We start from the raw sequence: 72,089 nt of genomic DNA on the forward strand, positions 1-72,089 counted from the left end.
TTGATGCGCTTTAATAATAACCACAGCTGCTAATGCACGCCAAACGCCCAACAATCATTAATGCTTCAGCGTGAAGCTTATAAAACGAAGCTATGCTATGATTTTATATACGTAGGGCTGTATTTTTGTTTCCTAGAAGAGCGTTTGTGCTTCACAGGGTGTGCTTTTTGATAAATACACTGTATTTCTGTGCCGTCCTCTCATTTCCTAATCTTGTTGTATATCCACTATGCAATGACAATAAAGGCTTTCTATTCTATTTCTCATTTTCAAGTCAGATGATATCTGATATATGAAATACTACTCTTAAGATATAATTAAATATAAATGTATATATTTTTTGTGTTCCTTTTAAAGCTGCTTCCCAGGAAAGGCTAACTCTGAGGTTCACGCGTCTTCAGGTGGATGTGCTGCGCTTCATCGGAGGTGTTCTTCATCACCGGCGCGACAGATGCGACTTCAAAATGAGAGTCGCCATGCTCGAATGGCGCGAGGAACAAACCGGCAGAGTTTGTGCGTCTCTAGAGAACCAACAACCCGGCTCGGGTTAGTCGCGGTGTGTGCTTACGTCTTTGGGAGGGTTATTGAAGCGAAGTGCTAAAATGCCGGAGCGATGCTGTCGGAGAAACATCCTGATTGTCGTAATTAACAGATGAAGAATTTCAACATTTGTGCACGGAAGGTTTCCTTCTGCTTGTGTGACCGAACCTCGAGTAGAAATGTGCTGCTGGGAGATTCAAAATGTTTTGTAATTGTTCCGTTTCTTTCTCTGGAGATGCATATAAATATTCAAACCATGTGACACAAACTCAAAAGCGGACTGTAAAACGGTGGTTGCACACTTCAGGTCAGATTTGGGAAGGGGGGAGGGGGGAGAAATCATGTAAACTCTTTACACGATGTGAAGGAGAAAATGTAGCACCAGTTCAGAGGCGATGCCAGAACATCCAAGAAAAGCCTTTTTAACACCAAACAGTTTGAAAACACGAGAATCGCCTTTGATGCACGTCTGATTTTTGTCTTTTTTTTGGCTCACATTCTGCAGGCGACGCAGGAACGCGTGAGCGATATTGTCCTGAACACACAATTACTGGACTCACTTTGTGATTATTGCAGCTCTACGTTTTTTTGATAAAATTCACAGCCTAGGCGTTACGTCTACTCCACTAACCCGTTTAGCGGTAAAACTGCGACTGTCAGTAGAATCATCCAGACCACGTCAGCTCTTCCTGGCAAACGGGCGGCATGACGGCGCTGGGCTGAAGATAAGGGTGGAAAACTGCCGGATATGATCAGGACTCCTTTACAGTACATGGAAACATGAAAACTGTGCATCCTGATGTGAGGCCCAAGGTTCAGGGAAAAAAAAGATGAATCAAAATCCCCTGAAAGAAACTAAAACGACTCCAAAATGTCTTTTCTCTTTGTAGTCCCTGATGAGATGGCGATCAAATTCTTCCACGTCCTCCTCCTCTTCTTCCTCCTCCTCCTCTCACCGAGAGTCGCCAGGGGTGAGACTCTTTCTCTCTCGCTCGCCGTCGCCCTCCTTGCGGCTGTTGAGGCTGCCCTTGAGAACCACGGAGGAGAGGATGAGGGAGCTCAGAGGGGTGGGAGAGGAGGGAGAGAGGGAAGGCGTCGGGGTGGTGGGTGAAGAAGAGGAGGTGGCAGGGGGAGTAGGGGAGGAGGACTGGCTGCCCTGCGGGGGCAGGGAGGGGGCTCGTTGCTCACGTAGAAGGCGGTGGTGTCGGAGGGCGGAGGAGAGGAGCAGGGCCTCGGCGTTCAGGCCGGAGGCAGACAGGCTTGCCAGCAGGGCCTTCGCTCGGCTGGGGGAGGCTGTCAGGGAGGGGATCGCCCCCTCCTGTGGACAATTCCTCCGACCGGGGGCAAACGGCGCCATAGGAGAGGATGCCTTGCTTGAGACGATGCCCGTTTTGACACCGTAGAGGTGCGGGTTGATACTGCAACCGTTGTTTCCCAAAGTCTTCAGGTGCAGCAGAGACAGGAGACGGGGGAGTACGGGGGAGTACGGGGGGGAAATCAAGGGGGAAATCATGAAAAGTTAAAGTCTTGAAATCGGCCGGGTTCCCTGCAGCGCCTTCCTTCATCATTACGGTCAAACATGCCCGTGCATGCATGCTTGCACACACAGTCCACGCCCACAGAGACCGGAGGAGTCCAGAGGAGACGTTGGGTTAACACTGACATGTGAGTGGAGCTGATTAAACGGGGGGAGGTGAATGTGTGGAGGAGGAGGAGGATGCTGGAGAGGCTGGACATGGACAGGTCGCTCACTGCTGCAGGGCCGCAGGCACAGGAAGTAGGTAGGCAGGGTAACAGGGTGGGTGAGGAGGGGAGGAGACACAACGAGAGACAAACACAGGAGATCATTACTGAGGTTGAAATCAGCATGTGTGATGTCCGTGTGGCCGCCGCCATCGACACATGACGACCAAACCCTGATAAACACACAATCTGCTACAGGGTGCAGAAACGGGTGACAATGCAAATCATCACTTTATTTTGAAACTTGTTTTAATGTTTACTCATTAAAAAAAGCACAAAATATTCGGAAGTATCGCCAAGAATATCAAGTCCAAGTTCTTTTATGCACTGCTGGAAGGCGTCAGGAGATGGCGCCGTTCCGACAGATAGCGTTCGATGACGCATGGATATAACAGAACCAGTTTAAAGCAACAGAATTCAGATGTGAATGGACGGGATGGAACCGGAATCTGTTTTTTGATGAGCCAAGCTTTGCTTTCATTTCCGTTTGTTGTACGAAGCAACAGGATTAAAGTTTGTGCTGCGGCTCTCAAAAGGTTTTTGGAATGTTTGCTTTGGGAATACGGGGATTGGTTCTGTCTGAAAGTCGAGCAGGTCTGCCAATCTAGACGGCGCCGCTGGGAGGCTTTCACCTGCTCTGTTGCAGTTCCAGAGCCTGTTCTGCCAACCGGCCCCCAGAGAGCGGGACTGTTCCTTCTGCTTGAGGAGCTCCCATCGAGCCCGGACGACGCATTAATTCTGCTCTGTGAGCGCAGCAAAGCAACCGGCCCTTCATCTCTTCTCTCTGAGCCAACCTGCCAAACTGCAGCCTCCAAAGATGCTCCCAACGTCCACCTCCTGCCCAGAACCTTTAACAGGCCGGCTTTACCGCCAGAAGTAATAAGAGGTCAAGAGGGAAAATGGAAATCGAGTTCTGCTGCACGAAAGTGAGTCACATTGTCATGCTCTCCTTGATTTGTGCTGCAGCAAACGGGCAGAAATTGTGGCTTTGAACTGTCTGTTCTGATCCAGGACACTGGACAGACGGATCCTCCTGCCGGGGAGTTTTTTTTGTGTTAATTTTACACCCACAACATTTACGACCAGACTCAGCTTTGACAAAAATCTCCTGATGTCGTGCAACAAAACATTCATGCCATCAGGCACTGTTTAGGCTGCAGTGAACACCCAGCAGCGCGGCACGGAAATAGTCCTTCTGCAAAGAGCACAGATGGTGCACATCTTAAAATGCAGCAGCTGCTTTACACCAGAGCCGGTGGGAATGGACGTCGTGTGAAAACCACTGACGCTAAATGTGTTTATTCAGTTATCAGGGGGTGGAACGGCTGAAACCACAGGGGTGTCCTGCTTGAAATGACTGATCATTTGGCAAGGGCAAGGCAAAAGTTTTGGGTCACATTAAGGCAGGGGTGTCAAACTCATTTTCTCCAAGGGCCACATTAGCATTATGTTTGCCCTCCAAAGGCCAAATGTAAACCAAATGTAAAAATGTAACTAAATGTAATGTCATTTAATGTAAGATAAATGTAACTACTCCTCAACATGCTGTTAAATAACTTTTATTTAACTCTTTAGCCGCCACAGTAATTACAATAAAATATTCCATTTTGATATCACTTTAAAAAAAGATAAAGCCATACTGTAAATGAGAAAAAAGTATGAACCAAAGTTTGTGATGGGAATAAATTAACACATCTAATAATGTGGAAAAGTTCCATTCAAATGGAATCATCACACAGGAATAAAGATAATCGATACAAAATCAAAGCAAAACCAAAAAGACGTCACTTTCAGGTTCAGCACCGGACAGCTCCGACTACCTATGGAGCTGTCCAGTGCTGAAGTACGCCTTCAGGATCAGCAAATTATTAATTTCCTGACTGCAGGAATTTCCTAGGACTAGGTGGCCATTTAAATAGAGGAGCTTTGTATGAACAGGAATATAACTTGGGGGGCAGAAGAGACTCTGTGGAGAGAATACTCGGCCGTGAAGAAGGGCTGCAGTCTCTGAATGCTCTTTTGGTTATTAGTCATGGAGTTGTGGTATGAAGCCACAACAGCGCGACGTGGCACCGACTTCTCATGCTGGCAATTAGCTTTGACTGTCCACCGTCCCTCCGAGGGATAACGCTTTCACACAGCTTCCTTTCACAATAATTGCTTTTGAGGGCTGTTTGTGGACAGCGTGCGTCCCGTCTGAGCGCCGCGTCGATTCTAATGGGTCTAATCCCGCTTTCATTAAACAAGTGTGGAAATGAATTCCGCTTCCGTATCACAGGCACTGAGAGAGACTGATGAGAATGAAAAGGGGGGGAAAAGAGCGGCATGCATAGATTGTACAGAAACGGGGGGGGGGGGGGGGGGGGACGGAGACGGAGACGGAGAGTTGTGCTCTTCATAGTGAATGATCAGTGATTGCTAGTGGCTCAAAGGGTGGTTCGACGGCACTGAAGAGATTCCTCCCAATCATCTCTCAGTCTGAGGCGGTCAAAGCGGCATTTCTCATTTTCAAGAACAAATTTGTGTCTGAATACTTTGACAAATTCTTTGGGGTATGTAGGTTTATGTTCACTTCACTGCTCCCCTTATATTTCCAGTTTCACTGGCATTAAGCCCCCCCCACCCCTCTGGAGGCCAGAACATTGGACTGTTGGATATAAAAGTCTGCAGGTGTTATCATGCTGGCCTCTCGGCAAGTCCATCTGTTATAGCGATACAGGCGGCGCAAAGACAGTAAAAGTGTTAACTTTTAATGAGCTTGGATGATATTCTATGATTGATTACAGTTAGAAAGTTTCTGGCATAAAAGCGCAGGATAGAGGATCTGAAGGACAAAAAGCCAGCAGAGGATCTTTTTCTTCGAGGTGTATGAAGGTCGTCATCATCATCATCAATATCATGTTTCTATGTGAAAGAACAAATTAATCGTCTTCCACATCCCCGGAACGGTAATGATCTCGGTTTTCCACCACTGAAAAATGCAAAGATCTCGCATGCATCGGCCGTCACAGTAAGAATATAACATCGATACCTGCTGCTGCCCGTGGGTATTCAGGAAGTCCTCCTTTTTGCCACTCTTAGTCTTGTCTGTGCTATTCTGCTGCAGGTGCTTCAGTTTGGAGGCAGCCGATGAATGGAGAACCTTGCCAGGATTATTCACACCCTGAGAGGGAGGAGAGGAGAGTGAATCAAACGGTGCATGATCATACACTTAATTCCTCCTCTTCAGAGCCTTCAGTTCACGCCCCACACACACACAAACATCAACTCCACACAGTTTGTTCCCAGCAAGCAAGTCTGTCCCCTGAGACCAATGATATTTTTAAGATCAGAGCTCGTGGCCGAGCGGCGTTTCACCATCTCTCAATAAAACACAACAAAGACAACAATATAGAAACGGAACAGCCTCGCTACAGGTTGCAGGAGAAAGCATGCTTAACGACATTTCCCGCTTCCTCCCGCGTGTCGGATTCAAAACAAGCTCACGCCCAGTTCGACTCTGACTGTTGTGCACAACGTTAGATGACAGGAAAACTACTGCTCGGCTGCCTGGTTTCCTCTCTTTTCATGATCTGTAGCTACTTTAAAAAATAAAATAAAATAAAAAATATGTAACGCTAACCGCCCTGAACATGCTAACTACAACCTGAACCTGAAAACGGATTGCTCGTCAGTGTGGCGAGTGCACGGACAAACGTTTGACACAAGGAAGCGAGATGGTGTTGAAATGATGAACGCGATTGAAGTCGGGAGTGATGAAATATTTGCGTGAGGACTCTGTAATCCTCGACCCGGCCCGCGGGGATATTCCCTAACTCTACATCAGAGGGATGGAAGTCATCAGTCTAGTCTTACAACCTGCAACGATTGGGTTTAGAACAACGGGGGGAATAACACGAAGGCCGTCAACACACCTCACCCCAGAGGCAGCTGAGACGAGAACACGGCAAGCGTTTGGATTATGAACGGTCTTCGGCGTCGTTGCGGTCAGGTGGAGGTTGATTTGAAAGCGATGCAACGTTCGGTAATAAGACTTCGGTGCAGGGTCAGCAGATATCTGGCTTTTGGTATCAGTCATCAATCAGATAGCAGAGTGTGAAAACTGACGATGAACATTCTTGTGTTCTAAAAGCTCAAATTATATGACTTTATGCTTCTTTAAATAACCCTAACCCTAACTTCTGAAGGCAAGACAGAATCAACAAGACATTAATTTCACAAGAGATGACGAGAAAAAAGAAGAGGAAATAGGGTACGCTCATATTACCTGTGAATTTATCTCTACCGAGTGAAACTGGCTAGATGGAAAATAAAGAAACAATTAAGTCTAGCTTTCAGAAGGACAGCAGCTCCAGCACGAACAACAGAACAGACAAACACGGAGGAAGTCTGGTGTCTGTCCCCTTTTGCATATTTCCGATTTCAAATGCAATTAGATGTCGATTTGTTGAGGGAGCAGACATCAGGAGCTTGAAAGTGAAGTCCCAGCAGTCACCCAGAGAGAAGCAGAGGAGACGGAAAAGACAGCACGCTGGTTCACAGCAGGAATCCGCACAGCAGTTCAGGAAATGAACCTGGATTGATGCTGGACTCAAAGAGGATGGCTTGGGCAGGACCGGCGGCTTCTTGGTCTCCGAGGTCGAGCCGACTGATGTCTCCGCAGCGGTGCTTTCAATAGATTCCTCGGCGTAGAGCTGCTGTGCAGTCGCATGGCCGCTGATCTCTATCAGGGTGTTCTCCAGCTCACGAATAGTCTCCTCCAAGCTGTCCAGCCTCCTGTAGGTGCTGTGTCGGATGTCTTCTATCGTTTTTCCATCCTTGGGTAAAGTGTTACCAGAAGCAGCCGATCCACCAGAATTAAAAGCGGCGCTCGCCGACTTCTGGTCCTCGGGAGCGTCGTGTTGAAGTGTGAGCACTCTGTCCCCTGTCTCCGACCCTCTCCTCAGAGCCTCCATCAGAGACTTCTGCTGGCCTGGGTGGAGCGGGGATTTAATTCTGGGTTTGGGTACCGGTTTTGAAGACTCCAGAAGGGAGCTCAGCAGCCTGTAGGCCTCCCTGACTGTTCCCACCTGCGTGAAGCGCACTAAGAGAGGCCGGTCGTTCAGCTGGACCGCAGGCACTTGTTTGGTCTGTGGTGCGATGGCGAACGTCTGAAGAGCATCTCCTAAAGTCCTGCAGAGCTCCTGGGCCTCAACAGGAGAAACCACCCTCACCTCCAGCTCTGTTAACAGCAGGGCAAAATCCTTTTTGAACCCCCCTTGATCCCGTTTAGGAGAGCTTCCAAGCAAATCCCTGCCTTTTGAAATTTGAGCCCGGTTGACGTTGTACTGACTCGTCCCATCTTGTGGCAGAGTCTCTTTTGAAGGGTCATTTGCTAAACCTTCTGAGGAAGATGGAAAACCCTCTGTCAACACGATGTTGGGGACGGGAGACAAACGCCTTCCCTACAAATGAGGAGAGCAGCGGAGGTTTAAAGTCAAACACAATGAGTCCGAGCCTCAACTCGACCGTTACGTCTGAAAAAAGAGGGAACTGTTTTTATCACCTAATATGTGATTTATGCTTAGAAAAATATTTCTCGTGTAATAATATCCTTCATTTGCTTTCCTGTCTGTCAAAGGCTGAAGCGGCTGCCGCTTGTCTGCTGGATGTGTGAGGAGGCAATTTGCTGCAAATATATTCGCTGTAACAGCTTGCATGTGACAGAAATTAATTTCCTGTGTACGCACTGGATGTCAGACGGCTGTAAAGCTTTTCTAAACGTCGTCCAGCAGCGATGAAATTTGATTGTTATATGGTGGTTATATACGGTTATTCCATCTATTGCCGACTTCCTGTTGGCTTCATCTGGACGAGATAAGAGGAGGCCGTGCGACAGCGGCGGCTGGTTGTCTCCTTTCGTGTAGAAGAGGGTTAAAGGAGGATAGAGAGACAGCGGCACTCAGGGTGAGCGTTACCTCAGCGCCCGGGGCCGCAGAGGGCCACAGGTCCGATCGGCGGCGCGGTACATTTTGGATTCTCTCAAACAACTAGGGAGGACAAAAGTTTCAAAAGCTGTCGGTGAAGAACACAGAAGATGAATAATTGAAATCACATTTCAGGCAGGCTATCTGAAACCCAAGCAGCCTTCGGGGTTCATCTGTCTGATCCGTGAGCCCTGGGTGATGATGTGTGTGATCTTTGGGCTGTCCCGTTGCCATGGTGGTGGGGGGGGGCAGAGGGACATATGGCACCTGCTGCTTGAACATGTGGTTCTGATGCTGGGCATGTCTGCTGCTGAGTTTGTGTGTCTGCAAAAGCTTTTGGCAGATTGTGGATGTAACATAAATGATAAAAAAAAAAGAGGCCCATTGTGGATAATGATAAAACATTAAGCCGCATTTTAGTTTACCTCCAATTCGGCTGCGATTTTCTCCTCCTCTCTGTCCTCCTTGTCCCCCGAGGCGAGGGTGGGGGGCGTAGATGCGGGGCGAGGGTTCTCAGACACAGCCCTCCTCAGTTTCACGTGAGGCTTCTGACCTTCAGTCTCTTCAGAGTCAGACTTCTACAAACGCAAGCATGACATTTATTTTTTTGAGCCCAGCACTCGCAGCGTTAAGATTTTATAGACAAGTGCAAAATATTTTAATCTCATAAGAATATTCTTCACAGATGCAAATGCATATGCCACAGATGAGCACAGATTGCTCTCTCTGTATAAATGCTGGGTAATATTTTAAAATGCACACCTGAGGATTGTCCTTTCGTAATTAAAACACTGTCCATATGTCAATAAATGGCTTTAATTAAAAATGCATGCGTGTACATTTCCCACTGCCCTACCTTGATGCTTTTCCCTGGGATGAGGGGGTCGCCGCTGCGGGTGATCAGGCCAGGGGAAGATGGGAAACTGCGTCTGGGTGGTGGAGGGGGAGGAGACTTGGACGGTTTTTCCGTGCGATAACGCGGTACCGTCAGCTCATCTGGGGAAAAAGGAAAGTTGGACATCATAAGAAAATACTCTGAAACAAGTTTAAAGCCATTTTAGAGCTATGAGGTATTTGTCGGTGTGATGTGCAGATGTTAAAACCCGTTTTACTCAACGCTGAACAAAACCGAGCTCCATGTGGCATTTACACATTATCCCTGAAATAATTAGTGAAACCGGTTTTCCATATTTAATTTCAGTTCAGGGAACAATTTCATGAGAATCTGACCGGCCTTGTAAAACTTTAATTTAATCAATTAGTGTGGTTAGCCTCAAAATAGCTAGATTTTTATTACCTATTCTTAACTGTTTAATAAAACTAATGATGTAGACCACAGCACCTGATTCCTACTTACCAGATCCACGTCTGGAGCCTCCCTCTTTCATAGAAAGCTTGTGCTGGGGTTTGCTGACACGGTGCTCTGGGGCCCCCGTCCCACTCTGGGGGGTCTGCTGAGAGGACGGTGTGTTGGAGGAAGGCTTGATCTGCTTGGCAGCAAAGTCCAGGTCAGGAATAGCCTTCATTAACTCGGCCTGGGTCTCCTCCAGTAACCGGTTGATGTCCTGGGCGCTGTACTGGGTTAGGCTGGCCCGCTTCTCCTCCCAGTCCCGCTCTGCTGCCTGTGAAGTGGACAGATGGATCTAAACACTGTAAACCACACAGCCGATGTTATCATGTAGCATTGGTATAGCTACGCTGTGATATGTTTGGCTAAAGACAGCAGAAATGATTCCTACCAGTCGGACCTCCATGGATGAAGCCTTATCGGCGGCGGATCGGCGTTCCAGCTCCTCCAGAGCTTTTCCTTTGTGGGGAACAGGAGGATGATTGTCCTTGTGAGGGCCCGATGGGTTCCTGTGGCCACGGCTGAAGCTGGAGTGGGGGCTCCAGTTTGACAAGCTGTTGCTCCCCCCGAGGTCATTGATGGTGATCGGTGGGCAGGTGGGGATGTCAAAATCTGAAAACTTCCTCAAGTCATCGTTGTGCTTTGATGATGGAATAGAGAAGTCCTCCTGCTTCTTCCACACACCCTCATTCACTTGTCTAGTAAGATACAGGAGACAAAATGATCCAGAAACTCTGAGAACAAAAGATCCATATCCAGGTGAAAACAATCAATAAAGCATCCCAAAAAAAACCCGGTGGAAACACTGCAAACGGTGCCAACAACTGTCAATACCGACTGCTTCGCCAACATGGCCTCCATGTACAAGATGTGAGAGAAAACTAAATTTCATTAGTTGCTCTGATTGGTGAAGTTTATCGTACCGGAAAGTGTGGCTGACAGAGAGAAGGCCGAATGCTGAAGGGAATATTATAGTCAAAAGCCCACATTAAATTAAAAGGTCCTTATTCAGGTGACGCTTCTACTAGCAGCTTGAACATGCTAAAGTGTCCGCACACATTATGACTTTAAATCTTCATCTAACAGCTCCTGCTATTTTTTTTTTAGAAGTTCGGCTCAAAACAATAAATGTTAAAAGGTGGAAATCACTGAGTTCAATCAAACAACATGTAATCCGATTTTTATTTTGCTCTCAGCGCTGCCTGTGATAAAAACCAATAATGTTCTGCCGACACACACTGCGGTGAAAACACAATTTCTGAGACATAAGTGGACTCGTATTGATTACAAATGGGCCAGTTAATGCTAGATGTGGTTCAATCCAAGCGTCACTATATATACAGAATTTATCAGATAAATGTTCTGACATCAGGAAGACATGAAAATAAATACAAGTAGAGCGGGACGGCTGCTCTCGGGGTCATACTTGCGGATGGTGGCGAGGGTGTCCGTTATGGTCTTGCAGCGTTTTAATAAGGCGTCGAGCCTGTGCGGCTCCTCTTTCAGGAATTTGACCGCCTCCACCTCCACCCTGAGCACCACCCGCATCTTACTCTGCAGGCCAGGGAACTGATCTGCAGGAGCAGGAAGAGGAGCAGCATGCTTTCTTATTCCGAGAAAAATTAATTATACTTTTCAAAGACGTGAAAGCCATTTGTGGCAATCAGACAAAACATTTCTGAACAGGCGTAAAAGGTCACGTTACTCATTAGGAAAACAAGCAAATCTGAATGTGAGTAATTAGTTTATTATAAACTGCCTGCCAGTGCCAGAGTGTGTCTCATGCCTTGTGTTTGCACGCTGTGCCAGCATGACTCACTTCTCAGCTCTGTGAGCGTTTCTCCCAGCTTTCTCAGAACAGCGGACTTCTCCTCCAGCTCCTGCACCGTCACCAGCTTATGGTTGACAGACGACTCCTTCTGGATCTCCTCCACCGACTTCTCCAGGTCGCTGAGACGGAACGGACAGAAGGCTGAACACCAGACAGTTTTTCTGCTCTCTCCGAATTTATGAAGTATTTATGAAGTTTTGGAAAAACTGAATGTTGATCGACTGGCAGTGAAAGCGGCAGCTCTGGACAGCTGAACCGGAGGAGTAAGAGCAGGTGTTTAAAAGTTTCAAGCAACAGCTAAAGGGAGAATGTGGAACAGTCTATAAAAAAAAAAGTGAGCTGTTTAATATTGAGCGCATGCCTGGGCTGGTCAGGTTTATGTCACATAAATCGGCCTTAACTTACGCAATGAATCAAAGTTTCATGTGTAATTAACCAAAATAAATTGGCCATCAGCCAGGCAAAATAACAGCCATTGATTAGCAGGGATCATCTAAGAGTTCAGCCAATTAGTCTGCAATCAAAGTGCCGCTCCAAGTAATTCAGGAACTCTTCCTCTGCTCAAAGAGGCATCCAGGAACATTTCCACACATGAGACAGAATCTGATTATTAAATCTTGAGGTCGCTCTAAGCTCTTTTTGCAGTCACTTCAATTAGTTACTGGACTGTCTCAAACCTCGGATCGTAATAAGAATCTTGCTCTCTGCCGGGCTTAATTACAGTTACAATACCACCCTATCGCTGCATCACCCTGCAGTGAACTCTGTCATCTTTGAAACATCAATAAAATAAAATCTTAAAGCAAATGACCAATAATTGCTCATTTACATACAAATAAATATTGTTATATTCATTTGTATGTAATAATCGTGCACTAAAATCCCAGCGTGACTCACTGGAGTTGTTGGATGATGAGCTCCTCCTCGTTGAGGTATTTGAGTCTCTCCTCCTCTACCAGGAGACGCTGTCTCTGCAGAGGGTCCTCCTGCTTCCTCACGGCGTCGGCCACGCGAACACTCAGCTCTGCCTCTGTCCGCTTCAACAGGGAACGCACGGAATCCTGATTCTCCAGCTGCGCACACGCAAATTGGAACGCAAGCGTTACAGAAGCTCTTCTTCCAACGGGGCCGCTAGCCTCATAAGAGTATGTTGTTATCATTTTAAAAATCTGCAGCAACAGTGGAGAAGAATCGCCTCTCATGCTTTTTTCCAATCATTTACAGCAGCCACACATTTTGTTTTACATCCTTGAGGAACCTTTTGCTTTAGTGCATGGCCTTCTCTGTCCTGTTATGCCAGGAGAACAATTTGCCCTATCTCTAAATGCTTTCAGTCACTGCTTGAGAGTTTCAACACTGGCTGATGCAGCGAGCAGTTTTTCCTCTCCCGGTATAAATCATCCAGCATATGTAATATTTCCCCTCACAAAGAAAGAAGCCTCGAGGAGGAGAGCAAAGAATGTCCGTGACAGATGCAGTAAGTGCGAACTCGGCTCCGTCTCATTGTTATGGATGAAATATTCTACAACACTACTGCATGTAATACAACTCCCAGGAATGAAAGCACCTGGTAAGCAGGAAGAGATGATTAATTATTAATAATCCTTATGCTCCAGAAAGTAAAATGAGACAACAGCATCACTTAACATTTAAAATGAGCCAGGATGAGGCAAAACACACAATTATTTATTCCAACAATATGAATGGATCCAGGAAAAAAGAAAATTTAGATTGTTTTTATCTTTCAGACCCAGAACCCTCTCCCCCCCCAGCTGCCTCTCTTTGCTGCATGCTCGCTGCATAATTCATGAGCCGCATGTAAAATTCAAGCCGCTGGTCAACAATATGGCACCAGGCGCAGGGGTCATATTCAGGCAAACACAATACGCTGTTCCCTCTGGGAACACAAGCATGGCTGCTCGGATCGCACTGCCGGTTCCAGAGGTCCGTCGACTCGCAGTCAGAAAGGGAGTAAAAGCGCTGCATGCCTATTGCCTACCTCGTCCCTGAGGAACACCTTGATCACTTCTGATCTGCAGCAGAATGTATTTAACTCATCCCCTCCTTTTACCCCTCCTACCGTAACCATCGCTTGCAGAGATGAACAGAGTCTCTTTTCTGTCAACGTTCCCTCGCGTTCATCCGATTCTGCACGCACTGTTGCATTCCCATAAAACACCACGCAAAGGCAAATCTAACGTTAATCGTTCACACGTTGGATTTCCTTCATCTTGAAAAGACGCAATCACCTCCATGTGTCAGGCGGTGCAGCAATGCGGATGTGCAGGTCTAATTTACTGACGTGAAGATCAACTGAACACCGAGGCTTGCTGAAATGCAAGTCGGAAACTCATTTTGAAGTTCCACCGCATGCAAAGTCATTTTTAGCACGTCAGTCAGCCCAATCAAAAACAATGCTACCTGATTCCCTCAAAATGACTGGATTACTCTCGACCTGCTGGCACAACTGCTCTGGATAATCCACTGAACTGCCTGTCAACTGCTTTTTTTAAGGAGCGGCTGGCAAATCGCAGTTGATGCACAGCCCGTGGATTAAGCAGTGTAATTATTGTTTCTGAAAAGACGCACTGCTGTCAAACTTTGTTAATGTGCTTTTCAAATGCTTTGTTTACCACAAACACAATCCATTGCAGTTAGAAATGTTGTGAGCGGCAGCATGCAGCATTCTCCATTGTAAGAACGCGTAGAAACACATGCAAAAATATTGATTTGTAGGTACCACTAATGGTGAGATGGACAACTTTCAAATTTTGAAGACGTGTCCCTTTAAGCAACCCATTTTTCTGGACATACCTGTGTCTTTCGTAGTTGACTGAGCTGTTTGCGCAAATCAGTGGCGTTTTGTTGCAGGCCGTTCAGGTGGAGCTGCATCTGCAAGCGGCTGACGTTGTTCCACTGAAGTGTGTTAGACGGTGGCGGCGGCATCAGAGCTAGAGGTGCTGACGGCGTATTAGCTGCCAATCACAGAGCAGGCAAATGAAAAAACTGTGATTTCACTGCACTGTGCTCCGATGAGAGTTGCGGTTAGCCAGCACGACACGCAAAATACATCACACACAAGCAAACCAATTTGCGTATATAGAAAATCAGAGCACACACACTTCCATTGAATCAAGTAGTGTGTGAAAGAAAGGTGCCATATTCACAAAACTCTAATAGACCTCGAGGGGAAACATGATCTCATGCTATTAGTACTCATATAGGAGTGCAATTAGTTTATTAAGTGGGGATAACCATGCTGTTATCTTAACACAAGGCTTTGTGAGCACGGCCATTGAATCCCCCGCTGCTCTGACACACAGAAATACACACACTCGCTCAGACACATTCACAAAGGAGCATCTATTCTGAACAACCCTCTGAAGTTCCCAAAAGAAGAAAAAAAACAATTATAAGTTCAGAAAGTAGAGACTGAGACAAAGTGGGGGGGACTCGCTCTCCGGGAAACCAACCAGGAGGAAAATGTGAGGATGGACACTGCCAGTTCCCTGGCAACACCACACACCCATACAGAGAGGAGAGAGAGCCACGGGAGACGTCTGAGAGGAGGAATGAAAAGGGTGAGCGAGAAGGAGATGGCAACTACCTTTCTGCTTCAGCCGTCCAGCTGGAATATAGAGAGAGCGAACCAGTTACCGAGAAGTTAATGAGAGGGTGAGGAAAGCCTAATGAGGCTTTTACAAAAAGATGATCACTTCTATTGGCTAAAGCAGGAGAAGAGACTCCGACGGCGGCTTAGACTTTGGGCATTGGTATCAATTGGGCACGAGAGTCTGAGAAACAGGTGGCGTCCTTGCACCGGTCCTGGGAAGGTCTGGCAAAAGAAACGCTTTGTTTGAGCCAAAAATTGTGGAAAAGAGAAAGAAAGAGAGACACATGGATGAGAGGAGTAAAAGAAAAATGGAAAGTTAAAGGGTTTCAGAAGAGGTACAATAAAAATGGTGTCACTACTGATATAAAAAAAAAACATGCTGGAAAATACTTGTTTCTTAAAGTGACAGTAACTCAAACATAAAAAATATATTTCTGTAAATCCAGGACAGAGGTAGTCAAAAGAGCAATAAAATAAAGCTCCAAGTACTGCAGTACGGCCTCCCTCACTGCCTCAGCGAGGAGGTTAACGGTCTTGTTTGTTTGTCTCTTGTTTGCTGTTGTTTTAACACCTTTCACCTGCTTCAAGCCGACCTCTTGACGGGCTAACCCAAACCAGAGTAAATGCACAACCCCACGACTCTTAACTGAACCAACCACGTGATAAAAACAGCCATTTCCTGTAATGAAGATACGATGCCCTTTCTTCGACCTTGAGAACAATGCCTGGTAAATATGCCAACAACCAAGAAGTCCCTATCGTCGTTACGCTCGTCACAACTACGCTGCTGTACTCACTTCCTGTGGCGGAGCCGTCGCTGTTGGTTTCCGTCTTCTCGCTGGAAGAGAAAGGTAATGGCCGTGAGAACTCCGTCCCTTGGTCTGGAGGGCAGCCCGCCATCATGCAGAGACGCAGCAGGCCGCACCTGAGGATCAACGGGGCCACAGGGCAAGGCAATTACAGTGCTAAAGCTAACGGCACTGGTGCTGGCTACTAATAGGCTAATTCCATTAACAAATTGACTTCTTGTTAATGAGTGGCTAAGAGGTTCATGAGAAGGACATGATAGCAATGCCCCGATGAGAATGTGTAGCTGTGCTTAAAGGACGTCAGTGCCGGTGCATAAATCAATAGCACTATGCTCCTCGTCTAGCGTTTATTGCTGCAAAAATAATGTAGCACTACGGAGCTGATAATGGCTCTGATAATGGTCTGCTGCTGCTCCCAATAATGCTGCCTATGTGTCTGGGCTGGCGCTGTAACTGGGAGTTCGTGAGGGTAATGGGTTATAATACAGAGACTCACGTGCTGTCGCTCTCTGGCGCTCTGGTCAGGACGCTCTGCACCAGACCAGTAAGGCTGGCTATCTGCTTCTCCATGGCCTCCATACGCTCCAGACGATGATCCCTGCAAAAAGCATATACCAAAGACCTTTCACCAGGTGGGCACGACATTAAAACGGACAATTATCGTCAGTGCTTTGATCAAATTCTACATAGCAACGACTTTTGTTTTTGACATTTTACATGCAAAGCACCTTTTTGCAAAGTATTTTGAGCCGGGGAGCAGTTCAGAAGCTGACTAAGGAAAAAAGACCATCTTTAAACCCCACAAGGAAATGACTGCTATTCATCAATCGGACATTCTGACCTGCTGCTGTCGGCGTCTTGTCCACACATCGGAGAACCAAAGCCAGGCGTGGCCCTGCCCCCCTCCCCTGGCCCAGCTGTCAGACACAGAGGTTCTGAACTGGAGCTGGGCCTTGACTTCGGGCTGTCCATGAACACAGAAGACGAGGCCGAGTCCTTCCGGAAGGTTTGCCTGACAGGTGAGGCCCTGCTGGGTGAGCTTGAATATGAGTCCCTGTCTCTCAGCTGCATGTCTGGGATTTTCTGCGGAGAAGATGGCGGCATGCGAAAACCCATCCCTAGTGTGGCTGAGGAGTAAGTGTCAGAGTAGAGCGAACCTCCAGGCTTGTAGATGGAGTCCTCCAGGTCCCCCTGAAGGGCGGCGGCTGAGTAGGTGCTGAGTGAGCGGACAGAACCCCGTCGGTACAGGCCGGCGGAAACAGGAAAGCTAAAGGGGTCTCCGATGGCTGCCAAGGACTGTGTGGAGGCGATGCTGAGGCGGCCCTCGTGCATCAAACTGTACGGATCTGCGTACAGCCCCTCGTTCTTCATCAGTGCCATGTTTTTTGCGGCAACCTCTTCATCAGGCTTGACGTCGCGCCGCTCCAGGATGGCGCTGGGCGAGGGAGAGAGGCCCGCGTTGGCGCCGTGGCCAGCTGAGGGATGGTGGGGATGTCGGGGTTGTTCAAGGTGGGGATGGGACCCGGTGAAGGATGGAGGACGGCCGCCACTGTAGGACAGTCGTGAGCGGGATGGAGAGCCAGAGGATGCCGACGTTGAAGAGGAAGGGAGGGTGTTGAGGCGACGACTTGGGGAGGAGTCATGAGGGGCGTACACAATCTCCCTCTGTAACAAACAAACAGGGATGCTGTTACCATAGAGACCTATAGGTGAGTGTCAGCCTGACATGAGATCTGACTGGAACAGGTAGCATGAAGCCATCAGTCGATATCAAAAGAACATGATGAGCTTCTAAACGGACCGATTATTCGTCAAATTTCCCAATTTACAGACAGTCTCTCAAAACTAGAGTCTTACATGTCTCTCTGAGGAACAGGTAGGCGGTCCCTGCAGGTGAGTAAATCTACCTTTATTTAACCAGTGAAGGAGGAGGGAGACTGCTCTGCATCTTTGTGGTGCACCTGGATCATGCTTTCCAGGTTGGTAGATCAATCATTTTCATTTTGTCTTCTTATCTTTAACAATAATGGTACATTTTTCTTTTGTTCAGACAAAACAGGTTGAGTTAGGGTCAGTCTGCTATTTCGACTAATGTCTAAATACCACATTACCTGCAGCGATCTCCTTGCAGCGAAAATAAGTGCATTAAAGCACCAATTATGCAGAACGGACTGCAGCCTTATTAAATAATTTATTTAAATATTCCCGCACGTTCTGAAGGATCTAATGTTAAGCATTTAAAAGATGAAGATATTTTTGGGGTATTCGCAGCCTTCCCGATTATAAATCCCGAGGGAACCTCGACTGAATAAATCTGCTGACTTACAGTAAGACCAGCTTTTTGTTGGTTAATGATGCAGCTGCTCTCTGCTTGACCACGCCTCATAAAGACCAACACGTGTACGGGCACATGGCTGGGTGCAAGTACCCTGCCTGCAGGACAGTCGACAGACGAGGGTGCAGGCAAGAAAACTTGGGCTGTTGCCATTGCCAATTTGTGCTGAGCAGAAGATACTGAACAGCGCTGACCGCGCAGCTCACATTTAATCACCCTATGAAAGACCATGATGTGCAACTTGGTTTTGTCCAATAAAGCTGTTGCTTAAAATTACACCTTTAAGATTTATCAAGTTCAGTTTAAGGGTGCTTTAAAAATGTATACGCAATGCATTGCCCGCTAAGGTTAAGTTATATTCCCAACGTTGTGTGCATAATACGGAATGTCAGCAGGGTTTTGTGTAATATAAATAACTAAATAAATAAATAAGCCCCCCCCTCAGGATTCCTTGATCCTCACTGAAGCAGAAATAGCTTTGGATGTTAAAATATGCTCCTTTCACAGAGAAGCGTTGTTCTCTGGTGTGTTCACACCAACAGATGGCCTAGTTGAAGATAAGAAAATACAATTCAAGGAGGAATACCTGTTAAATTGCTAACCCACATACGCTGCTGTCAAAGTTACCATGAAATCCATTTCGCTGGAGTCTCACTGAAAACCTCCGTTGTAAAACATCCATCTAGCAGATCAGACAGCCTCCTTCCTCTCGAACAACCCACTATGACGACTTCGTCTGCCCACTCGTCTCAGCTCCCTTCTGCTCACCCTCAGGTCTCCGTTAGCCAGGTGTGCGGCAGCAGGGTAGGAAGCGTAGATGGGCTCTTTGCGGAATATCTTGATGATGCTGCGGTCCTGGATGTCCCGGACATCTTCCAGCTCGTAGAAAACGTTCCGCGCCTCATCCTTGATCAAGATGGCCGTGTTGCTTGACTTCAGCATGCCAGCTGTTAACTTTTGAGGGAACATGTGCACGATGAGAGCGTGCAGCGTGTCCAGGCTGCTCAGCTCGTGGGTGATGTGCACCCTGCGTGTCTCATCGCCATACTGCAGGAACAGCACGCCTAGAACAGATTGATGAAGTTGAGTAAGAACCCAACGCAAAGCATAAATAGCAAAGGAATTGCGTTGGATATTCCTTTGTTTTTAATCAATTATGATCCAAATATATAAGCTGCAGATAAATATTTCTGTAATCAGATATCATTAATTTGAGGAATAAGACTGTAATTTATAGCTTAGGACAGCAACCTTGCGAGGACTGAATGTTGTACATTTTTAATCAAATCTTTTTTTTTAATCAATGTATATGAAATTTACCCTGACATAACCCTATTTCATGGAGCACGTTGTCAGAAGCCATTTTATTTTGCAGGAGAAATGAGTCTGATTCCTGACTAACCTGTATATTCATCTTCATACATCATGGGACAAACAAAAAGAACAAACAAAGCAAAGGAAAACCAGGGATTAAAAGTCCAGCAAAAAAAAGGCAAGGAAATGCAGGTGAGTTTAGGAAAGAACAAAATAAAGAGTGGCGTTAGTAAAGGAACACAGAGACGAGTGTATTTCTGTCTGAAGTTATCAGACGCTCCCATTTATTTGTTGCAGGGCTTTTCCCTTTCCACTGGGCCTGATGTGAATCCACACCTTGACCTTTATGAGTCCAGACTCTAAACATTCTCAAGGTCCTTCCGTAGTAAATCTGTTCTCTATTCTGTCTAGTCTTCCAGTTCTACAAGAACAAACCTTCAGGCAGGCATGCAGTCAAACACAAAAATAACGACCAAAGCAAAAATATCGTGCTTTCATAACTTCGTTTTAAATATTACACGGCATATTTGAAGTCTGACTGCACATGACGTCAGGTTCCTAGACATGCTGTTAGAATAGATGCTCTTTATTCACAAAAGTTGTGTTACCAGAGGACTCACTACTCTTCAGTTCACAGCAGTAGGTAATTAAGATAATCTGCTACGTGAGAGAGTGAGAACATAAAGCTTTCTCCTATTCTGTCAGCAAAGCAGTTCACAACAGCAGCAACGTGAGGTAAGAAGACAGCTGCAAATATTTCTCCGACTGCAGCGGCGCCTCAAATCCTAACCTGGAGATCGTAGCTTATTCTGGCTGGCAGAGCGGGACAGTGGCAGGCTCTGGCGAAATCGGTTCATCCGGTTGAACCCAATGGGGATGTCGGCTTCCGACATGGTCTCCAGGGATTCGGCAGAGGCGAAGGAGAGCTTGGCGGCCTGTTCGGCGAGGCCGGACTGCGTCGACTGGGAATGCCTTGGACTGCGGCTCTGTCGGCGGCGAAGAAACACGGAGACATGTGATAAAGTACTGTCAGGTGGAGTAAAGGGATTTAACACCATCCAGGAAAGAAACAGTGAGCACGCAGTGAGACGTCACACAATGAACCATATAAGAAGATTAGCAAGGCCTTGACAATGCTTTAGCTACCGGCCATTCACGGAGAATTACAAGCAGTCACAGTATCTGACATCGGTTGAATGCTGCAGCTGAGAAGAACAATAGAGCTGGTTCCATACACTCTGGAGCAGCAGCCTTCATGCATTACCGATGGTGGATAAGCAGAAACATTCCGTGTAAACTGTGCCGCAGCATAGCTCCAGTAATGTCGTGTTTGCACACCTCCCACACCCTTTCAGCCAAACTCCTGTCCCTATGCCGGTGCAAACTTTAAATGAACGCTTGTGGGATGGGAGGAGACACTTATTCAACTCCTGCCACTGTGGGTTTACTCTGCTGGCCTACGCCCAGCCGCCTCTTGGTAAACGCAGCTTGGGCTGAGCATCGCTGAACTGGCTTCCCTGATCTCCGGGCGCAGTAGCGTCCACAGCACAAAGGTTGCTGTAATGAGCTCCCAGAATGCTGTCTGGCGATTGTTCGGCAGAAGCAGGCTACAGTACAGTTACTTCGCCCGTCCTCTCCTCCCTGCGCCGTGGACAGAGCAGTTTTACCCACTTTTTCCACGCATTTACCTCTCGTCTCCTCTGACCGAGTCAAACTGTAGAATGGCTCGACTGTGGCTTCCATTCACGTCGTGTTTAATCAGCACGAGAGTCAGAGGAAGCTCCAGAGGGCTGGCTCTGCCCTGGGGCGCACCCTAAACAGCACAGGTCTCACACATAGAGACAATCATCACGCCACACCTGCAGTCACCCTTTTGAATTAAATTGCATGTAATTTTGCCCTGCATGAGGGAGAACATGCATCCTCCTCACAGAAAGGCCTCGCATCAGGAGGTCAACAACTGGCTGGCTGCGAAACCACAACAAGGTTAGTATAAGGACCGAAGCAGTTAGCTCCTAAGTAGAGCCACTCAGGGCTACCGACATGGCTCAAGCTTCCTGCTTAATAAATAGACTAACCAATTTTAATTTAACCAAATGTCTCTCATTTATCCCGATCATCGCTGATTGAACGTACACCAGTCAATTCTGGCTGCACTACAGCAAATTAAACTAAACAAGCCGTGGATGCAGCTCTATGTCGCCTCTTAACTCATTCAGTGGAGGCGGTTTTCACTTATTTTGCCCTATTTTTCAAGACCCACAGAATATTATGTACTATGACTATGCAAACACCGAAGTCTCCTCTCATCAGGAAAAGAAAAGTGCATTCCAGATGTTTTACGTTCTGGAATTATTTACTGTTGAAGAGAGGCATAATTAAATTTCAAATTTGTCTTTAGATGTCATTTGGCATTGAACAAGTTAAGGTCTTAGAAGTGGGGAAATCCTCTTTATGATGCACGCTCCTTTTGGCACCATCATGTATAATTCATCCCCACACACGGACTGATGGTGCCGGTGTCCCGTGATAGTGGTGGCAGACGGTGTCTGAGCACGCAGAAAGGCTGCGATGCTGACAGATAACCCCCACCCTGTTATCTAATAGGGTCATTCATCTAAACTGTGACCACGCTGAATACAAACACAGCCAATAGCACCAACAGTGCCATGTACCGCGTTGTGTCTGCGCCTCAGACACTGTAAAAATGAGTTTCATCTTTCTTCCTGACCTGGCATGGAACCATATTAGTACATTTTTGTCACTATTCTCTTTAGACAGCACTAGTCAGGAATGCAGTAACTAAAAACTAAACAATTACTGGTAATCTATTACTTACCAGGAGCTAGGAAAAAGCAATGCCACCACTCTCGTGACTACAGAGTAAATAGCTAGCTTAGCATTGTCAAATATCTGGAGGCAGGGGCCCGACGCAGATTTTAGAAAGTGAATTCAGGCATGCGTCTAAACTTTTATCAGACAACCAAGCTGATGCCACAAAGTTACTGAACCAAACAAGGAAAGAAAACAATATATATATATATATATATATATAAAACTCTTTAAAAACCATGAGACCTAGATGTCCAATAAGAGAATCCACACCACCATACTTCATATTTACAGTACAGACGCAACTCTGGTGCTAATATTCTCACCTTTTATTTTGATAAAATACAAATAATCAAACTCTATGAATATATAATTATTTGTAATAGTCAGTGGACTATATAATGACTTCTTAATGCTAATAAAAAAATGCAAGTGATAGAATACCCTAGACATCCCAAAACCCAAAATTGGATGTGGCATAAAAATATGCAGTGAAAACATTCAATATTTTAGAGAATGACAGAAAAAATAGAGTAAAGCATACCAACTGTTTATTTTTTCATGGATATCTGAGAGAGAAATAACTTTTCTGCTTCCACTCGTGCATGAGAGAGGTTTATTTCATCATGAACAGAGTGGCTTATGGCGCTGAAAGACAAGGCTTGATCCTGACAAGGTGTGCAAACGCAAATCCTAAACTTGGAAAAAGGTTTGCTGCATTCTCATAATAACCACTGAACAGGACAACGTGTGTGGAAGCTCACCTCAGCTGTTGTTCTACAAGTTCCCCGTCAGGTTGCGTCGTGACAACACTCCAACTTTATTCTCATATCGACGGTTTTATGCGATTCAATCCAAATGTACATTTGACATATCATGCACGCCTTTATATACTTGCCATCTGGCGCTGCTAAACATTCCAGCGATAAACCGGTTCTTGGTGCTTCTCGCCTCCTTTCAGGGAAACTGGTTCAACCTCCTTCTCAGTTTCCTCCCTCCCTCCCTCCACCTCCACCTTTTCTTTTAGAGTGATCCAGACCTCTCTTTTTTTACAGTGCTGTCAAGAACCCTCCACTGTTGTAATGGGATGGTGGAAGAGAGGAATGATATGATCTTAGACGGAAGACAATCCACATGGAGTGGACGGACTACAGGCTTCAGGCTACAAGCTGCATTAAACCCATGCAAGCTCCAAACCATGTTTGTGCACATGAGCTAGAGTGGATTTCTGCACGCACGCACACACACACTGGTCTACTGTGTTTTACGGTCAAGTGACGGTGGCCTTGTTGCCTTGTTGTAAAGCTTTTAATGTTCGGTATAGAACATTTCATCAAACTCTGTCAGTCACATCAATGTTTGGCTCCCAAGTCTGCAAAACTCTTTTAACCTTGTAAAACGGGCAGCCGAGAATTTCTGTGTTTCACTTCAACAGTAATGTTAGAAAGAAAAGTCATAGGAATATGTGCAGTTCTCCCCACAGACGCCATTAGAAATAACAGGAGAACCCGTTTTGAACACACTGTACTGCCGCTCAGCTAGATAAATGTTAATGTATTTGTTTTGCTGACAAAAAAGAGCCAGAGGGAAGATCAACTTATTGGAACGGCTTCAAGACAAAAGTGACGCATGGTGATGCCGCATAATAACATGATAATAGCTGCATTAAAGCAAATGTAAGCATTTACTGTGGCATTCCTGTCAGTACATTTGGCTGCATGTACTAAAAGTTTATTAGCAAGTCCAACCGTTTACCTTGTGCTTTGGTAATTGGTGCTAAATACTGAAGTATAAATGGGCTTGTTCCCTCGTTGTGATCATTTCCTTTCTACCCACTGAACTTGAGCAAAGACAGAACATAGGAGAGTCAAAAATGTCAAAAACAGCTTGATGTGCACAAACTGACAATCAGGAGTTTGACTCCCGGGTATTCCTTGAGAGACAGGTGTTAAATGGTAAATATACCAAGCCTCACACCTTCCCAGCAGCCCATCGACACTTTACTCCTCAAGCTTTTACTTCTTGACTTGAAATGACGTCTTTCTCTTTCTCAGAACCTTATGCCTGTCTTTGACTCTAGCCGTCTGTCTTCTTTTCCTTATTAGTTCAGTCCTGTCCAACATATCTTGACTCTTACCTTGGTCGGTGGCTGCAGAGGCTAAACCTGAGTCTTGATGTCGTAAAAAAAAAAAAAGGTTCAGAGCTCTCACTTTTGGAAAACGTAGAGCGAAAACAGCTCGCTAACAATAGCCCAACCGTCACACTTATTGGTCTCTTCCCTGATCTATCGTTTTCAATTGTTAGGCCAATCATGCACAAACCCGAACACCCTCAGAAAAGCATCCCTTTAAAATGCCCTGAAATAAATTGCTCCGCTAAACTGAACTTGTCGATGGCACCTGATTGTTCACAAGGAGAAGAAGCACAATGGGGAGAGATGATGGCTCAGATTGCTGGTATAGATTTTCCTTTGACGTAAAGACCGACATTTCACATCCAAGTGTGTAAAATACTGATGATTTACATACATTTTCCCCCACATATAAGACAAAAATTTGGATTTATTTCATGTCTATTTGAAGCTTTGAGGCTTATGAGATAGGAGGAACAATGAGGGAGGGGGGGGGGGGGGGGGGGGGGCTTTATGGGGCTTCAGTGTGAAAGAAAGAAAACGCAGGATGAGGTGTGACCATATTAGGTGTTAACAACAGTACTGTACATATGTTGAATGCAAATAGCTTCAGATGTGTCACACAGATCATTGTGATTATTTCATCCCATATTTCCGTATTGCTGCAGCACCTTGCGGGGCCAATAAATAAATAAATTCTAGCCCTCTCTGCACGGTGATGAAGAGGCACTCACACAATGGATGTTTCTGGCTGTTGCAAAGCAACATCGAGCGATTAACAGAACCACATCTTGTACTAAAATGTTTTTATTTTTTATTTTTCTGGATGATTGTCAGCAGCTATTTTATTATATAGTGCCATGAATTAAGAATCCAAGTGAACATTCAAATGTCTTTCTGCTGCCAGCGTCTATTCTCGCTTTCTGTCAGTGTAAATGGAATAATTTTGAGTCTCTGACAGTTGGTCAAATAAATTCTGATTCATATCAGTCTAATTTAATTTATGGTTAAGGGACACAAGGGAGAGGAGAATAAATAGCTTAGCCTTCCCCCCCGAGTCGAAGCACACGGCTGATAGGTGACATTTCCATCCTGTTCAAATGATTCTGTGATCTCTCTCTCTCTCTCTCTCTCTCAACAAACTGATATATTACAATGCATCTCAACTAACAAACTGGTTCAGCCCTTTGAACGATAAGTAATATAACACGTTGGCCACTCGCATTCAAAGGCCGTGACTCAAGCCTGTGAGCAAACGTCGACGCATCATTTCACTCATGTCTCTGCAGCACGTCTTAAAGGTCTTCTAAATATCTCGCTCAGTGTGAGTAATGACTCCGCTTGGTCACATGACTCCGAGTCATTAATGCTAGCTGGCTGAGGTATCATAAATCCAGAGAGAATCGCCTTCCACAGATTAAACGAAGGCGTTTAAGATGTCGCCATGTCTTACAGCACTGCTACGCACACACACACACACACACAAACACTTTCCAAAAGAGGACCCAAAGAGTTTGAGATGACACACACACACACACACACACACACACACAAGAATAACAAGCCACACGGGGACATGCAGCACTGACCTTAAAGCTCCAGTAGTTGGGCTGTTGCTGTAGAGTTCATGACGGCAAAAGGAGGAAGAAATGAAGACAAACAGAGAAAGGTTAGTTTCTTCTCTAATACCCCTTTATGTTCTCCGAGAATGAGTAACTTTAAAGGAAGCTGTGGGGGAATGAATGCACCCCTAAACCCCCCCCCCCCCCCCCCCCCCTCAAAATGTATCACCGATTTCCTTTCCTAAGTCGTTCCTGCATAGAAAATCCATTAATATTGTTGACGGCTTAATCTGATACAATTACCTAAACTAAAATCATTACGTTTGATTGGTGATAATGGAAGGGGGTGGGATGCGTTTTCCAGGCATCGGATTACAGCGCACCTTGAAACGAGATTGCGTTGTGACTGGTGGAAGGGGAGGAAATGAAAAGACTCAAATCTAATCAAACAGCAGCCCAGACTGTTGTTGTGGCGAAGGCTTCTGCCTCAAACTTTGGCTCCACAGGAAACACTTCCCTGGCCACTTTGAATGTATATTTGGTCTGATAATACGTCTTTCCTGCCCTTCCTGCAGGTCGAGCATGTAGGAGAAGCTACTCAGTCCTTGGCCGAGTGCTCAGAAGGTGAGTTTTCCATTAAAATACGATTATCCCGCCGTCCCAGCTACTGTAGTCCCAGATATAACGCAAAATTAAATGGAAAATGGAAATAAATCTGAGTTCTTAACATTTAATTCCAATCAAAACTCGTTTTTTCTCGTTCTTCATATCCGGAGGAAATTTTCAGTCTATTCAGTCTTCAGTGTGCAGAATCCACATTACTCTCCCGGCACAGAGATGAAAAGAAGCGTGTTTTGATTTATGATAGTTGAGGGTGTTCCATTATAAGTCTTCTGATTTAATACTGCTGCGAGAAAAGTTGAGATCGTATCTGTAAACAGCAGCATCTTCGTTATTTCCTTATTGAAATCTTTTCTAAACTTGGATTCCCCTCATTTGCTGACATTCGGTGACTCATTTTCTGTACTTCTCTCTGCATTTTATTAATGCATTATGGTGTTTACTGCCTGCTAGGTTTTAAAGTCATAATTACACCGATCCTGAAAAGCATATATATATATATCGAAGTATAACAAACCGTTTACAGATTGCATTCAGGCAGGAGCCGTGCCAATATTTCCATACTGCACACCAACCGTATGCTGGTTTAATAAACCGGACTCTAAAATGCTGAGATAATGTGCAATAAAACATGACAGCGAAAATGCAATATACAATAATCCGTGTCATTGTGAATCCTGTTTCCCATTTCCAACAGAAGGCAGATCTGTGTTGTTGGGGGGGGACCAGTCTAATGCGTTGTACGTGTGTTATGCATATTGGCATTGTCTTGCTGAAATAACCAGGAGCCGGCGGTGTTAATCCAGCGTTTCCACTAACACCGCTACCGCTGCCTTGGAAATAGTCTGATTGGTCCTTTTATATTTTTATGCCAAAGGCCACAACATCCACAAATGTATAAAGAAAACAGCTGCTTTAACTGGTCAGATCTCAGCACACTTTTATCATTGGCATCGTTCCATCACGAAGGAAATAGAAGTAATAAAATGTTGCTGTTTTGAAGTGAACCCAGAAAATCAGAGACACTGAACGTTATCGTTTTTTTAAGGCTTTGTCCAGATCCACTGAAGCTTTCAGTGATGTTATGGGTTACACACGGTGAGAAGGTCTTCACTGCTGGGACAAATTCACAGAAAAAACATTTTCAAAATTGATGAAGGTTGCTGCATTTTAGCTTGGGAAGATTTTAAGGATCGCAATACCAACGTCTTCAGCCCTCGAAACCTCCTACATGCTGGCAAAAGGCTCATTTTTAGTCACACTTAAAGTTAAAGTTATCCAAACAGAAGACACAAGACCTTCCGTTTGGACACTTGACCACTTTATCATGCGTCGGCCATTTATTCCATTAAATGTTCGTCCCTGACAATCTGTTGAACTGACACAGACTCAGGAGAAACACTGGTGCATCATAAATAATTGTTGCCCAGACATCTGTAATGATTTTATTTTCCCACAGAGCTGGCTTTAATGGTGCAGCGCTGATTTGTGGTGTTGTGTGTCTGTCTCTGCCACTGTGTCTCTATTTGCTGCTTTAATGAGGCTTTGCTCGCAGTTTTTCAGGTAAAGTAAACACATTTATTCTGCCGCCGCTTTGTCGTCTTTTAACCGCTGCTCTGCTGATAGCCACAGAGACAGTAAACCTGGACTTTGAGTTGCAAATACTGCATCAAAAGGGTATGAGCGCGAGTAGGAAAGGGCTTATTTACACTGTATTCTAGCACCCCTTAACACTTTCCATCCATGCAATAGATGCATTTCTTCCCTTATTCTGTCGGCTATCACACCAACTCATTCAGCCATAATCCCAGATGATAGACAGAAGCCTCAATCGAGGCTCAAACGTAAATCATTTTTAACCTCCTGTTGAATTAAATATGCTGGAAGTCCCAAGGAGACAGCGTTACTGATTTAAGTCGGAGATGTGAGATTAAACTCAGGGGCCGAGGGGCTAAATACACACCTGATTGCAGAGTAAAGACAATGATGTGTACATTTACACACAAGTGTGTGTGTGCGTGAAGTCGACCACAGATCTCCAAAAAGAAGGAGGGAGCCGTGCAGAGTGGCGCGCTGCATTCCCTGACCTGCATGTAAAGCAGGCTGCACTCACGCCTCTCCTCCTCCACCCACCTCTCTTTCTCATGTCGTCATCCTCTCCACATCGCCGCCCCCCCCCCCCCCCCCTCCTCCCTCCACCTCGGTCATTCCTATTCTTTTCCCTCTCCATCCACCTCTTCTCTAGTTTTGCGTCTTAACATTGCCGCAGCCCCTCTCTCTTTGTCTCCTCATTTAAAACACGCCGTATTGACAATCAACCAAACAGAAAACATTTTTTGGCGTGCAGTTTAGTTCCCACCGCTCAGCCTCCACCTGCGCGTATGCACACCGTCCCCACAACGACCACAACAAACACAACAGGCATGGGATCTAATCCCAGCTGGGCACGTCCTCATCCCACACCCACACAGACACACAAGCCTCGACAGCAGCCTTCAGTTTCGAGTTGCATGCCTCCAGACCTTCTCACCTGCAGCGTACCTGTCCACCACTCCGGTCATCCCAGGCTGTCCGTCAGCTGTGGCGAGTCCTCATAGCATTTTTTTTGCTCTCTCCCTTCTTGTGCTTACCTCCCTCTCTCAATCTCTCTTTCTCCCTCTCTCTCTCTGTCTCGCTCTCTAGTGGCACATGCGGCGGAAAGTCTTTATTTAATTCATTACAACACCAGCCGATTAACTCTTTTGCAGACGGGTGACTGGCTCCTGCTGGTGCTGGCTAATTAAGCAGCGGGCAGCTTGACTGGCCACAGTGTTCCTCTCCAGCTCCTCCTCCCTTCCTCCCTTCCTCCCTCCGTCCTCGTTGTCCGTGCCCTGCACATCCACAAAATGACAAGGAATTCTGGGCTCTGCTGCTTCCTCCCCCGCATGGTGAAAATGCCCTGTCACTTTCAGGAGCCGTCCACTCTCCTCATGGCTGCCTCCGAATCTGCCCTCCGCTCATTACCCTCTCCCTCTTCTGTCTTCATTATTGCACAATTCCTCCCTCTCCGTACAGCCTGACCTTTGCAATGCGATATGCCCACTTGCCATTTACGGAAGAGGTTACTATGGCAACTATAGACTCCACCTGTCTTTCACCCCCTCTCTCCCTTTCATTTTCTCTCCTCTCCACTGATGTGCATCGCCATCACATAATTCCACTGAAAAATTCACACACAGCAGTGGCGCTCATCCAAACAAAGTGCAGCATGTGTGTGTGTGTGTGTTTTTGTGAGAGTGTGTTGCAGCGATGAGCGAGACAACTGTTCCGGCTGTGAATAAAGAATAAACTACATTTGGAGGATGAGAAGAAACGTTTCAAAACAGCACAGCAGAACTTAGAAACGTATAATCCTCCTGCGTCAAAGAGCCGCCTCAACACACACACACACATACATTCAACAAGTATGTGTGTGTGCGACATCCTGTCTTCCCTCACGCCTGAAGAGTGGCAGATTCCCATCTTTTACAAAGTTCTCCGGGTTCCGACAGCAGAGGAACAAATAAAAGCTTGGCTCCGACAGTTTAATTTAAATTATAACACAGCCAAAAATGCCCACCTGACAACATTCCACTATCGCAAAATCAATTCCGCGAGCACAACGCTGCGCATTCGGCTGCGGTCGCTCCGGATGCTGTCTGGAAAGGAGCATTTCACTGCCTTGCTTTGCTGACACAGAGCTTTCTATCACCTTACTAATCGTGATGAAAATATGTGATGCAAATGAAGTGCAACAAAGTTGACAGCCTACCTGTTCCCGTGCAGACCTCTCTGACGAACCCCTCACGCTGGCGTGGGAGGGTGAGGGCGATGGCGGGTTGTGATGCGGGCTGTGATGCGGATGCTGCAGCTGCTGTTGCTGGTACTTGCTCTTCAGGTGGTCCATGAAGGCGTCCCTTTTGCGTTCCATGTCAGCCTTGTGCAGGTTGGTCAGCGCCTCCAGGCTCTGGGCGGCGCTGACCGTGTGGCGATGCTCCGATGTGTGCACCAGGCCCACGTTAGAGAAGCGCCGACCGCTGTTCCCCAGCGTCCGGTACTCCCGAGGATACTCCAGGTCATCTGTGGAGATCATGTGACTGCCACCACGCTCGGGATCTGAGGGGCGAGGACACAACGAGGGGGGGGGACAAAGAAGGAAGGGGTGGAAAGTGTGCAAGAGAGAGGTGAATATCCGCCCGCACAAGCATGCACAGATATTTCAGGTCGGTGGTGGATACACAGAGAGCAAGCGCACACAGGCAGGAACAAATGAAGCATAGAGAGGGATATGGGGAAAACAAGGAATAGACGGGACAGAGAGGGAGTGAGAGAGGGAGAGCGTTATGGGATGAGATGTTAGACTATTTGCCACCAAGACAGAGCGGTTCCCTGCAGAATTATTGATTTCAAGTTCTGAAGGGAAGAAAAATGATAAAAGTAAAATGCTTCTGCGATGCATCAAAGGAAGAAGCTCAAACTGAATTTGTTTTGCCGGATATTCCATTGTGAGATGCCTGTTTGTCATCGTAAGTAGCCTTTATTGTTGTCTTAGGAAGCAGAGGAAAACAAAAGACTGCAAGTTTAGGTGATTTGAAGTCATGAGTGCAAATAAAGGAGCGCTTCTTTCGTAACTTGTTCTCCCTCTTTCTTATTAACCCCTGTCCATCTTTTTTGCAGGTTTCCCTCCATGTTTGTTCTCGTTGTCTGGAGATTACAGATCGGCCGACCCGTCTCATCGGAGTTCTAACCGACAGGCAACACAACGGAAGGCAAGGGAGACGGTGCGGTGACACGAAAATTATGTGACTGGAAAAATGAATGAAAAAGCATGACAAGAGAAGCAGGAGGCATTTTGCCTGGGGAGTTACCTTGATTAGGGAAACAGGCCCCAGTGTTGGCTAGAAGAGAAACATGCCAAGGGTTAATGTCTGTGTTTGTGCACAGGCGTGCAAACAAACGCACCAGAGATCCATTACATGACCGACAGGATGGAGGTATTGTGAAACGGCAGGGCTTTCTCTGAATTACAATTACTAAATGCATTATATATGCATTTGAATATATTCATAAGGCTTGCCACGTTGGGAAAAGGTTCACTGTGAATACTAATGGTGTTACAGTAAATGTAGAATGGTAGGTATATCATACATCACGCACTTCTAGAAGGAAATACTTCACTGATAATGTTTCTTAACATCACAAGATGTTCGAACAAGAAAGCTAATTCTGTGTGAACTTTTAACAGATAAAGAAAGGATGAATTTGGTGATGGACATTAAAGCTCATCAGCAGCATCAGGATGAGCTGAGAGATGCTTCTTGAGCCAGAAGCAACAATTGGATTGTTAATGAATGAAGACGAAAACAAGGAAAAGTTGACCAGATGACGATCCAGCAGACATCCAACGCTGTCCAATGGACAAACCTTAACATTATCAGGTCTGGATTTTCGTTTCATCTCAACACAGCTGTGATCAAACATGTGTGAGATGAAAGTGCATTCCTCGCTGTTCTCGCTCTGAGTTATCAAGCTGCAGTGGAATTCGCTGTTTCAACACCATGCCTAAGACATCTAACACATTAAGAAGTGCTGATACGCTGCGCTGGACTGACCTCATGGCTAATAGCATTAGCATCGAGCTCTCCACCGCGCACGCCAAGGCCGCTGGCCATGTTCATCTGGCCCGCTCGCAGCCTCCCAGATCTCTGCTTTACACTTCATTAGGCTGGAGCTTATTGTGCAGCAGCTAACAAGGCGCTGACTCAAGGGCCCCCCCATTACAATGGCTGCAAAGCCGAGCAGATGCAGCACGGCTTCTAATTGTGACTGAGTATCCACAACAACAGTGGAAAGCGGCCGCGGCAGTGTGTGCTGCCTCTGGGCAAAATTTAATCTGCAAGAGAATGAACCTCTGCATCAACGCGACACTATTACGACGATAATACAGGCAATTCAGAAAAGTTGATCTCCGGACCAAAGTTAAAACGCTCAACAAGTCAATGACTCGCAAACTCCTCCTAAAAGAAATCGACCCGGTGCATCTCTTTGAAATGAAGCAGCAAAATTTCAAACCGCAGTTTTGAGATTGGACTTTTCAAATCTGTATTGATGCAAAGACTTTGTTTCTGAACGCAGCGGGAGTGGAGAAGTTGTGTGGGTAGCAGTCTAAGAATAGAACAGGTTATTCTTCTTTGCCTTCGTCACTCACAGCCAATGCATTTCAGCATAAGCTGGCAGACAATAACCCTGACAGCCAAAACAATCTGTGCGAGCCCACGCAATGCCGGCATAATTTAAACCTACATAAAAGAGTGTTGATTGGGTCTGGTTCTGGTTTTTGCCACCCATTCTGTGTCTGCAGCAAATGAAATCCTGAAGAGACAGAGCATCCAGGAAAAGATGCTTGGTCAGCAAAAATAATGACCCGACTGACAAAGGGAGCCCCAGATTATTAAATCGCTAAATGAAGCCTAAACTGCACTGCTGAGATAGACAGCATTTATAAAGCTACATATAAAGAGGTGAACACTGATAGGACCAGACAAGACAAGGAGAAGAGAAAAAAAAGAATGCATAGTAAAATAAAACAAAAATATACTGCTAAAAAGTTTGCATGACTTGTTCTGCATTTCACTGAGCAATATTCTCAACTTTTCACTTTTTTAGTCACTGGTCTTCACCGCCCTCGGGAGGTTATTTTTACGCAGTCGTATGAAGGAAAATTCAGTCCGTGACATGAGGTATTTGCCAACCCACCCACAGAAACTATCAAAACACGTCCATAATATTATTCTGCAGCGCAACCTCCAAATGCCGGACTGCAGAAGAGAAATAATGTTTGTAATTCCCATCGATAGTTTCCTGCTGAACAGGAAAGGTAAGTCACTGCCTGTCTGCGTGTCAACGTGTGAAATGGAGAATCGAAATTGACAGATTTGCAAGAGCCATGTGGCGCAGCTTTAAATATTATTGGGCATGTTAAACAAGTGGGTCATGGAGAGTGGAGGGTAAAAGTGAGGCTCACAGCTGCATATGAAAGCTGCAGACTCCACATATGCAAACAGATCCTTTTGTAGCAGCAGCAAAAATCTTTGAACATTTTGAATTATTGGCATATATGCACCAACAGCTTGAGCTCACAAGTCACTCCTATTTAAATTCTACACTTAAATTGCATAATTTTGCATATTTCTTTCCTGGGCAAAGGTATTATTCTTGTGCCGACTCTTAATTTCTATTTGCATGCAGTGTGCCCCTAAAAGGTCTGTCGTTATGCAGATGGTTGAAAATAGGAAAGTGAGCTCTTCCCTCTGATGCACGGCCTAATTTACTGTAAGCATGGACGGGTGTATTGTGGGCTGCCAGCTGTGACAGCAGAAGGTGGATATACCGGCTGAATATTAACCAGGCGGGGAGAAAAAAAGAGTAAAGATCGGGTCAAAGTCAGTGAAAATAGCAAAAAATAGCACTAGCATGTTTCAGCTAAAGGCATGAGGAAATGCAACAGGAAATAAGTCAATCAGTAGCGCCTACGGTTGTTGGCTACTGTGAATTTACGCTCCAGTGGTAACATCAATAACCGCTAGAAGGGGGGGAGGGGTGTAACCTTCTGAGAAACCAGCAATCAGGGGTCTAATAGGGCTGCAGGTCACAACTCAAGAACCGACAGGGAAGGCGATTGTGATAAATACCCACAGCCACAGAAGAAGGGCTGAAAAGCCCCCCCCCCCCCCAAGTTAATACTCTGACACTAGTTCTTCTGCCATTGATGCTCGAGACGCCACGTCTTCATGTCTGCTCCTCCTGCAAGAGACTCTCATCATTTTCACTGCAAGCTGTTACACAAAGCTTGAAATGGACCACCGACACATTAAGGCAGGCGCCGGGCGTGAATATCATTGAATATCGAGCAGAAAGTGGCTTCGCACTTGAAAGAGGAACTTTTGTTTCCGTCTTTCACTCGGTGTCCCACACTGGTGACGCTCGCACTTCACTCGCACAATGGAGGCTTTGATGTGGCATTGGATCGGTCTCAAAATCGGTGTTCGTGCAAACCAAGCGTGTGCAAATAAGACTACAGAACAGTGCGCTCAACTGGGAAGCCATTCTTATACGGTGTGCAGAAATGAGTGCGTTCCCTGAACATGTATCACAGGGCAAATACAAAGTCTCAAAGTGTGCAAACGAGTGTGCGTGTTCAAGAAGAGGCTTGCAGTTAGTGCATATACAAATCTATGCGCTCATATCACATGGATGTACTTAATGTGTGTGTTTTGAGACCGATTAAATAACATACATACTCTCTTTATATAAAAAAATAAAAAATAGAACTCAGTATGTGCGATTCCATCTTTCTCTCCTTTAAAGGAATATTTGAGAGTTCTGGTTTGCTGTGCGAGTCGAGTGGAGTTAAAAGGGGGTGAAATTGACAACTGGGGAGCGAGAGCTAGCCATCCGAACGTGGAAAGCTTGCGTGTTTGTACTGCCGGGTGCAGCAAGAGTCCGAGACACATCTCAAACTGGCAAAGCAAGCCTGTTTGTAAGGAGAAGCCGCGCTTGGTGAGTGCAACAACTAGCTTTTCAACTATTGCTCTCATCTACCATCCAAATATCGAACTGGGCTTCGTTGGATAACTCTGAATAAATCCCGTGGAGGCAGTTAAATTTGCAGCGGTAATGTAGATCCAGAAAAACACCTGGCAATACACTTTGGCACACATTGAGACAATTAGCACAAGCTACAGCTCAACCTCTAGGGTGGACTGTGGATTAAATTAACTAATGCGTGTGTACTCAGCTGCGGGAAAGCAGTAAGAGATGATGCATAAATGTGATAAAGAGAAAGGGGAAGGGGACAAGTATAAGAAGACAAGCATAATGCGCCTCTTTGTTTCACTTGTCATCCGCCTGGCATTTCTGGAATAGCATCAGACCAGGCAACACGTGAGAGAGCCACTTAATTAAAGCCTGTTGTCAAACCAGGTCAGTCAACACTCGACTAATAGCGGGCGTGAAGAAATCATTCTTAGAACATAAACGCTGCTCAGGTTGTCTCCGGGGAGGTGGAGGGTGCCTTCAGTAGGATGCAACGGAGGCAGGAGGAGGACCTCTGGGTGGGAAGATATTTTGGCTGAAGACATAACAGCACTGCATGGAGAGGGGAGCGGTGCAGCATGAATAAACCTGCAGTCATTTTACAGTTTTTAAAGCACCATACTCGTATTTTCTTTCTGTTATTTCCAAAAAATCACACAACAGAAAGTCCATAGCCCCAGAACGCAACTGCTTTCATTCGTTCTGAAAAAGATCTCAAAAAAAGGCCAACTTTGTGTGCAGAAAAGGATTTGAATTATTATTAGAAAGTTTCTTATGGAGCGTGTCGTAGAATTTTAAGATACTAGCGCTGTGCTTATGTCTATGCCTCCCTCCATTTTCTTTTGCACAGGAATGAGAGACATTGTGTGACATCACCACTTGATGTCACACAATGATTCTTCATTTGCAGCAGCTGATTAAGTGATTTACCAGAACAGATGTCGACAGGAGCGACAAACAGCAAAGCGAGGGGAATATTAGAGAAGCAGGGTGTAAGAAATAATAAAAGACACTTCTAGCACAGACTTTGGATGCATTAGTATTAAATATTCATTTAATACTAATAACTACTAACAGTTTACTACTACTAACAGTTTCGGTATTTGCAGATGTGCACACCTCTACAGATTTGGCTTTGCAGCTACTCATTTTGACATCAAAGTATGCTGATATGATTTGTCACGCTAAAGTACACGAACATCCCCGTGAGTTCAACTGTGCAAATTCAGCCGAACTCGCCTCGCCGCTGGGTTCTTGTGGGAATCACTTTCACAATTTCATTTCAGCAATGAATGCAAAATTATGCTAATGTTCAATGCATTCTGCATTACTACTATTTTGACATGAGTCACCAAAGGAGCATTTGGTAATAATGTGGCTTAAACGTCTGTACACAAGCCTCAGAAGAAGCCTAGAAGCAGAACACAACCCCCTTAGCAGTCGTGGAGGGTTTTGTGACTGTTTCAAAAGAAGCTGGATTCATACAATTATCTCTCTTGTCTGCTACCTGGCGGGGGGAGATCGGCACAGTCGCAAAAGCGTTGATTTTCTCCAGGGAAAAAACAGGAGCAATTTTCCTCTTCAATGGAAATTACCCTGAAAGTTTAAATGGAATCCAACTGCCTCAACTTTGTTATTTTTAATTAAAAAAGAGCAAGAGGTAAAAAAAAAAAATTGCCTCAAAGAAACTGAAAAACAAATGAAGAAAAATGATTAATCAAAGCAGCCAATCATTAGCTGATGTGAGCGCGACTGCCGCCCGACACTGCAGATCGGTCACCTTGACAACTGGTTTCGCAAAGCCATCAGCAGGCCGTCAGCTGACCCACACATGCAAGCACATTTGTCTGAGAAGAATACAGTACAGCGTCGCACAAGTGATTTAGCCAGAGAGACAGTGACAGACGTGGCACAAGCAGGGCGGCAGAGATTACATGGTGCAACTGTTACGATGCTGATTTCCATGTGTCACAGTGTCAGCTGGCATCAGAGAAAAGACAACAGGAGAGGCATAGTGTGGGGGGGGCTAAGTGGTGGAAGTGAAGGATCAAAAAGGAACAGTTTTCCTTTTTTGTAATACCGCTTTTATCCTCTTAAATCGCATTTTTGAAATAATTTTGCATTAATACTAAACCCAGATCTGACAAAAGAGTCAAATCAGAAAATATAGATGTTGAAACACTCACAGAAGTACTCTGAATTAAAGTGAAGACTTTGAAACAGATCAGAGATGAAATCCCACATCTGGCATCCCATCCTGTTAGGAATGTTTTTTTGTCACGCCTCTTATCATTCCAGAATGAGCAGAGGCATGAGCGGCACACAGCAGTCCCTAGTGGGGCACTGGGGTAATTGCTTGTTTCACCAGTCCCCAGAGCATTTTTTATTTTTTCTTAAGTGGGCTAGAAGCTTGTCAAAGCCCTGCAAAACATCAGTCCCACTTTGTGCCTCGCATCTTCTCATCCTCTGCCTGACTGCCTTTTTAAGAGGATGGGCAAACGGCGCTACCTGACAGATGAGAGGTTGCCTCTTACCGTAGCGTCTCGCACGGTGTGATGATCGGTCCTCGTGGACAAAGTCCTTAGAAATGGCAAAAGTCTTAATTTCAAGTCGAGTACATTTGAAATGTTTTTGATGCTGCAAGTCACTGGTTTAGACGATGTCTTTAATACTATTTCCCTCACAAATCATCTTTTGCAGCTTGTATTTCTTTCAATTAGAGTGTTGTGCTAAATAGTATGCCACACATTATCCAGGACTTTGTGCTTCAGACAGAAGGAACTCCATTTGTAAATTCTTCACAAGCACTTCCCGAGCTTTCTGAAAGCCGGCTGTCCTTCTATTATACAGCGTATTAGTCCAGACACTTCTATATCCCTCCAGATCCTGCTTTTTCCGGGATCTCTGCACACATGCCTGATGATGCCAGCTCATTTTTTTGGTGGCTTTAAGCCAACACTAAGTTCTCCTCCTCCGTATCGTGCCTTCATCCCTCTCCATCTCTCCTTCTCCGCCGGCACTGCACGCGCTTTGAGCATCTGATTTGGTTCGACGTGCGTAGGGATGAAGGGGCGGGGCCGCTGGAAAAGATGGAGTGTGGGTTTCTATGGTGATCTACTCTAGCTGCATGGAGAAGAGCAGCCAGTTTGCAGTTTGCCTATAGGTCTCCATCAATGGAAATAAAGACCCATTTAGCATAAACGGAGACATTGAGAAATGTCTCTCTGTTGAGGAACCATTCCTTTCTTCCTGTCACCTATTGGATGATTGAAACTGAAATCTGACAATAGAATGTTCTGCCACCAGAGCCCTTGGCATAGCAGCCTATTGCTAATCCATGAAACACCAGCACTGACTCACAAATAGGTGAGAGAGACAGGGAGATTGAGATTGACATAAGGAGAGACGGGAGTCTGAGAGACAAAAGTAGCAACTGAAGGGGAGAGGCTAAGAATAGCAACGGGAATACAGACGTTTGGGAAGAGGAGACAAGTCGCTGGCATAAAGGTGAGTAGGAGCGTCGGGATTCGCCACATCCACAATCCAACTTTCAAACATTGACAGCTACGCCATTGTTGGACTTTAATGTCTTGATTTGTACACAAATAACTGGCTAGTTATTTATTTTCATAGCAGGTTGACCAAGTTTAAAAAAAAAAAAAAAATTAGCCCACTTCACTATTTGTGTAACAAATGAATATCTAATTAATCAGAAATCAGTGAAATAAAACATATCATTTAAAAGAAAATGTAACGACGTGAGTTTAATTTTCAAAGGAACAAAGAATAAGATGGAAATGTCAGGGGCGCTGCTCAATTTAACTCGCAAATGGCTCAACCGAGAGAAAATGGGAGGATGAGTAGGGGAGAAGTGGGACAGGATATCAGGTGAGAGGAAAAACATTAAGGAACAAGTTGGCAATGAGGCCGGGGTGGGGGGGCGATAGAAGAGGGAGCAGCATAGTGGAAGCCGGTGTGCAAGGTGTGCTCCAAATCCATTTGTCATCCAGAGACTCCTTAGTGTCCGTGTGGTTATAAATAGTCTTCGGGGCGTGTGCTTGACAGGATGGCGTCTGGGATTTAATGGCAGGACATTAATCTCCCCAGAGAACTGGAATTCGGATGGATTGACAAAGATGTATCTCTGAAAACCAGTGCACCTTTTTCTCAGTCAGAAAAAAAGTAAAATCTTACTCCACTTTGTTGACCCTGGATAAAAGAAAATGAGCTCGAGTGGCTGTAATAAAAGCTAAATCTGTCTTGACATTCTTCTTTTTGACTTCCTCTAAAGTTCAGACCATTGAGCTGTTCATGCATCACTAGACACCTTTGAGATATTTCCAGTTGCTTCTTAAAAGCTTGTGAATTATTCTCCAGGTTCTTTCTCCCTGCATTTCTGCCTTCCAGCCCCGAGAATGCAAAAAACCCTCCTCGCGGCTCCCGTCTGCGTCTTCATCTGACATCTGGTTAGCTCCAGTTTCTGACCTGCTGTTCCTCTCACCCTCTGGCCAGCTGCAACAGATGTGCGCTGACGTTAACAGATTTGCCCTCGTGCCACCGCCTCACCGTCGCCGCCCTTTCTGTTTCGCAACTCGCACGATTGCATTGGCACGCGGCTCAGTCGTGACCCGAAGCCAAAAATTGCTTTAAAGGGACTGCTCGTTACTAATTATGGGCTTAATGATTCTCTCTGGCCCATGAGTCCTGCCGCCACTTAGTCTGGTGATATCTGATCACTCCCCAGTAAGTGACATAATCCAGAGATTAACGATTCCGATCTTCCTATTAGAAGTGTTTCTAGCAAACAAATCCTAAATCTATGAGTTTGTGGAGACAGGAGTTGAAGGTCTGTCCTTAACCTCTAGGGAAAATGTTAATAATATGCCTGGTTAGGTGTCCTTGAGAAAGACAAATCATATTCAGTTATGAAATGATGACATATCCCAGTTACTATAAATACATTTAAAAAGACATTTTCACTACAGTACATTATGGATTTATATTATCATTTAAACCTAATGGCATCGTTAATATCATTTTATGTGCAGTGCCTTCATTAAAAAGAACATTAAGCATTCTCAAGTAGTGGAAGTAAAAATGCATTTTTTTATTTTATTAAAGATAGGTTCAAAATATGGCAGTGGTGGAAAAAATTCACAGTGACCTAATGCTACGTTCACTGTTGTGTCAATGTGACTGCACAGGAATAGAAATTATATCAAAGGGAAAAATCACTTTGAGGTTCAGATGGAAGTCTCAGAAATGCTGCCACAGCCCTTCATCATCTCATATCTTAACCCCCCCCCCCCCCCCCCCCCACACACACACACACACGCACACACACACACACACACACACACATCTCGCTTCTCTTCTCCACGGTCGTGACAAACGGAGCAGATCTGGAGCTTCAAGTTCAACCGCTGCCCGAAGGGAAGTGAGTCTGAGCAAAGATAAATCATTTCAAGTAAATTCTTCCTTGTCACCACGCACACAAAAACCCAACAAATTAAATGAGTCAAAGTCATTAATCAAACTACCCAGGGCATTCTAATGTGCATTTTCTGACTAAACGCGTATTGTTATAGAAAAAAATATTGAAGGATTCATTAATAATGAAAAATAAAATCTATTAGCTAAAGAGATTAATTGCCATCCCGGATCAATCTGAGAAAAAACTTTTGGAAAAACAAAGGTCAACAAAAAAACAACAACTTCTGTCTCACAACGTGATGCAGAAACTGAATCCGTATCTGCGCATCCCTTTAATCCAAACAGCGAATGAACACACAACCTCCAAATCTCACTGGTGAATGTAAAACACAAACAATCATGGGGGAAAAAAACGCAGGATAACAAGATAATCTTTGAGCGCTACAGGGAATGTTTACTGCGAGCCGAAAAACCTCCTCCTCTGAGACACACGCACACACACACACACACACACACACCTCTGTCTACACATTCACATTGCGTGTGCGTCAACTCCACAGTCATAAACAAAAGTGTCAACTGCTCACTTTTGATCTCCCACTGCTTATCCTCTTCCTGTCTCAAATGCTTTAAATTCACTTTATGATGACAACCTGAGTAGTTGTGTTTTGGGGAGGGGGGGGGGGGGGGGGTGAGTCAGTCTCTGTGGCTGCTGCGTTAAAGATGCACTGCCCCACAAATGTTCATTAATAGTCTGACTCCGTGAACCCTGCCCCCCCCCCTTGCTGACATTAAAGCCCCGCCGGCACCCACACACACACATTCACTCCCTATTTGGTGAAGAGATCAAACTCGGGGTGTGATGAATAAATAATGATTTAAACTCTAGAGGCTCACTTTGCTAATTAATGGAGGGAATAAATTCTTCAAGAAAAAGCAACAACCTAGAAGACAAAAAAATCATGGATCAATGCACACGATACATGCACGATTCACACTTACGTACACACGCCGTTATGCACGTATACAAAACTGCATACACACTCACATATGGGCTCATCCTTATTTGCATTTCAGTGCTGTAATAAAAATAAAAGATAAGGGGGTTGAAGGAGAGTGTTAGCCTCTATTGATTCAAAGCCCTGTGGGCTAATGAGAACTCCAACACACACACACACACACACGCACGCACACACACTGTCATAATGCTGTGTGTGTTAGCATCGCATCCCTCATCATTGTCACCTGATGCTGTGACTGGGGTCATTAGAGGGATAGAATTATGAGGAGAAATCTAACAGCTAACAAATATCCCAACATCAGACACTGTCAGTAAACATGAGCAGAGGGACGGAGAAAATAAAACATGGGACAGTTGGAAACGGGAGCGGCGGGAGACCCTGTAGCGACGCTAAACACCAGATCCAAATAAGGTGGATCAGCAGATGAAACACTGACAGGAAAGATGTGCTACTTTGAACGTATAGTAGCTGAGCTACGTGCCTCCGATGACGACAACTAAACACAAATACGCAAATGCATGGACACACACACACACACACACAAATGTGAGAGGAGGAGAAAAACAAGGACTGGGACAGGAAAAGGGGAAGAGGGGATGACTCAAAGCGCCCACCTGAGGGTTTCCCAGCATTCTCCATGTGCTCTTCGATCCCTCTTTTTTTTTTTGCCATAGGTCATTCAATCACTGCACCTCATCTCCAAATTCATCCCCAGCTGTGGCAAACTCGCTGGGACACTCTTAGTCAGAATATTGTGGTGGTGGTGGTGGTGGGGGGGTTAAATCAAAGAGTGGGAAGGAAGAGAGGGAGGGACAAAATGATTATGAAAGAAGTGGTTTGGAGGAGGAGGATGGGAAGAAACAGCAAAAGAGAGAGAGGGAGATGCAAGGCTTGTCAGTTCAGACTTCCCTCTATCTGATTGCATGTCCTCCGTCTCGCAGGCTCTCTCCCTCCATTTCCCTCATTATGTCCATCTCAGTGCTCACACCAAGCTAGCAGGGTAGCAGTAAAAGCACGGCTCGCCGTGGCCGACCGGCCACCTCCTGCTGGCCACTGGCTGCAAGGTGGCTGTCACAGATTAGGGGTGTGTGTGTGTTTGACTACTATGTCAGCCAGCCAGAGCAGCAGATTACCGACGCAACATCCTTCTATCTGTCACCCCGGCAACACCTCCGCTCGCTGCCCGCTTCCCCTACTCCCACAGTCACGCCCGACACGCCTCCCCCTTTTCTCCACCATCTGCCTGGACGTCTCCTTCCTCAACGCCTCCGTTCCCTCTCTAGACGCAACCTGAGAAAGTCTTTAAATTTGATTTCATCCATCTCTAATATCTATAACTGCAGCGCTAACTGCACGCAGCCCACAGGAATTGTACAGATTGTCGATCTCTGCATCTCAAGACTCTCTAATAAAAAGAGCCCCATCAAAGCGATGCATATACACACACATTCATTGCCCCCCCCCCGGGGTATTTCCAAGCTCACATTGGAATAGGCAGAAGCGAGAGGAGCGGTGCAGTAATTAACACCAGTGGGCCTCGGCTCAACACGTGTCAACACCCGGCAGAGCTCCGGATCCACGCTGACCAACAAGCGTGGGTAAAATCAGAGGCTTTCTGCTACTCTCAGATGCAAAGGATGTTTAATTATCTTGATTCGATGTGGCTCGACACCTGAGAGCTCTTCAAACGGAAGCACGGAGAGGTCAGAGCAGCCCCTGAAGGTGAAGACTCCCAACAGAATCACATCACGGGGAATGAAATCTCTGCAGCCAAATAGAATCTGCTTTAAGCGCGTGCGTTCTCATCACATGCTCAACTGCATCCAACTGTTGCAACTGTGATGAGACAAAGGCTTTATTGTTCACATGAAAATGATACAATTCCATTAACTGGCTCATTCATAGTCACAATTTACTCTGACGTAATTAAAATGAAATGACTGATGTGGAATTGTTCTTTATTAAAGAAAAGGCACCCGGCAGAGTTAGAGTACATTCACTGCTACTCATTGTAAACGTCTTTTGTGCATCCCTGGAGCCTGATAGAAACACTGAATGTGTGTCCTTGTGAGTTTGTGTGATCGCAGACTAAGGAACGGTGGTTGACACCCACACACACACACACACACCTACACACACACACACACGCACACACGTCGTATGCAGAGCTGCACCTGCTGAGCAGTGCAAGGTTAACAATGGCCACACCGGGTTCGGCAACTGCTGAACATGCAATTCCAGTCCCCACGGAGTTCTCACACATCCACACGTGCACACATATCCATATCCTCCCGTGCACTTGTGCGTCCCACGGCGTGCATGCTTGTCTGCGTTCGAGCCCATGTGGGTAAAGCAACGCCCAGAAAAAGTGTTGGTGAGCTAAAGGGGTGAGCTAATTCCTCACAAGGGCGAGAACGAAACAAACGAATCCTCTGCTTTTTAAAAACAAGCCCCCACCCACCAAGCAATTTAGCACCTTCAAACACATACAGATGAGATGTTAATGGCTTACTGTGTCCTCTTTGACCCTTTAATTATTCAGATTTGTGTACAGAGCACGAGTGCTGCAATTGCATTTGCATCTCCACAGGTTTATTTAATGTTCCGGCGGGGGGGGGGGTTGTGATTTGGCAAGCAGACAGGATAACTTCTTTTTGTCAACACTAAACGATCCGCTGTGTGTGTGGTTGCGTGCTTGTAATGAATCACCTGGGATTTATCAGCTCAGTTACCACTATAGTCAAACCCTTTGGCGTGCAATTATGCTCCAGCAATGATAAATAAATGATCCCGCCATTACGGGCCATAATTGGTCGTGGGACAAAGGGTACTATACATTGTCCATCTCCTTGCAGCTATTAAACATTCGCTCTAGTTCTGTGCGAGATACGTTCCTGCAGAAATCGCCTCCCCCTTCCGTTGAGCGTGTCCCAGCAGAGGATCGCTGCCCCCGTTACCCCTTTGTCTTTAAATGGAGGCGTCTGGAAAACAGCCTCTATCTTAGCCACTCTCCATCACATTCAATCACTCCCATGTATATTCAGCTCTCTGCTCTTTTCATCATCTGGCGTTGACTTTAAACGTCACATTCAGACATTCGACTCTGCCAACAAACCACTTTAAGATTCAGACTCAACTGTCAGTGCAACACGGTCTGAAATCCAGATATCGGGGATAAAGTTAAGGCGGCATAAAGTAGGCATTAAATGGAGACGAAGACGAGATGAAATAAGAGAGGGGGAGGGCGATTGGTGTCTGGCTTTGGGCGAGATCAGCCCACAATTGGTGTCACACAGTTGCTAATTAATTAAAGCCGCCTTGTTCCGGTTCAGCAACCTCTGCGCTGCCATCTTCAAATGGAGCATCCCGAGACGAGACCAATGGGACGATGCAGAGAGAGAAACGCCGCAATGACAACACAGCAAAAATAAAGTACGACCTTTTTGAGCCAGATCTACAGCCTGCCCCCACCCATAAAAACGACAGAACACTATGTGAAAAGGTGGCTCAACACCTTGTCTCATTATACCTGGTTTTGTTCACGCGGGACAATTCTCTACCCCGCCAGGCAGGGCTTTTCGGCAGATAAGAGAAAGCCTGAAGGAAAAGTTGAGGCGATAAGAGGCGGTCTTAGAAAATGCAGACACTGACAAAATGGACGAAGACGAAGGGGAAGAAGAGTTAAGAGAGAAAGGATGGATGAATCTTCTGAGGGCATTGCTGGAAGATAATTAGGATGCTAAAAGCAAAGGATAGAAAGGACTTCCCGGATTGTCTCATTTAAGACCACAAACCACTTGTTTAGAATCTTTGTGGTCTGTACGGCGACTGGTGATAGAGGCATGTCCCTCTTCTGGCTTTCTTATACACTGTTAAACAGAAATGTCTAGCTTTTCATTCTATTCACCGCAACCTGGTGGAACTACCCGACCTCAGGTTTTTATGTGAGGAGCTGACAATTCGAAAAGTGTAGAAATACTTCGGTGCAATCCATCTCAGAGGCGACACGGAGTGAAGGAATTGCACAAAGTACAAAGAAGCACAAATGGGTTTCCAGACGTTTTCTCTCGCTTGAAGGCAGCGCGAGAGAACGAACCCCCCATGACCTCGAACGACCTTCACTTTAAACATACGCTCCACTATCCAGTCACACTAAAGCCATCACTCTGTGGCCTTGGGCATGGCCTTTGACACCTCATTGCATCCTTACGCCGATGACTCCACAGTGTCGACAGTCGCCGACTTTGTCGCTCCTCTATATTTTCCCGCAATCTGTTTTTTTTTATATCCCTTTTCATCCTTGACAGCATCTCAGGTTTGTATCTGCCCTCCTTCCCTCGCTACCTCTTAAAGGATCCCGTAGAGGTGTTGTCGGCGGTACTGTGGGCCACACTGCAGTAATCCAATGTTATTGGGGGTGCTATAACTCAGTTTTATGTGATCGGGAGCCCCACAGCCACCGACTGCTGCACCTTGTGACAAACGACATGAGTCAGACATTGCATCAATGAGTCAGCCGAGCTGAGAGCTGCGACGAGACCAACTATTTGAACCTTTTTTATATTTATTTATTTATTTATTTTTTACAAGCTGCGTGCCGAATGAGCGAAAATCATCCGCCGCTTGGGCAAGATTCTCCATCACTGAAGTGTTAGCGCAGCATAACAGCATGAACGCTAAATGTGATCAGTCCACCGGGAATCAGAAACAGACTTCAGAGGCATGTTGGGATGTTAGCTTTGTAAAATACTACTATATGAGGCCGCAAGTGAATCGCCGTGCTGTCGGCTTATGCTAATCTCAATGGAAAAGTCTCCTGTAATAAAGACCTTTGAAGGAAGACATTCAACTGCTGCCAATCTCTAAAAACAATGGTTAATAAAAATTGGAGATGAGCACGTTTTATGCAGATTTTCCACTTCCTTTTCATGTCTAAACTAAATACATCATATTCCGTTGCTCAAGGACTCAAAGATGAGATGAGATGCTGCAAACAGTACTGCGCCAACAGAGGGAGAGAAAGCAGATGAACACGGTAATGAGCTGCTGATTATGCACCAGAGTTACTCTGAGTGGAAAAAACAAACCGTTAAATCAAATAGAGTTTGCACTGCAAATAAAACCCTTAAAACATATTCACAGTTTTGCACGAGTGATTTCTTTATAAATCGCTTGCTGGTTTTTTTTATATTTTTTTTATTTTTTTATTCTATTTAGCTTTCAGGATGTGATTCCAAAATGAACAATAAATATGCTGCATAGAGAAAAAGGAGCCTCATTTACTAAAGAAAAAAAAGAAAAACCAAATACCACTATTGTTTCCATGGTACTATCCTACATCGGCAGCTCTATCCATCAATCCGCTGTCCCTGGTGATCACCCAGCTCTATGACGAAGAGTTCAGTCTTCACCCTTCATTATTGGATGAACAGACGAGCCATCTTCCTGTTTTGTGACGTTTCCTGGACTTGTGTTTTCAGGCACAATGCTCTTATTTATCCCCTGTTGTTGTTCAGTTCTCCAGTCATCTTCTTCTCTGCTGGTTGCCACAAGGCACAACATTTACTTTGCTGAGGAAGTTATGTTGAGATTGTGTTAGAAATGCTGAAAAGTATGCAGATTTTAGTACCAAACTCTCTCAACTCTCACTCAAATTAGTACGAGGTACAAAAGAAAAGCTAAAAACAGGAGCGCAGCATTCTTTGACGTCCTAAAGAGCTTTTTAGAGACTCTTAGACAGTTTGCACGAGCCCCTGGCAAAGTAGACGAATTAGCATTCAGCAGCGGCGAACACAAAGACTCAGTGGAGTCTGAAGGATATCCAAAAGGAGTAAGGCCGGCTCTTTCGGCAGGATGCTGGGCCGGACTGCGTGACATATTGATCGGCTATTGGCCACGCCGTACTGCACTCTATAGGCTCCATCACCGTCATGGCTAGACTCTGTCACTCCCTCTTTTCAGACGTTAATTTATGGTGCTCTGTGTCTTAACATCCTCTGCTTGGGCAATCATCGCATTCAGAAGAGAAGCACTCCATCACAGTGCTGCAATGACAGCAGGCAATTCTAACTACACACAGGCAAAGGCCTTTGTGTACGAACGTGACACGTTGCATCTGAAATACGTTCTCAAACGATGCCCTCCATCCACATCTCCAGCTCTTTTATAATGTCATACTTAAATCCTTGCGTTTGCTTAAACCGTGATTTCTATGTGCTGCATTATAGCATTAATTTCCAGAACAGCAAATTAGGATCTCTCTTTATTTAAGAGGCTTTGCGGGCTTCAGGAAAAACAGCTTTTTAACTGTTCTACTCAACCTTATCAGCATAAATCCAGACGTCCTTGTGAGGAAAAAAAAACTAAAACCAAGAAACAAGGACTTCCAAAGAAGACGGCAACAGAAAACATATCTGCACTGTAAAAGTGAAGTTTTTTTTCCAGTCTTTGTCTGAGCAGATGTTGATTTAGTTAATCTGTGTGCTGAGAAAAGATGGCATCACTAATGACTCCGCTAATTGGCTCTGTAATTGGCTGCAGTTAGAGACATCTGTATCAAACAGTACGTTGAAATATCAGCAGTAATGGAGATGCTGTATCTGGGGAATGTGTGAAATGCCATATTAGAAAGCATCAAGGTTATTGTACAACAAAGTCCAGAGGTTTATCGTGTGGAAGCTACGGGATGGGGGGAATTAGTAAACGTTAGCGTGATGCTCACAGACATCAAAAACACCCACAGGCAAACCTAATGACGTAATCAAAGGAAAGTATTAGTAAAGTGAGGAATGAAATTAGTGTTCCTTATCTCTTGGTTGAGATTGCATTGGGCTAGACCAGCGGTCCAAGTTAAAAGAAGCTGGTCTGGGACAAACTCCGAATATCTGCTGTTGTTGAAATGCACAAAAACAGAGTATAAAGCTCAACCACCAATTTGTATCCATGATTCTACTGCCTATAAGGCCAGAAATGAGTGCTTTATGGAGGTTATTGCAGAGTTTATGCTCCTCTGAACAACACAGCCCAGGGCCTTCTGGGGGCCCTTGATGAAATGTAATTTGTGTTCTTCATTCCTGGCACTGCATCAACCACCAATAGTGCATCTGCAAAGCAAAGAGCTACGGAAGCAAAGCACTTTTTCAGAAATTCCTCCTTTTGCCATGAGATGACTTTGAATGAATTTAATATTGCATGACCCCAAATTTGTAGTCTGAATCAACGCAGCCTGATCTATGATTAAATTAGCTTGCTTGTCTGCAAGTATAACCGTACGCCGGAGAATTCTGCACGGCCTCAGTGCCGCGCGGCACAAGTTGGTAATTAATAATTGATACAATTGTTGTGTTGCATATTTTCATGTGACAAAATGGACTAAACCCAAAACACAACAATGATCCCGGGGGGGGGGGGGCGTGTTTCTCCAAAGCCTTTACGGAGCCCTTTGACGGCTGCCGTGTCACAGGTAAAGGTAAAGGTTTCGCCGACCTTGGTATTATGTCCATGCCCTGGATTCACCAGGCTATTAGACTCGATAAGATTCAAAAGTAAATGTGATTATTAATATTGCTGTCATGTTGGTTTGTTTAGTAGAAGTGTCTGGTCGTAGAAAAGAGAACAGGTGAGTACAGAACCCATCATTCCTGGCCTCTGTCGAGGGAACTGTGTGGATTTATTAAGTTAAGCCTCAAAGAGGATTTCCCAGCCTTTACCTAACACCCCGCTTCAGCCGTGGTCTAAGTCTGGACTTGAGGAAATTATTTGCACAAGCTGAGAGAACTTTCAGAGTGAATCAGGACAGACCAATAAAAAAACTAGTATTTTTTTTGGTGTGTGTGATGGAAGTAGGGTTAAACTTAAATAAAAAATCAATATCCTTGAAACATTTGGAAATGAACTTTGCAGTGCTCTAACATTAGCTACGATGCAGAGCAGACCCTGACATGTTTTGTCTATTTAAAGGAGACAATAAAACAAGAACGAGTCATGACTCACACTGAATCCCTACGGAACCAGAATAAATTAAAGAACAGATCTTTGTTTTTTCATGCTTCGCTAGTATCACGACGCTCCGACGTGAGCAAATCTAAAGCAGCTATCGAGGTTCATCACCATCTACCTTGAGCAGGAAGGATTTTATGGACTCAGGCGTTGCCATCTATCCCAGTTAGCCCACCTCTCTAATGCACAGATTCCTCACTCGTCACCATGGGACCAAGCGGCTCCCTGACTGGCTCGTTCATCTGACTGAATATCAAACAGGAGGTCTGATTACCAGATAGCTGCAGAGAAGTCACGGATGAAGGTATTCCTGCTTAGGAATCATATGCAAGATGCATTTAACAGTGTGTTTTCACCTGGAGGTCTAAACTTGTATATAAATCCAGCCCTTCAGCTCACAGGAAAGGCTTTAAATTGTCTTTGTCTTTTCTAGTGCTGCACATCATTGGCAGTAGCAGAATAAACCAGGGAGCATGCAGCGTCTACCTTCTGTTAACGACGGAGCAAAAGCAAATACAGGAGGAGTAAAACATAAGACCTTTAACAGGATTAAGAAGAGAAGAAGGAGGACTCAAAAGAGCAATTTGTAAATGCGAATGTGTGACAGATTCAATTAATTTAAAAGGATTAATAACTGCAAACGATGAGGGAACGAATACCGGGAGAGGCAGGGCTTGGTCTGGGTCAGACCCCTGCCATCTGTCGGGGGGGGGGGGGGGGGGGGGGGAATAGAAAGGGGGCCTGCCCTTGCCATCTCAATATCACAATGATAACAGCCCATGCATTGAACCATGAAGAACCAGAATTGAATTGAAATTGAAAAGAATTGAAACAAATGAAAGTCTGAACTTTCTGAGCCGTAAGAAGTCCAACAGGAAAGAAAACCAAGACATCCTGACTGGCCTGGCCGGGTGTGATCTCAGTGTGTGTGTTGCTCCTCTACGTCCTTGGATGCAGTGTGAGCGCATCAAAGGCACCCATTGGGGGGGGGGGGGGGTTTCCATGCCAGGAGGAGTGCAGGAGGAAAGCACTCTGTCATCTCTCTCCCAATCAAACCCTCCTCTTCATCCCTCCTAGCACTTCCCAACTCTTGGCCTTTTGTGTGTCCGAGTGGTGATAATGGCAGACTGTCCGTCATGCGAAGCCTGACCCAGATTTTTTCGGCAAGTGGAAGGAGGAAGGGTGAGGGGGGGGGGGGGGTGGACAGGATGCCTCAGTCCTTCACCCGTGGGACCAGAACATGTTCTGCAGCGAGACGTAATGCCAAGGTGTAGTCGAGACTACATCGTCAGCTTTTGCGGCACAAAAGTAAAACTAATGTAGACTGAGACACAGAAAAACAAACTGAACCGTAGAGTACGGAGTGAAACCGTCAACCTCCAAGTCAATCAGAGACCAGCCCCAACCCTAACCCTGACCATGACATGAACATTTAATTTAGATCAATTCATCAGGTGAATAAATGTAATGATTGTACTGAGGATGGTGCTAGAGGACAGGCCATAATGTGTAGCAACAAATAGAGGCCGTATTGTCTGTATCTTATTGATGGAGAACTGATAAACCAGAGATTTACTGAGCAACAGAGAGCTTAAATATAAACAGTCAGATTTTTTGCAATACCTCCACGAGAGCAAGTTGTGCTTGATGTGTTTCAGTATTAATGTGCTGTGATTTAAATGAATGAAAAACATTTGTCCGAATGTTTTATTCCCATTTGCAATTATTTATATGTATAAACAAAGGACATGTATATTATTTATTCCAGAACAGTAAAGTTGAATGAAGGTGGTGGTGGGGAATTGTGAACAGTCTTACAACGCAGGTACCGTACATGAATACAGACAATATTAGTGTATTTTTGCAACGACCAGTACTGTTACAAAGAATATAACTTTCCTTCAGCTATCGTCAAGGTTTCTGCAGATCTAAATATCAAATAGATTTCAGCCTTTTTTTTAATCACTTCAAAAACAAAAGCGTCTGCGAGGAGGTAATTTCCAACATCAGTAAAACCTTCAGAAAAGTACTTGTTCTATTTTTACAGTAGAGGAAGATCCTCATTCTAACAAATAATATTCATATAATGAAAGTAGCTTCAATTGCATCGATTCGCCAATAGTAAACACAGCATCCATCATGTTGTAGAATAAAACCTGGAGGGAACTGATTTTGTTATTTTTCCAATTGTGCTTTACAACCAGACCCTCTCTCTCTCTCCGTGTCCTTCACATGTCCTTGCGTGACAGAGCGACTGCAGCACGCTTCGCCATTCCAGTGGGAGGTATCTCTGGGATCCCGATGTGTGGGAGAGGCTCCCCATCCATGTGTCACTTATCTCAATCATGCACACTGCCGCCCATCCCTCCCACCGTCTCCCAATCCCTCTCTCTGCTGTCACCAGCAGAAAAGCATCACTCTTTCATTTCGCTCTGCCTTGCTTCCCTTTGTTTTTCATACAAAAGGAACATTTCTCAGTCTGTCATCCAGATGATGACAGTCATTGTCCAATTCCTCTCAAATCTTTCCTGAAATCAGATTTTTTTTCCCACCACAAAATGAATTCCGCTAAAAAAAAATGCTACACTTGACGCCTTTACATTGCTCCGTCGTGGAAGTTGAAGTTTTATCATTTAAAGTCATCCAAATGTCAGACGAGGTTAATATGTTAATATTAGAAAGCTCGTTTCATCTGTCAGCTTACATCCTCTCGCGTCAGCCTTTCCAGCTGCATTAATTACAATCAAATAAATAACCGTGTTTACAATTACTTCTCAGATATTGAAGATTAATAATCTCCAAAAGTCTAAATAATCAGGCCTGTCGCACACACCGGAACCGTCCTGATTGAGACCGATATACCGCCAGAACTAATTAACACCATTTGATTGCCGAGACGGAAGTCATCACCGTCATATTGTCGTGTGTATGCGCAATATGGAGGTGGAGAAGTCTAAGGCGTGCGCTATGTGAATGCGTCACGAGTGAGCTTTGTTCACACATATGAATATTCTGATCCTTGTGTGGAACGACGCTAATGGCGGCGTCGGTCAGGCAGACAGGAAGTGACTGTTTAACACCAAACTTAATCAGTTGTGTGTAACCACCATTATTTTCGTAACTATGGTATGACTCAAGCAGACTCATGGCGAGCGTGTGCGTTTGACCTTTCTGTAGAATGACTTTTTATCCGAGCTCATTTAACAAAACTCACAAAGACCATTTCTTCCTCGCTCTTTATTATTTATTCATGGTCAATTTTAGACGATGGCATTTCTCGCCCCAGCGGTGACATTCGTTCATAGCATTTTGTCTTTCCCACCTGCTAATGAAACTTTTCTCCATTTCTAGTTGTGACGGCGGAAGGATAGAGAACAGCCGGCTTGGCTGGTTTACTCAAGTGTTCTTTTCCTTCGCTCCAAAGTCTTCTGGAGATTTTTTAATTGGATGCAGGCTAATTATGCTCCCTGCACACGCCTGGTTTCTCAAAGGAACAGAGGCAAGCAATAACTTGAAAAGAATGGACCTCAAATGAGCATCATAGCAGGCATGAATAAGCTGCCACAGTGTAAACGACAATAAAATATTTCTGCAAACATACAATAATGACAGAGACAGGGGGGGGGCATGGATGCAGGCAAACCAGGAGCAGAAATGGTTTCCTATCACTGTGTGAACTGTTCTCTGAGGCTCCACTTGGTAGACAAACTAGGTCTAAATGATTTATGAGAGGCAACAGAAGCTTGCTGGATGTTTGTTTAAGATAAATGCTACACAAAGCAAAAACTGATGACAAACAGGCCTGATGAAAAGGATGACATTTCCAGCCTCGGAAATAAAATAAAAAACGTTGGGAGTCTTCGTAAACCTCGGAGCAGATAGAGAACATATTAATGCTGCTTTGAAAAGAAGTGATTGACGTTGAATCTTAAGCTAGGTGGATCCCTGCTTACCTCCTAGCGCAGGCTCCATATGTCCCAGCACCAACACCTGGCCGACTGCCCGCCCATCAGATCCGAACACCCGGTAATCCTCGCCCACTGCCCCCTCCCGCTCCCCCTCCCCCTGCACTGCAAGAAAACACTCCCTATCCATGGGTCCAACCTGCACAGCTTTACTCAGCAGAGCTCTGTGATCAGTGAAGGATCACAGTATCTGCTGAACTCAAAGTGTGTCCTACGGAGTAGCATCACGCTTCAATGCTCACGTTTATGAGACACAGACAATGGAACATAAGGGAGGCCTACATAAAGTAGCCGACATGTCACATAGTCAACACATAATAGGAGCGCGAATAACTACAGCCTCTACTCTTATTTCCCTTCTTTGCTCACCATGCACTCTTTCAGCAGCTGCACCCTTCATGAGGGGTGGCGCTTATTCAGTCAGGACTGGAGACGAGCGCTCAGGGCTGCAGAAGCACTTCCCCTTCTCCTTTACCTCCCCCTCTTCTTGCTCACTCTCCCTTCACATCCCTTTTTATTTCTCCATCTGAAAGGTTTTCTGTGAAAAGGCCTCTCTCAATGGGAGCGTGATTGCGGAGAGCGCTGGCGGCACGTTGGGCCGCCAGAATCGCTCGCTCGGTCGCACCTCCTTATGAAGATGCTCGCAGATACCGCCTTGCAGGGATTGATATTACAAACAGCAGGCCGACAGGACTCAAATGGGAAATAACATAAATATGAATGTCACAGTATGAAGATGATATAGCGTACAATCACAGCAAGGAAACACAATAAACCGCTTTTCTAATCAAATAAGTAGAGACCGGTACCCAGAACAGACATGCAGACCAGAAGAGAGGCACGAGGCTGATAAGACTGACACAAGGATGGGATGAATCGTCAAAGAAAAAGGCCTGAACCCCCTCAGAGTAAAAAATTCAACATCTTTCTGTGGTGAGCAGAAACGGTGGTGACAAATCAAGGATCATTTTAGCTTTTGTGGCCAAAGGTCATCAGAGAAGCTGCTTTTTAGAGTCAACGTGATCTCCAGCTGTCCAGCTGTAGCGTTCAGGCGGGGGGCATACTGCATTTGGTGTTTTGGAAAAGGGCTGATAATGACAGGCTTAGCAGAGATAACAAGCAAATCAGGAAGAAAAAAATTTTTGGAGGGGGGGGGATTTCATTTCACTTCCTGTAATTGTTACATCTGCCGCTGAGAATTTCACAGCTGTAACAAGGATCTTCTTCTGCATCGTCGTTTCTTAACAAGAGCCTCGCCAATGTGACTTTATACATTTGGAAGTGGTTTTCAGCAGCGCGGCTGTCTGACATTTAAAAGATCAAAACCGAAACGCGAAAGATAATATTCAAAACAAATGATAGATTTCAGTCATATAACATAAATCCATGCTAGTGCGAGTCCTTCTACATCTTTATTATATTCACGCCACATCCCTCATGTCTGCCCTATAATAAGTGAGGCTGCAAATCAATAATGCAGAGTAATGTTGCTGTAATTTAACCACAAACCGTTGCTTCATTCATCGTCAGGAAGAACACAAAAGAGGAAAATCTGCCAGAGACGCTGCAGCGAAGATGATTAAAATCAATTAGGCGTGACTGGAATGAACTGACTGGTGGGGCAGACCTACAGCACGCGAGTTTCAGTCGTGAAACATGAATGATAAATTACATTTCCATATGCCAGTGACAATAACTGTAAGGAAGGAGTAGTGGAACGTCCCAAGCTCTGCTGCAGGCACACAAAATGGCTACAGCAAAAAAGAAATGTTGCTGTCCAACTTACCAAGAGACATTTAAACCCCATAACACAGTAGATGAAATGCAAACAGGCAGATGCGTAGAGGAAACAGAGGATTTTGCAGCCCAATTCTGTCAAATGCCACTCACACCCCCATAGCCGCCACCAAATATGCCCCATTTTTAGCTTGGGTCCAATTAAAGCGATTATATGTCAGAGGAGGAAGTGTAACACTGTGATTACAATGATGACAGTAAAAACCAGCCGCGACCCTGTGTGAATGAGGCACAGGTGCAGAGCTATACTCAGTGCGGCTCTTTCAGCAGAGAAATTGACACGGGGGGGGGGGAGTCCGGAATAAGTTCACGTTCAGTACAAAGATGGAGAAATAAAAGCCAAGACTCAAACGGACACCAAAGTCCTCCATTAAAGAGGTTTGCAGCGTTTAGACACATCCCGTAGTTCATTATACGTTGGATTGGTGCGACACAGCATCAAGGCAAAGCTAAGCAACACTGCATTAAGTGAGAGGACCTCAACAGGGAACGCATCACCAGAGAATGTCAACTGCAGCGATCTTTGGACTGCAAGTAATAATTACAATCATTATTATTTATATATATATATATATTGGCAATTTAAAGCAGTATAAATATACTTGGCATTTCAAGGGAGCTCTGAAATCAATCACAAGAATGTTTTGTTCACCGTTTAAATACTCTGATGAGATTTTAGTGCATCCTGCTGCTCCGTAGAAAAGCCTGCAGGGCCTGCAGCTCCAGACTCTGAAACCGGCGATGCTAGCACTCTGAGGGTGGGCGGTGCTCAGAGACAGGCTGGTTCTGTGATGCATGAATAGGCGGGATGGGATTGAAGACGTGGAAGAGGAACAAAGGGTCACAACAAAAGGTCTGCGTGTCCCTAAACTCCTGCGTCAAACATTCGGCAACAGAGCAGAGGCGAGATAAATCAATATGAGCTAAGGAGCAGGCAGCATCAGGTACGGTCAGCCAGGACGACAAAACAGCAAGACAAGCTGGAGGCCGGCGAGACAGCACCGTGCCCTCCCTCCATGCACACGTCTGATGTTTTACCACGACCTTCTATTAGATCCTGATTCATTCATTAATATTGCATGCATTGTAAAAGTGTCATAAATTACAGAAACAAGATACAAAGTTAAAACGGTTGAATTAGGTCTGGAGCACAGAGGAAATTAACTCGCTACATTGGTTGATCTTTTCCATGAAGCCCCCCCCCCCCGCGGTTAGTCACGAGCAGTGAGAACAAGATGTGCAGGTGACCAACACCCCCGAGGGCTGAACGACAGCTAAAGGGCACAGCTTGGCATCTCCAAGACATCTGCAGCATGTCTCATTAGTATTCAGCGATGAATCATTCAAACACAGCCGGCTGTTATTATCAGTAGAAGAAGGGGGGGGGGGGGGGCGCATGCTGATGCACACAACACTCACACGTTGGGGGGAACATAGAAGTTATCAACCAGAATGTGCTTTGATTAAAATCTGCACAAATTGGGAGAAAAGTGCAGGTCATTTATCAAGCAGGTTCCAGCTGATCTAGGATCTGCTGCTTCCGACCACTTTACATCATCGTGAAGTTGACCCTTCATGATGGACAACTGCCAAAGTTAATGTGAACAAATTTAATGCAGCAGACGAAAAATAACACAAACAAAAAAACAATCACAAACAAATAGCGTGTTTTAAAAGCAACCAATAGCTGCTAATTCACCAACTCACTGATCAATTATTTGATCAATCATGGGGGCTCTAGTTCCCTTTGCATCCAGTAATACCCTCACGATCCAAACAAAAAGCCTCTTTGATGCGCTTGCACGAGGTAAAACCTCTCCCCCACAGAGCCGCATCTACATGCTGTGCGACAACTGTTTGTGGTTAGCGTGCTTTACGCACAGACTGCTAATGCAGGGAGGATGAACTTCAAATAAAGACGCGCCGTTCCACCTCCCTCTCCGCTCGTCGGCGCACGAAGGCTCGGCGGATACGCAAAACCAAAAAGACACAACAACTTGCTGATTACTTTTCGCACTGTGCCGGTCTGATAATTCACTGGGTCCATGTAGTTGTCAAATTTGCTCTGGACTCAACATTTACTATTGGACTACAACAGCAAATGACGGGTGCTATTATCTACAATATATGAACTGCTGTGTGTTGTTATGACACATAAATAAAACACACAATTCCTTGTTGACTTTAAAATATAGTACGGTTGGGTATCTGGCTCCATGGTTGATTCTTTTCAAAAAAAAATAATATGCTGTCACTGTTCTCAACTCACACTTGACACATTGCAACAAAGCAAGCAATTGTGCAATTTCAAAGACAACACCGGGGAGGACACAAAGCAATATGATAAAGTCCTCTGTGGCTCCAGAACCCACGTTCTGCATTTTTTCCACAGAGAAGCAGAACATGTTAATGAAACCGCAGAAATAGAAACTCCTCACAGGACACACGATACATAAATAATTAAATGAATATTTAGAGATTTATTTCCAGGTGAGAATAATGAATACATTTTGTGTAAAAGTGTGTAAACCTTATCACTTTGCTCTGCTACAACCGACCTGCACCGAACTCCATCTTCAGAGCATCAGTTCAGCCAAGGTCGGGTGTGGATTGGGCTGGATAAGCCCACCTCCCAAGCCCTAGAGCTTCTTCCTGCAGCTCTGCAGACACCAGGACGACATTTCTCTCGCATACTAGAAGGTGGAGCTCATATTTTACTGCTTTACATTTTAATGATACATCGGGAAGAAGCAAAAAAAAAAAAAAAAAGAAGAAGAGAGAGCTGCCACGATAAACTAATACGTTCCCAGTTCCCGGCCGAGTAAAAAATACACCTGGCATAGTAAAAGGAGGCGGATGAAGGAGCCACACAAACACACCAACCTCCCTGGAGAGAGTCAAATAAATACAGGAACAACATCTTGCACTAAAACTTCCTAAACAACAACAGAAAAGAAAAGAAAGGGAGGCCACATGCACAATGCATAGATATGAATGCACATCCATGTGGATGCACAGATTCAAAGTTCAGGATGGCTGCAGCTGCTTAGAGATCAGTGCTTGATGTATGGCTGGGGTGATAAAGCGCGCATGTCCAATGAGGTTAATCCATTGTTTCTCTGCTAAGTGCAGTCATTAAGGCCGTGAACACATTTATCATGTGAGGTAGCATGATTCTACGACGTCAGAGACTAACGGTGTGTTTTTAGCGGGTAAACACAAGCAAGCACAAGACAATGTGTTCCAAGACTGCAGACTTTCAGAACGGGCGGGAGGCGAAGGAGATCAGGTGAGTTGTGGGCGTACTAGCAAGGATGCATATTTAGTGCCAGTAAGTTAATTATTAATGTCAAACTGATTTTATTAAATATATGCAGCATCTCAGATTTACACACCACCCTAGTCCCTATAATAATATTATTCCGCTTTGCTGTCGATCGTCTGCACCTCTACAGATTCAACAAAAGGCTCTGTGAGCATCTTGTTTCCTAGTAACTGCAGGAGGAAAACAGGGCTTGGTGAACAAATGTGCTTTTCTCTCCTCTCGGCTGTGTGTGTGCATGCATTGATTTCCAAATGATTTCATGCTGACATGTGCACACATCCGATGTTACCTGCAAGTCGCTCGCAATGTGGCCGTTCAGTTGATAATTACGTGTTGGATCATGAAAACAATTATTAGTTGCGTCTTTTGCGCCACAGACCAAACACAAAGGACGGAATACGTCAACACTGTGGCGACCTTCAAACAACCTTGTCCTCATCTAGCGGCCGAGCTCAGGCTTTGGCAGTTATTAGCTCTGCATGTCGTCCTCAGCAGAGCTTTTGTTTATGGAACAAGGTCAAGCAAGAACAAGTCTTTCTGGAATTAGGACCACCAGGTGACTCACAACCAGAAGCACCAATAACTAGTAGACTTATTAAACCAGACAAACACACCCAGTCGGCCATTTCCCAACGTGCTACACCTTCTGTGTAATAATGGAAAAAAATCTTGCCACGCTTTCCACATCTCTCTTCCTTGTTGTGTATTTTGCACATTGGCTATATTTCAATAATGCTGTTAGTGCACCAGGTTCGAGCCCTGGCTCTCCGATTCATGCTTCAAACAGAGGCGATGGACGCCACGCAGCTGAACCAGAGACACGGGACCCAGCATGAGATGAGCCAGAAGGATGCTGGTTTTCTCTTACAGAAAATACAGCTGCAAAACTTGGCAAGACGAGCGGTTAATGCAAGTCTATATCTGCTTCCCAGACAGTTACAAGTCATTACATGTATATTAATAGGACGATAACATGGGAATTGGTTTCTTGGTCAGAAGGGTAACTCCTAGTGGGGGGGAAATGAGAAGGAAAATGAAGCGATCCACAAAGTTGCAGCAGGGAATAACATTTTTTTACTGCAGAAACTTGCATTTACGTGGCGAGCTGCAGCCCAGAGTACAAGCGAGAGGATACAGGCGCAGTAAATTTGGGAGCGACTAGCGAGCAGTTAACAGCAAACCCGGCAGCCGTTTCGAAAGTCCACTGGAACAGAATGAAGCTGGAAATCTAAATGAAGCAGCAAAGACACTGATGCTGCGGTTTGCTGAGTGAAACTATCTTGTTAAGGGTCTGGATCAGTCAACCTTTAGTCTGAACGTAGGTTGTCAAGCAAAGACGAAGGACAATGAGGGAGATAGTGAAGAAGTCTGTTGAGACCAATCTCACAATGAGAATATTCGGATCCAGTCTGGAGCAGAAGGAGGCTAATCTGCCGGCGTTGCCTGCTCTGTATTCCTGCCAGAGCATCTTGGGAATGATAATCAGAAGTCACAGGAGAACGTAGGAGGCTTGAGTGAGAAGAGCGAAGATTATTATTGCCTCTTGCAGCACCCTACTAACCATCTTCATTTCCTTTAATGCACCTCCTCTCTTCCCTCGCTTCATTCTTCTGCGGAAGCTTGAGGGAATGTTTCCTCGTCTTGAGCGTCTCAGCCGCTTCACAGTTCAGGCTCCTTTTGCAAAACAGATGCTGAAAACAAAATCTTTTAGCCCAAAGATATCTGCAAAGTAAACTACATCAGTATGAAATGCACTCCAGCTTACACTGTGGCACGTTCTCCCGGAAGCCCTTTTCAAGCATTCACCTTTAAATGTTTAATAATAACCACAAGAACATGTCCATGCGACGAAACACAACCGTGTGGGAAGAACGGCGCAACATGAGCCGCGACGCCTATGTTTAGCCCGCCTCCGTCACACGCAGACAGGAAGCGGATGTATTAGAGCCATGTAAATGGGCATTTTTTTTTTTTTATCTGCAAAACAGAGGAATGACTTTCAAGTAATACATTTATAAAGATGATAATGTTCACGTTGGACCAATCACAATCACGTTCTTTAGTCGGCCAAAGATTTTCAAGTTGTCGAACTTGCTAATGATTATATGTCATTCAATCATTCGCAGGTCCTAATCATTCATCAGATAGTTTCCCTTGGTGATCTACTTCCCGTCAGGGTCCAAGTGCCAAACAATCTATTCCCAATAAATTGTGACTTTAATTGTCTCATTCCATCTGTCTATAGTATTTCCTGATTTCCCGGTGCCGAATTGACATTTTTTAAAAGGGCATAAACCCATTAAGGAGCATTAAAGAGATAACTCTGAAGCCAAAAAACATCCTTTTGGCTTCCAACATGTGAAATATAAGCTTCATTATCTCCCACGTTTTCACCCACCGATCAGCACTGTGCAAACTGTCACTAAGGCAAAAAGGCCGGTGACTCTAAACGCTGTGCAATTAGTAGGAGGGTACAATTCAAGCAACTAATTAACTGTCAAATAGCCACTAAATGGAAAAGCTCCATTTTGCGTGGCGAGATGTTCCTCGTGACACGACATGCCGTTTTGTCATTCGTCCATCGCCGCGTACGGAGGTGGCTTTATTTCCCCTGCCTTTCTCCTGCTGCAGCACAAAGGCGCTCCGGACCTCTGGGTAGCCGGCGGAAAGCTACTTATGATTTAGGGCCCATTTTGTTATGTCTCGCTGCAGAACACCTTAATACTCGACACGTTGTTTTTACAACTCGCATGCCGGAGCTTTTAAGGAGCGCACGAGGGCAAGCAAGGCCTTTCCGACAGACCACCGTGGACCAGAGCGACACGAGGCGGGACAAGCTAGAGGATAATGAAGCAAATAATGGAGCCACAGTGCAATCGCTTCAGGATCCTATTATTCAAGCTGCTATGGAGGCATTTTAGGGTTATTGTCTGCCCTTTTAGGGAAATCTGGCTAAGCAGTTGAAGCCATGTCAGCTGTTTAAGAAAAATGCTTTCTAGGAATTGTGGCATTTAACTAGAGTTTTTTCCGAGCCCAAGAGGTGATATCGTACCTGACTGTAAGGGACAGTTGTATATTTAATTCCTGTTACAATAATTTGAAAGTGATTGGAAACTGTTGTTCAATAATACGCAAATTTTTGTGTGTGAAAGAAGAGCGTAACAAAATATTTGCTTGTTTTATAGCATTTATAATATAGTGTTTTCTACTTTTGAGATACTGTAGATAGAGAGAGAGAGAGAGAGAGAGATATCTGTCTGTTCTATTTTATCTTAAAAGGTCAAAGTTAGTTGAAACTACAAGTTGTTTTCTTTACCTTTACAGGAATTGCTTGCATTCTTCCTTCCGTCACTGTTCACAGATGTCAAAATCTGCCCTGCGTATAAAACTGGCATGAAAACAAGGTCCTTTGATAAATGCGCGTATTCTTGTGTCTTTAATGACCTTGACAGTTAACTAGTGCGCTTCTACACTGCAGCTGCGACGCTTCGTCGTCGTGGTTGTCACGAGCCTCTGAGGTGAAAGCACAAACCACTCATCAGTGATACTTTGATTTTTGACTCGCATTAAATATTTCCTTCCAAGGTCAAGAACAAAAAAGTGCAACGACTCTTCAATGACATGTGAAGACGGTCTCAGTCATTTTACTCCAAATGTAGTTAAGATCTACTGAAGCGTCCCTCAACTAATTAACCCTGAGAAGATAAACTATTGCATGCGTGTTATGTTTACTGCTGCACACAAATGCAAAACACATATTTGTACACAATGCATATGGGCGCACGTATGTGAAATCACGCCCTGGTGCATTTACAGCTTGCAGTGACAAGGACACTTGCGTGAAGCGAAGCCGACATAACGACCAGCTTGCAGCTTCGGAAAGGAGTCTGGCATCATTATGCACTCGGCCTCTTTAAAGCATCAGAGGTCATCATCTCTAATGTGCAGAGTCAGTACATCAATGCAACATTTTGTTTTGCATTTACTTTAACATCAGTAACAGCTCTCGTAATGTTATTCCCAGCAGGGTCAATTACTGTTTGAGAAATGCCCTCGAAAAACATGCAACTCCTCTGCTGTTACAGCATTGCATCATCAGCGGCCAATCACGAGGCGGCATTCATGGGGCTTTGTGTGGCACGGACCTCGGGAATGAGCAGGTGCGTGACAATGACTGCGCAAACTACCGCGATCAACATATGTCTGCACGCTGCCGCGGATACGAAAGCTCTAAAGCTTAGACGAGCTGCTTATTTGGGAACAGAGAAGAGCTCCTATTGCTCGAGGTCCGATCGATACTTAAACAGACCTCAACAAAGGAAGGGATGGAAGGTGATTCAAATGAGGTAGTTCCCCTTGCATGCTAGGTAAATATCTGACTCGCACATGAAAAGTAAAACCAGGTGGGGTCAACCTGTCTATTGTTCTACCGTCCTTAAATTAAAAAGGTAAACAGACGAGTACAGCTCAGCCGGTTTTAAATTTCACTATCCAATCAGGAAAGCCGTTTTCTTCTTGCTATGCCGCAACTATTCTTCACGAGGCTGAACTCAAACAAACAAAATGTGTACACGCTTACGCTCTTTCATCCGTAACTCCTGCAGCTCATCCGCCCACGCTATCGAGTGTCATTGTGCTGCAACAAGAGCTGCAAAGTTAGCACACAGCTGTTATTTCACATTATAAACGATCAGAGAATACACCGCGAGCTATTGCAGCCTCACGGTGAGTATGTTACCGTCCTATTCTTCGTCACATATAGTCACATTCAGTAGTCGCCTTTCGTACGTCATAACATCCTTTCCTCGTGCAGTTTAACAGCATCTCGGGTCCTTGTAGATAGGGTTGCAGCTTTGCCTCGCTGTAGGGGGATCAGCAGATAGGCAGACATGCATGTTGACATGAACCTCAGCTGAACATACGAGGTATAACATGGAGGCGTAAAAAGCCACCGGGGTCTCCTTTCTCTGCACAATGGCAACGCCACGATGAGCGTTGGCTCTCGACATCTATTCTCCATGGTTTAGACTGGTTTAACTCTAATGGGCTTATAAAGATATTCAATTTGGCACAATGGTGGTTATACTGTGACTGCTTAAAATAAATGATAAACTTTTTTTGACCAGGCAACCTGGCAAAACAAAGTCCGATTTGGCAAACTGCTGTTTCTAGCCGTAGTATTTGGAGCACTAGTTGATTTGGCAGCAATTGCATCGCTCACCGCTCCAGGAAAACTCTCCTTCCAACACATTCTGAGAAACTGAATCCGCCCGTGGCTAAATACCCAGCTTTAATCCGTGTCAATCAATTATATATATATAGTGATAAATGGAAAGAATCCGAACCTTTAACCTCTGACTTCTTTATGTCTCATAACGCTGCAGCTTGTGTCTACCTTCATATGAGACTGTACGTAATTTCCTCTAGCATGAAAGAGACAAGAGAGTTAAAATGTCAAACAGGAGAAATGAGGAATAAAACTTTGTAAAGGTCAAGCAGCAGCCAACAACAGAGCAGATCAGCTGAGGGCATCGATATTGTGGACTGAACGAACCTCAGAAGCCCAAAAAGCAAATCCGAATAAAGAACAGTTTTACTATTCCACTGTTGAACGTTGCAGAATAAAAAAAAAAGCGATGTCCTCATTAAGACACTCAACACTGATAAAGACAATTCTGCTGCCCTTACCTGTCCTTCTAGGTACCAGCCCTTTCTTTGCCTTTTGTTCTTTCAAACTTCCTTTCATTCTCCCCCCCCCCCCCCCTGTCTTTCATACTCCTCCGTCTCTCGGTGTTCCCTTTCTCCCTGCTAGCCGTCAGACTGTCCCTTGGTGAGAGGCAAGCAAAGGATGAGGAAGGGAGGCAGGACAGATGGAAATAGGCGAGGTAGAAATGAGGGTGGATAGCTGTGGCGTGTTGCCCCTTTCTCGTGAAAAGTCAGGATTTGGTCGTTTGTCTTGTCCTCCTCTCCTTATTTCTCTGTCTCCTGACAGTATTTCAGTCCTCACAGTGTGTTTAAACACATCTTTGGGTTTTTTTCCAGTGCTTTCTTGCATTAGCCCCTGTTAATGCTGTTTTTTGCATCATATATCTCCACATTTACTCTGCGGAAACACGAGTGTCACAGGTACCGACTACACCGTGTGCAAAAAATAGAAGATGCAGAGCCGCATCCGGCGGCGGGTACGCCTTCCCCTCAGGATCAATCAGAGAGCTTCAGGTCATTTTCACAAACAAGCTTCAAAAGCAAGCAGCTGTGGAGTTTACCCGAAGGATTGTGAAGTGAGAGAAACGGGGTGATTAAAAATAATAATAATTATAGATCGCCGAAGGGAAAAGAGAGAGAACATCACGAGGGAGTTAACCCACCCAATCATCCTTTTACGATACCATCCCCCATTCACTCACAGCAAAGCCACCCAGTGTCCTCATCAAACAATTATCAATCAATTGTCATATTTGTCGTATAAATGTGGGTTTTTTTCCCACACACCCTTTAGAGAGCTTCATTTCCAAGAGCTGTCCATGTGGTTGACACCCACAACTACACCATCCAACCACACACACACCCACACACACACACACACACACACCCACACACACACACACACACACCAGCACCACCTGCTCCACTGACAGTGCTTTTGCTCCACGGCCACCTCCCATTTCTCGCTGCTCCGACGGAAGCTGCTGCCTCCACCCTGTTTCCAGCACCTCAGCCTCATAGTCGACATCCACACACTCACCTCCCCAGGTGCCTTGCTCATAGCCTACTACCCATTAAAGGCACGGCTCTCCTCGAGCGACAAGACATCCCCCACCCCCGCTTACACGGAGTGTGACAGCCAGCTGGCTGGACATCACAACACGCAGAATCACAAAGATACCTGCTACACATGCATGCGTGGAGGTAGAGTTGACATGCCTTGGGATGGTGCATTGCCCATGCTGCGACACGGACCGGTGCAGCTGAAAGTGATCGGGTTTCCTGTTGCCCTCCTCTTTTTTTCCTCTCTCCTCCTCCCTCCGAATGTCCCCGGCTGTCTCTTCTTTGCAAAGTGGTCGGTCTCTCCTTCTTTGCGCCGGTCCCCACGCTCCTATTCACTCCTCTCCTTCTGCCGTCCTCCTTTCCTTTGTCTCGCGCTCGCTCTGGCTTTCTCTTCCCTCCGTGGCTACCTCTTTCGCGAGATGGCTGTGGTCCAGCAGCAACGCTCTCCTGACAGCACTGCGCGTGTGTGTGACTGCGAGCACGTGTGTGTTGTGTGTGTGTGTGTTGGTGAGAGAGAGTCTGAGTGTGTTAAGAGAGAGAGGGGTGTACTCTTCGGCAGTATGAACCTGGGGGTGCAGGGATGCTCAGCTCACACTTAAGAATGAGGCACAAATTCTGCCCATAATAAATTCACACTTCCTCACTTTCTGGCTGCATGCCTTATTTCTTCGCCATTACACGTCCTACTCTCTCTCTCTCTCTCTTAAAGATACAGGCAAGCATGTTGCAATACATGCCTACGGCACGTACCTTAATATGCTAATAAAGGGGGGGGGTCCAGGGATGTGGTACTGTGTGGAGCAGCCGAGCGAGCAGGAGGCGGGTGGAGAAATGATGGCAGTATCTACTGTACTAGGAGGATGGGGGGGGGGGGGGGGGGGGGGTGATGCAAGGAGGGGAGAGAGTGAAGACTTGAAATATCGCCCAAGTGAAAACAGCAGCGAATGATGAAGCTGTGTTGGGCCCAAGGCTAGTTTGTGGTAGTAGGTGAGGATGAAGATGAGGACCTACAGGAGGGTGACTTCATCCTCGCTGTATTTTTGAATGCTGCTGACCATCACTGCACATACCAGAAGCAGGGCCGCTTCACGGATGTCCTTCAACCACAACCCATAGTGAAATCAATAATTCACAATACTGTATTTGATAGAGTGACCAAAACAAGAGCTAAATAATTAGCCACAAGTAGCTAAAAGAGAAGCAGGCGGAAATCAAGGACTCGCATTGAGGACCACGTGAACTGTCAGGTGAGAGAGCGTTGCTGTCAGCCAGAGAGAAGCTTTAGATGGGCCCTGATAAATTAACACTAAAAAAGAGAGAGGGAGGAAGGGAGAGAGGGAGACAAAGTAAAATGCCAGGAGATGAAGAGATAAAAGAGGATGGAGGGCCATGATGAGAGGGATGAATAATGTATGGTCAGGCTGCGCACGACTTGGATAGCACTCCGGCCTGTCCGTCACGTCCAGCCCGCTAACAGGAGGAGAGGAGAGGACGCATCAGCTTGTCAGTTAGTGCCTCACCTGAGCTAAAGAAGAAGAAGAAGAAAAACTGCAGCTGCATAAATGTACAGAATCAAAGCAAGGGATTTTAAAAGACTGCTTCCCAGAATTCAGTTTACTGGAAGACATGAAACTACTACCAACAAATGGAATTGAGTATTGTTGAGTAGCGCAGAGGATGTACAATGAGATTGAATCCATTGCTCTGCGTGCTACTGAAGCAGATGTTGAAGAAGGCGATGCTCGGTGGGGGTTCTTTACAATTGCCGGCAAATGATCCATACTTAAATCAATCAGCCAGTTTTCAACAAGTCGGATTTTATTTCCCGGCAAAGCACCGATTTACATTTCTGCAGAGGGGTGATTGGTTCAGTAGGAGGATCAGTATTTTAAATCAGTCACAGGTATTATGTATGAGTAGCGAATGCGCTCCGAAACGGCGAGCAACGAAATAGAAATTCAGTGTCGAAGGCTATTCTAGAGACTTAAATAGTGACTTTACATGTATTTGCATTTATATTAGCACTAAAAATGTCTATTTAGTAACCCCAAAAATCCTATTATTGAAAATGAAATCCACTATTTGTATTATCTTACACCCCAGCCTACTCGGCCACTCAGCCTCGGTCACAGCTGAAGGAGCCTGCGGCTCAGGGCTGTCTTGTTATCTCTGCAAAGCGTAGCCATAGAAGCATCATCTCAGAGATCTGAACCGATGATGCCTTCAGGTGATCCTGCCGTGTGATGGATGCCCCAATTAAAGCCGCGCACAACATTCACTCATCTCTGACAATGCAATTTGTATGTGTGCAATGTCAAGCTATGATGCGACTTGTTTGCTGCTTGATAAAAGGTTTGTCTGATACAATATAAGATATATTTTATTCTTATTTTACTTGTTTTTTTTGACAGTGCTATTCCCAGTCATCTGATGCAAATAGCCGATTTGTCACATCACAATTTATATCACAGAAAAGAAAAAGAAAGCAGTATCCATCTATCACTGCTTGTGGTTGTAAATGGTAAATGGACTGTTATATTACTCCAGAAGCAGAGTCCATTTATTATTGCCTAGCGACGACACAGAACGGAGGGTTTTACCTCACAGATGATACTGAGACACCGGTTGGGAGAGACGTAGCCCAGGTCTGGCCTATCATTATTGTTTTCATAGAATTAACATTGATTGGCTGATATCAACAACAGTCATTTAAATTGGCTAAAAAGAAATTAGAGGCTGCTTGCTGAATATTTTGTACTCTTAGGCGATGACACAGAATTAATTCAGTCAAACCAGAACTACAAAAACTGTTGTTTGCAACCTGTCGCAAGCAAACAAAGTCAATCATTGTGGTCACCCATGTAAAAAAAAATGGAGAGAGACTTTCATGATGAGAATCTGCAGAAACCAGCTGATCAGTTATGCTGCCAGTTTAACGTTAGCAAAGTCAGAATTCTTCCAAATGTACATTAAAAAAAAGATTTTTGAAAGCAGTTATTCACATCCTGCTGCATGTCATGTCCCATGCAGTATACCGAAACGGAACACCTCACACCAAGCATGAACACAGAGAATGTTATAGTTAAATGCTCCTTATAGTATTACTGGCTGGTGAACAAACCAAACTGCTGCAGCAGGTCTAATTGATTTCATGCCAAGGACATTGTAATGTCAAGATAATTGCTCGGAGCCCTTCTGTCGTCTGATAAGTAGTTCAAGAAAACAATACGGGAGATGACGTAGTGCTGATGGCATGTTTTCCCACACGCCTTCAATATTTAGCAGAGCAGGAAGCTGCTCATTGCAGAGGCACAATTTGCCGAGTAAGTAGCTGATGAGCACACTCTCCCACTGTTTTCTATTAAAATGACATTTGCTATTTTCTGGAATGGCTTCGACATCTGACCGTGTTTTAGCGTGAAGCACCGGCACGCTCGTTTTTTTTCCAGATACAGTCTTAGATTAATGGTCTCGTAATAACTCCTCTAACGAGCTAAAGGACCCCCAGCTCGTCCTAGCTGTCCCTCCTCCACTTCATCTCAGCTGCATGAGCTCGTAGAAAACCTTCAGCACATTCCTTAGTGCCATAAATCTGCACTCGCTTCAGTGGAAACTAGCCATCTGAGGTCATTGGGGGGGGGGGGGGGGGAGATGTCAATAACAGAGTGACTTAGATGCAAGGAGACAAAGCAACCTGGACAAGGAGACAAGAAGTGTTCTTGCAGACAGGGTAAAGGCATCTGTCATAACTCATCGATCACACGTCCACCTTCCCTTCACATCATGAGGAAATACTCCATATGCACACGCACAAGCACTAATGCACACATTTCTGTAATCTTTAGCGCATTATCCAGAGACATTGAACATTCAGAGCTTGAAGTGCAGCCAAAGAGGATCCTCCGGCTAAGAGGCCATGTACAGGCATAAATATCTACATCGCTGCAAAGCTGCAATGGCATGTTTAGTCAAACGATTCGAAACCTTTCACAAATCCAGTCGTGTTATTGCTGCCGAAGCATTTACACCCCCTTTGTACACAGGAAACAACGGAGGACAATGCTCACTAGAGCCAATGAGACATATTTAGTCGGCCCGAATCACACGGGATGATGAATTAGTTACAAAGCCTGAAGCCAGCTATTGTGTAAAATGTTCAACGTGTCAGCCATTTGCCAAATCCTGTGTGGTCATTCCTCAGACAGACAGCCGAGAGCACCTCGTGTGTGTGTGTGTGTGTGTGTGTGACAGCGATGTTTTTAAAACCTGCACACATTTCAAACCATTGATTATTTTCATCAGACTTGTGCACCGGTCAGAAACGAGGACCGAGCGAACATCCGGTGCTCTCCAAGGTGCTGAAACTGCTACAGAATACTGCACTCCCCTTTTCTCTTCCTTCCTCGCCTGCAAAATACCGTTTAAGTAAATAAATAGTTCTGGTGAATTGTTCCTTCATGTGACAAATCTGCACAATATTAAAGAAAGAACTCTGCCCCAGAGGGTGGGCGACCGCTACTTGCTGAAACAGTCGTAAAATCGGGAAATACAACAGCAGATATTTGATGAGCAGCTAACAATGGACTCACATATAACCCCGTAGTGTAGTAAAAACCTGTTTAACATGTCACCAGGTCATGGATGTGATGCCGTGTGTTTTGATGTGTGGTGCTCTCCAAGGTGCTGAAACTGCTACAGAACACTCCTCTTTTCTCTTCCTTCCTCACTGGGAGTAAACTGCTTTGTTTTGATGTGTGGTGCTCTGTAGCGTCCACCGGAGGGGAGAAGTTGAAATGTGTTGTGGCCAGGGTGCATCGATGTGCGGCAGATAATTATAGCTGCAGATAGCTATCAGAATGTGACACGAGCTAAAGCCAGCAAAGCGTATAGCTGGAAGCAGCCTCGTATCCTGGGAAACCAGAGCAAGCCTGGGAAAAACGGGCGCCATAGAATCAGCTGCGAGTAAGACAACAAACATGTTTACGTACCTAAAGTTAATATATAATATAGACCAACGCTTGCAAGAAGAGAAGCAGGAGAAATATCAACAGCAAAAGCCCATAACTGCTGGTGTAATAATTGAAAAACAAATTGGAGGCATACCAAAAACTATTAGGAGAAATGATTCATACAAACATGAAGAGCACAGCAATTGAGTTTTTAGGACATTTGTCCATGCCTCGTTGAAGGGCAATATCATCATTTACATGTTTATGCCTTGGTTAAAACATTTCAGTAAAATAAAAAAAATATGCAAGGGAAGGGATTAAGAAAAATTGCATTAATCTATAGCTTATTCTTTGTTCATGCAGTCTCCCTTTAACTCCAAGTTTCAGAGCTGTAATAAGAAATATAAGAGTTCTTGGCCTCACCGTTAAGTCTGCTGCCAATCAATTGGACACATCTCTGTGTTTCCATGGCGATGTGAAAGGGTAGCAATAACTTGTCATGATAAAATGTTAGACACACTCTTGAACTCCCGTGTGGTGTGTGGGTGGATGGACAGGATTTAAAATACCAGCCCAGCCACAGGCCCACTGCTGAGCACCTTCTGTGACTTCTGCAGTCCAAGAACTTCAAGTGACCACACACACACACACACACACACACACTAAACGCAGCAGTGAGGCACAGAACTACACGTTAATATTTACACAAATATAAGATCAGACAGAGTCAAATATCTCCAACTTTATTTGTTGTTTATTGTTCTTCAACCTGTGGTACTTCCTAATCCCTTGTAGCTTTAATTATAAGGCCATTACCAATATTTCTAGATAGATCTTCAGAGATTGGTCAATGATACTGCTGATCAGTAGCAAATGAGAATGAAGTTCATCAACTTCCCTAGGATGGAAGAAGCACATAGGGTGGATCCTTTACTTAAGAGAAGCATGTTAACAACTTGGATATTCTGCAAGCAAAGCTATGTCAAAAGCTGAAGGATAGATGGCATTCTATTCTTAATACTTAAAATCAACCAGACAGATTTTTTTAGGGATCATCATTCAAATTTATTGGGAATCACTGATTACATCTTAAATAGTTTGGGGTTTTTGTATGCAATTTATTTTTACACTGTGAAATCTTAAGATTAAATTAATTATTAACTGAAAACGTATTTGAATTGTTTAAAAATTACAGCCAGCCTCTGCTGTCAGGTGAGGACGGAACTAAAAGCAGCACGACACCCACATCCTCCTGCACCCCTGGCCCTGTATCACAGTTCATGTCTCTTCATTGTCCCTTCATAAAAACAGAAGGTGCTGTTTCCAAGGTAACCCTTCTATGCAGAATTGGCTATTTGAAATCTAGATAGACTAAAAAAAAGGAGGGTGAACAGTGGTCTGGATGGTGTTTGCTTCATCGCATCTTGTGTCACCATCTGGTCTTCTCTTTCCCCAACATGCCATCAATAACCCAAATATATCATCCCACGGGCAAAACCTGAGACTGTGTGTGTGTGTGTGTCTTACAAATACCACTATTAGTGTCGTGGTGTATTCAGCATACCTGCATGGAT

At 45.1% G+C, this 72,089-nt stretch overlaps 1 protein-coding gene across 1 annotated transcript; it reads right to left on the reverse strand.

The window, feature by feature from the left end:
- Positions 1-1,492: 1,492 nt before the first annotated feature.
- srcin1a (SRC kinase signaling inhibitor 1a) lies at positions 1,493-53,806 on the reverse strand. Its single transcript, XM_068749746.1, has 22 exons — positions 53,665-53,806; positions 31,532-31,561; positions 30,436-30,779; positions 26,052-26,078; positions 20,290-20,485; positions 19,588-19,599; positions 18,954-19,249; positions 16,692-17,515; positions 16,347-16,448; positions 15,839-15,966; positions 15,033-15,056; positions 14,243-14,403; positions 12,326-12,501; positions 11,417-11,547; positions 11,024-11,171; positions 9,989-10,295; positions 9,607-9,871; positions 9,106-9,245; positions 8,675-8,827; positions 6,858-7,727; positions 5,315-5,446; positions 1,493-1,981 (listed from the first exon to the last, which is right to left on the reverse strand). Exons 1-22 carry the CDS (start codon positions 53,804-53,806, stop codon positions 1,493-1,495), a joined length of 5,097 nt encoding a protein of 1,698 aa, XP_068605847.1.
- Positions 53,807-72,089: the final 18,283 nt, after the last annotated feature.

Source organism: Brachionichthys hirsutus, chromosome 16, assembly GCF_040956055.1.
Source record: "Brachionichthys hirsutus isolate HB-005 chromosome 16, CSIRO-AGI_Bhir_v1, whole genome shotgun sequence".
In the NCBI taxonomy this organism is placed as follows: domain Eukaryota; kingdom Metazoa; phylum Chordata; class Actinopteri; order Lophiiformes; family Brachionichthyidae; genus Brachionichthys; species Brachionichthys hirsutus.

Bases quoted from the DNA above. Each gene is read 5' to 3' on its own strand.
- srcin1a (XM_068749746.1), bottom strand. From the start codon at position 53,806: ATGGATAGGGAGTGTTTTCTTGCAGTGCAGGGGGAGGGGGAGCGGGAG. The intron at 31,562-53,664 runs GTAAGCAGGGAT...TTTCTCTTCTAG, and splicing joins TATGGAGCCTGCGCTAGGAG to CCAACACTGGGGCCTGTTTC. The intron at 14,404-15,032 runs GTTGCCATCTCC...TGTGATTGGCAG, and splicing joins ACGGCTGAAGCAGAAAGGTA to CTAATACGCCGTCAGCACCT.